This window comes from Zingiber officinale, chromosome 8A (genome assembly GCF_018446385.1).
Source record: "Zingiber officinale cultivar Zhangliang chromosome 8A, Zo_v1.1, whole genome shotgun sequence".
NCBI classification, from domain to species: domain Eukaryota; kingdom Viridiplantae; phylum Streptophyta; class Magnoliopsida; order Zingiberales; family Zingiberaceae; genus Zingiber; species Zingiber officinale.
The window spans coordinates 135,622,750-135,685,015 of NC_056000.1; the positions used below are offsets into that span (position 1 = coordinate 135,622,750).

At 36.0% G+C, this 62,266-nt stretch overlaps 1 protein-coding gene across 1 annotated transcript; it reads left to right on the forward strand.

The window, feature by feature from the left end:
* The first annotated feature begins 6,259 nt into the window (after nt 1–6,259).
* Nucleotides 6,260–53,693, forward strand: LOC122010367 (TVP38/TMEM64 family membrane protein slr0305-like). The gene is made up of 5 exons (XM_042566875.1): nt 6,260–6,627; nt 7,467–7,528; nt 16,221–16,275; nt 31,890–31,988; nt 53,547–53,693. The coding sequence occupies exons 1-5, from the start codon at nt 6,532–6,534 to the stop codon at nt 53,676–53,678; spliced, it is 444 nt and encodes a 147-aa protein (XP_042422809.1). The 5' UTR covers nt 6,260–6,531; the 3' UTR covers nt 53,679–53,693.
* Nucleotides 53,694–62,266: the final 8,573 nt, after the last annotated feature.

Below are 62,266 nucleotides of genomic sequence, written 5' to 3' on the forward strand. Positions count from 1 at the left end.
GAAGGTAAGTCACTGGAGGAGAGTGATTGTGAGGACGCGTTCCCGAGAAGGGAACATTAGGCATCGATCCGACTTAGATCCATTTCGGATATCTAAGTCGAGATCGTGATTAGATTCCAGTCTCGAGGAGACGGAATCTAATTACTATTCTGCTTATCTATAAATTGTGCTAACACTTTATTTTGCAGGGTAGTTTGCATTTTGTCTCGGACTAACTCTTTTTTGCAGGTTGCTGAAAAGTGGAGGTCCGGGCGCCCTGAAGTGATCCGAGCGGCCGGAATGTAAAATTTACCCCCAACGAGCTTCGTCACGTGGAGCACCCTAGTTAGCTCGGCTACGTTATATTCAGGGCGCCCTGAAGGTATTCGGGCGCCTCAAACCTCCTATATAAGGAGGGTGAAGGCTGAAAAAAACAATCAACAATGACAAGATCCTCCCACGCTTGCTCTGTCGTGCTATGCTCCTGTGACACTGCGAAGCTACTCCGACAATACACTCCTCTTTTATTTCTTCCTTTTTGTCAGTATTGTTTCTCTATTAACATTCATGTATTTTAATTGTAACAATCATTTTGAATTGCTAGTGAATTGCCCAACGAAATCACTCAACGAGTGCGGACCTTGGAGTAGGAGTCGACAAAGGCTCCGAACCAAGTAAAACAACTTGTGTTAGCGTTGTGTTTTCGGCTTTCCGCTACTTACTCTATACAATTTTTTTTTAATTGCTATTCACCCCCTAGCAAATATCTCGATCCAACAAGTGGTATCAGAACAGGTACCACTCTGATTTGGTGCAACCACCAATCAGACAGGGGTGAAACTCTTTTCTATTTGTTTGTTCATTCTTTTCTCTTCTTTTTCGATTTTTTTTCGTAATATTCCAAACTGGTATTGTTACCCTTTTGAAAAAAAAATCGTTGTAATTTAATCTGAATTGGTGCAACACCAATTCAGTTAATTTCTTTTATTTTATTCTGCACTGCTAATTCAATACCAAGTCTTGGGACCCCTCGTTTATTTATTTAATTGTGTGCAGGTTAAAAAATGTCTCAAGTTGAAGTGCTCAGTACAGTACATCTTCCCCTATTCAATGGGGACGATTTTTCGTACTGGAATAAGCGGATGGAGGTCTACCTGAAGATAGATTTCGACCAATGGTTCAGCATCATCAGAGGCTACAAGGTGCCGGTCGACAACTCCGAAATTCCGCTGGACCCAGAACAATGGACTCCGAAAATGAAGAAACAATCATCAACAAACTTCAAAGCACTCAACACACTACAATGCGGTCTGACGAAGGAAGAGTTGAACCGGGTAGGACTCCATCAAAACACTAAAGAGTTATGGGACAAGTTGATCGAACTACACGAAGGACCATTTGGCTTAGTAGAACTAACCGAAGCTACCCTTTACGGATCTTAACCAGTTAGATCAAGGTTTTGTATTAAGTTCAGTGGATAGGACTATTTAGAAAACCTCGAAAAGCATGGTTACTCTAATGATATCCAAGTGACTTACCATAGCCCAGAAGTTTATCCGAAGAATGTCTATTTATTGAGCCCAAGGCTAAACCTGAATCTAACATAAAGTTAAATCAAACCTTAAAACTGAACCTAATGCATCTCACAAAATTATAGGATTCCCTGATTGAAAACATAGATCGGGTGAGATGACTAAGAAATTAAATAAAATTAAAGTAAATTAAATTTAAAAAATTAAAATTAATTAAATTAAATAAAAGTAAAAACTTTTTAAAAATTTATTTTAAAATTTTTTAAAAATTCTTTAAACACTTTTAAAAATTATTTTAAAAATTCTTTTAAAAACTTTAAAAATTATTTTAAAAGCTTAAAAAATTATTATTAAAACTTTTAAAATTACTTTAAAAATTCTTTAATATATATATATATATATATATATAATATTAATAATAATAATGATAATTATTTTACGATTATTCTTACCTAAACAAAATTGAAATCAAAACATACACTAACATTCAACCCTTACTATTGTAGGAAACCAAGTGGATCTTGGACAACGGTTGCTCCAAACACATGACTGGGGATCACACCAAATTCACCCAACTTACCTTTAAAAGTTTATGAACAGTTGCCTTTGGTAATAACGACAAACTCAAGGTAATTGGTATAGGTAACATTGAGCTTAAAATTGACTTCATTATTACAAATAATTTACTTATTGAAAATTTCAAGTATAATCTCCTTAGTATAAGTCAATTGTGTGACACCAGATATAAGGTTAGGTTTTTGTCTTCAGAATGTCTAATCAAGCAACTAGATAACCCTACGATAAGTCTAAAAGGGTTTAGAAAAGATAACATCTATGCGATTAACTTAATCACCTCTTCAATTAAGTGTTATTTAATATGAGAAGAAGAAAATTGGTTATGACATAGAAGAATGCCCCACACTAATTTCAGAAATATAAGTCAATTAAATGGATTAGTTAAAGGTTTATCAAAATTACCTAACTTAGACTTAACAATATGTAATGTTTGCCAACAAGGTAAACAAACAAAATATACTCACAAACCAACTAATAAAACTCAAAACAACTTAATACTAGAACTTCTACATTTAGACCTATTTGACTCCCATGGGGTCAAATCAATAAATGAAAGTGTATATAGTTTAGTAATAATAGATGATTATTCTAGGTTTACTTAGGTCAAATTCTTAAAAAATAAGGATGAAACTTTTGAAATCTTTACAAACTTTTGTAAACAAGTTGAAAATGAAAAAAAACCTTAAAATTAAAAGAATTAGAAGTGAATGTGGGAGAATTTAAAAATCATAAGTTTGATAAATTTTGTCTCGAAAATGGATATTATCATGAATTTTCGTGTCCTAAAACTCCCCAACAAAATGGAGTTGTAGAAAGAAAAAAATAGAACTCTACTTGAGGCCTCTAGGACTATGTTGAATGAATACAATCTACCTAAGTATTTTTAGGTAGAAGCTGTCAATACAGCCTGCTATGTGCAAAATAGAACAATACTAAATAAAACACATAATAAAACCTTTTTCGAAATTTATTATAATAAACAACCCAATATAAAATATTTTAAAGTATTTGGATGCCCAACCTTTATCTTAAACACAAGAGAATACTTAGAAAAATTCACTTTTAAAGTAGAAGATGGAATCTTTGTAGGATACTCCCTAAATAGTAAAGAATACAAAATATATAATAAGGTTACACTAAGAATTGAAGAAACTACTAATGTAAAATTTGAGGAATCAAAACAAAACCTAGAACAAACCCAACTTCAACCAATTGAATTTATTCAAGAAAATAATAATCAAGAAGGAGCCAATAATCACGAAGAAGAAGAAGAACCTTTAGAAAATCAACCACCTAGAACTATAAGAGTCAACCTAAATCATCCAATTGATCAAATAATTGGTGATCCAGACTTAAGGGTTCAGACTAGGTCATCTTTTAGAAACCTAAGTCAAATTTGTCTGATTTCAAAAACTGAACACAAAATCATAGCTGAATCATTACTTGACCCAGACTGAGTCATAGCTATGCAAGAGGAACTAGCTCAATTTGAGCATAACAAAGTTTGAGACTTAGTACCACCACCCAAAAATAAGAAAATAATAGTAATAAAATGGGTATTTAGAAATAAATTAAGTGAAACTTGGGAAATTACTAAAAATAAAGCTAGGCTAGTCGCTAAGGGGTTTAGTCAAGTTGAAGGACTTGACTATGATGAAACTTATGCCCAGTAGCTAGATTAGAGTCATTAGAATGTTACTCAGTTATGCAACCCATAAAGGGTTCAGACTGTATCAAATGGACGTCAAATCTGTCTTTCTAAATGGACTGATTAAAGAAAAAGTCTATGTATGCCAACCACATGAGTTTGAATGTCTAGAACACCCTGACTATGTCTTTAAATTAAAAAAGCCTTATACGGACTTAAGCAAGTACCCAGGGCTTGGTATGAAAGGTTAACCTCTTACCTAATATCCAAAGGGTATAACCAGGGTCAAATTGACCCAACCTTATTCGTTAAATTAATAAAAGAGGACATATTTATAGCCCAAATCTATGTAGATGATATAATTTTTGGCTCAACTAATTCAGAATTTTTAGAAGAATTCACAAATTTAATAGAACAAGAATTTGAAATGAGTTTAGTAGGAAAATTAACTTACTTTTTAGGATTGCAAAACAAACAAACAAATGAGGGAAATTATATTTATCAGCAAAAAAATACCAAAGAATTACTTAAAAAATTTGGGATGAAAAATGCTAAAGAAATAAAAACACCTATGATAGTTAACACTATTCTAGATGACGACCCAAATGGAAAACCAATTGACTTTAAATACTATAGGAGTGCCATAGATAGCCTACTATACTTAACTGCAAGTCGATCCGATATTTTATTTGCAGTGAGTATGTGTGCTAGATACCAAACCTATGCTAAAGAATCTCATTTGACTCAAGTCAAAAGAATCTTTAGATACCTTAAAGGAACAACAAATGTAGGAATTTGGTATCCTAAAACTAATAATTTTGAATTAATAGGGTATTCTGACTCAGATTATGTTGGGTGCAAATTAGACCGCAAGAGCACAAGTGGTGGATGTCAACTACTAGGTCCATCACTTGTCAGCTGGTTTAGTATAAAGCAACACTGTGTTATTTGTCACAACTGAGTCAGAATATATAGCCATAGGAGAATGTGTTGCCCAACTATTATGGATGATACACACTTTAAAAGACTTTAACTTAAACCTTACAAATGTAAAAGTATTAATTGACAATATTAACTTAATTAATTTAACAAAAAATCCCGTGCATCATTCCATAATCAAATACATTGAAATTAAGCACCACTTTATCATGGATCATGTCACTAAAGGAGACATTGAACTCAAGTATATTGAATCCAAATCTAATTTAGCTAACATATTTACCAAACCTCTCCCTGAAAGTGAGTTTAACAATCTACCTAGAAAATTAGGGATGTGTTTAATAGACTATGACTCTTAAATTGCAAAAACTGTTTCTAAAAATAATATTTTCAAATTCTAGGATAAAATCTTTATTTTTTTTTTGTAAAATCTTCCATTTCTAAAATTTTAAATCAGGGCAATTCCTTAGAAAGCATGTTCCCTTAGGGCTAGTACTTGAGCATCTCACCAACACCTTATTTGATTAAACATCTCCCCTCTTCTCTCCCTCTCCTTCTCCTTGTGCTACCATCGACCAAAGGAGGATCCACTTCCTTGCGTCGTTGCCTAGCAAAGCTGTTGGCTATCCCTTGCTATCGGACGTCTTTGCAGCCAGCCCTCCTCCAAGCCTCCGGTCATCCAGCAGCCACACGACACTGGATAGCAACCACAAAGGGCTGTTGTTCTTCCTTACCACTGGACAACAAGGAGGAAGTTCCTCTTTGCTCGCTGTCGCCAACTATCTCCTCACCACCGGACAACAAGGAGGAAGTTCCTCCATGTTCACTACCATCGGCTATCTCCTCACCACCAAACAACAAGATGTTGTTGTCGGACAGCAAGCCGAAAGGGTTGTTGCTCCTCCTCCCTTTTGCAGGCCAAGTTGTTGATCGGAGTTCACTTTGTGCTACTGGGTTGCTCTTATCGCTAAGCATAAAATCAAGTGGATTGCTCGTGGATCATGTCGTCTCTTCTTTCAACTAGTACATCTTGAAAATATCTCGACATGAATATTAATAAAGATAAACTTTGTCAAGTTTACCATCATTTCCACTTAACATCATCCAAAAGATATAATTTTTTTAATGAAATTTATATTTGACTATCTTCTTTTGTTGTTGGTTTAGGAAATAAATTTTTAAACCGCACCCAACATTAATTACATCAAATTCCGTTGAGGACGCCTAGGATACTAGGCTGCCAACTCGATTGATGTTCATGTGCACCTGCGCCGTGTTTATTAAGGGGATGAGTCCAACCCACATGCAACGCTGGACTTTGACATCTTGTGCCAGAGCTAGCATGGCCCGTTCTCTCTTGGTACAACATAACTTATGAGCTGATCTGACCTCATCTTGGATTGGGTAAACGACACGGCACGGTCTAGACCTTAATCCGATCAAATTCGGCGGGGTTTAGGTAGGATCGCAGGCCGCCAGCCCGATTTCGCTTGGGATGAAGCGCGCAAGTGTCCTCACGTCGTCCACATTTCATTGCGAGCGAGCGCGTGGTCGGTGAAAGCAGCATCTACGCTACGCAGACAAACCAACGCAGTTTATTAACTCGTTTTTTTGTTAACCGGTTGATCAAGCGCAAAAAAGAGGGGGAAAAGGAAAGGAAAAAAAGGCCACCGACGCGGAGGGGAGTGGCTTCGTCGGCCGACCAAAAATAGCCAGGTAGAACCCAAATCGAAGAAGGGGAAACAAGGTGGAGTAGATCTGGCTAACATTGGGGGGTTGAGGGCGAGGAAGGCGGGCAGCGCGCTGGAAAACGAGGACGCGGAGGAGTGCCGGCCGTGGCGCCGACGACTATCATCCATGGCCATCTCCTGGTCTGCCCTCTTCCGCGTCTCCCTCCTCTTCCTCCTCATCGCCGCCATCGCCACCGCCTTCATCACTCTACCTGTCGAGAAGGTATCTAGCATCATATCATTTACCTCCTTTTTTTAATTGGGCGTGAATCGTCGTGGAGTGGGATATGGGGAAATGCATTTGCTGGTAACATCCGGTTTCGATATGGATTAGGCCTTCTGCGGGGCTTGATCATGTATCCATGTACTATGATCTGATCTCTGACCTTTCAGGCTGACGATTGTCACTGTTTCGTGATTGGGCTGATGCTTCAGATAGCCGAACTTTATGTTTAATGCATGAAATGGAACAAAAATGGCGGAATTGGTCCTAGATCTCCTCCTCGTGATTTGTCTGACGGTTGTTGTCAATGTTTGCAATGTGATTTGTTTTTTTTTTGTTTAGTTTATTAAAATTATCGTCCAGTCAAGAAAGGTCAGCAATAGTGTCCAATTCTGTAACGATCTCTGTCTAGGAGTTGATCCGTGTTTTCTTGGTTCATTTCCCTTCATGATTTACTTAAATTGATTAGAGGCCGTCTCAACCTCTAAAACAAATCAAACTTATGTGAAATCTTTGTAAAACATGCAGACTACCTACTGCCACTTATCCCTCATCAATTCTCATTGACATTCCTTGCCAAGATAGGATGCTAGTTTATCTAGTTTGTGGAATGTGATCAGCCCTTTGTGTGCTTGTTTGGAATTGTTATTATATTTTAATTTGGTCCTTGGACTATAATTTTTGTATTATGCTTCTGTTCACTTTTGGGCCAGAATAAGTGTTCGTTCTGTCTTTGATGCACATGTTAAGGTTATGGTATGTTTACTTAAAGTATGCATCAGGAGTATTGGTTTACATCTGGTTTTGATGACAGTTCTTTTAATATTGCTTGCCAACAGATTCTGAAGGATTTTCTAGTGTGGGTGAAGCAGAATCTTGGTCCATGGGGTCCCATAGTCCTGTAAGTGACAGGGAGTTTACTTTTATGAGTTATGACCTTTTTGTAGCATATTTCTAGCTTTGATTATCTATTTATGTCATAGGAATTCACTTGTATAATTTTTCTTCCTAGAAATTTATGTATATTTTTTTCTGGCAAATATTATGCATTCTTTTTCTCCCTGCAAATTGGCAGATCCATTTCCCCTAGCATCTTGTAGTGTTTGTGCCTAACTTTGGTTCTCTTTAAGTTTATCCTTTGCATAATTTCATTTGTAATTGTTCTGTTTGTAATAAATCATATTTCTTGTCCATAGCATCCTTATTGAATTTAAAAGCAATTGAGAAATTGCATATATTTGCAATGTAGATTTGGAATATAGAAACTGAAGCAGTCAAAATGATGATGATGATTTTTCCCATCAAATAGCGCTCTTACTTTAATGGTGCATATTTTGACTTCCAAGTCCAATGTTATTGTTTCATGGTCCATCATTCTGTTTGCTGTTAATACTTATAAGAATCAGAGTTGTGAGTTATTTAACCGATATTGTTTGCAATATTCCATATTGATTTTATCTGATTGAATCTTATCCAATTTCTGCTGATCTAGTTCGCTAGGAAGAATAAGTTAACCTTGCACTCCGGATTGCCTTGGTGATGCTAATGACATTTGGGTAAATTAGTGCTCCAATGCAGTTAGCTGTAGTGTCATTTCCTATCTAATTGAAGCTGATCTTAGTAAGTTGTTTCTTTTAACTAACTGGGAATTATATAGTTAACCTTGCAACATGTGATCTAAATTTGTTCGATTGCATGTCACATTTGCTGATCCACAATGCTTAGGCTTAAGTTAGTAATCGAGCATTCATTTACATTGATAAGAGTATAAAACTCCTTTTTTAACCCACGATTTTGTAGGATTGATGATGGTTCAACTAGAGGGGTTGGGATGGCGGGGGTGAGTGAACAAATGGTGCATAGTTCTCACAACAAACACTACTTAATGTTAGATACAATGTGTGTGTGTGTGTGGTAAATCAAAATGCTAAATAATGCAATGTAAACAAATGAATAATGCACAATGTTGATACAACATGTAATGTGCTTAAGAAACTTCACTTTGACATCCATGCACCCAACATGTTTGGTGTGTCACCTTTAAAAATCAACTAATCTGGTTTTTAATATGAATTAATAGAGTAAACCTCTATAATGTGTATGACATATTAGATATTACTAGATTCTTCTCATAGGGACGAGCTATAGAGCCACTTAGTAAATGCCCTTAGCTACATTTCTTCTTAGTCAAGCAAACCATTGACCTAATCTCCTCCCTATATTAAGACACACCCTCAGGCTAGGCTTCCTCTAGTTGAATAACCCACCAACTCCTTACTCAATTCTTGAGACCCCTCCTCAGCCATAGTGAGCAATTTCTTGTTACTACAACAACAACTAAACCATATCCCACTAGGTGTGATCGGCTAAACAATTTGTTGTTGCTAGACATGATAAATTATATGAATAAAAATAAGAAATATAGGGATACGGTTTACCTTGATTGTAGGCATATAATTTACCTTAATTGTAGTAATTTAATTAAGTCTAGATACTCTTTATATATGTATGAGATTGATGAATAAACTTAACAACACAAAACCCTAGTTGTCATTCGAAACCCTAGCCTCCTCCATGGTTTAAAATCCAAAGTTTCGATCCCAGATCGAAACGATACAGTTTTGGTCCTGGATTGAAATGATACAGTTTCGGTATTATATCGTGTTGTGCCGATATGATTTCCTTTTAAATATAAAATATATTAATTAAAAATAAAATTTTTAATCTAAATATTTAAAAAATAAAAAAAATAATTTTTCAAAAAGAAAAAAAATATGAGACCGCGACACTTTTATATGGTAAATAAATATATATTTTTAAAATTAAAATCAATAAAATACATATATGTTAAATTAATGGGAAAGTTTTATTAGCGTTTGATTAAGCCTATTTAAATTATCCTATTTATAGCTAAGAGTTGATTGAAATTATTGACGTAAGTTGTAATTAAAATTGCGTCGCCACCCACGGGGGTGCCCATCCTCGCTACGACCAGTGGGGGTCGCCGCAGGGTTGTGGGGGCCTTGGCTGCCTCTTCTTTTCCATTTTTAATTAATATGACAACTCTTCTCTTCCATTAGCTGCTGTGGCCTAGGAGGAACCACCAATCGCTGATTTGTCATCACCCAAATTTTAGCTATTCGAATCTCTGTGCGTGAGCCACACGTGTTATAAGTTTTCTGGTCCAGTCCCATGTGCTGGTGTGTGAAAGCGTGTTCATTACCAAAATCTCTTTGGTTGTGACTATTTGTTCACTTTGCTCCATATAACATTTTCGCATACCTGGATGAGCCAACATCTGTTTAGGTGGAACTTTTTTTGAATAACAGGTTTAGAGTTTCTTTGGTATTTCAAATTTAGTTCTCTGATTTCTTTTCTTACTAGTCTTTGATGATATGGCGGAGAAGGAGTTTGTCATGATCTCTATTGATGAATATGTCAAATTCTCTTAGTATCAAGAATCATTAAAATCTTTATCTATACCAATTACTACAATCGCCGAGTCAACTAAACCAAATATATGTCTTGTTTCCTTATCCTCCAAATGGGTCATTGCTTTTGGTGCTAGAGATCATATGACAAGTACTTTTAATTTGTTCGCTACTTTTAGTCACATATCTCTACTCCTATTACTTTAGGGTTTAGGGGTCAACCTCTTATGTTCTTGATTCTGACACAAGTACTCCAACTCTTTCAATTCCATTACACTCTGTCTAAGCTTACCTCAGTTGTCTTTTAATCTAATTTTAATAAGCAAACTCACCCGTACTTTTAATTGTTGTCTCTCATTCTTTTCTAATTAGATCTCATGATGAAGAAGATTATTGGCAAAAGACATTAATTGGGGGGCTTTTACATCCTTAATGCACAGGTAGTCCATCGCCTGTTCTAGAATAATCACCCCATTTGAAGCATATTATTAGTTCATCCTTCTTTCCTAGTAGTGAAGAAACTTTATCCTCAATTTTATAATTTATTATCATTAGACTGTGAGTCATATCAGTTTGCTAAACACCATCGTCTAGTTCAAGTCCAAGAGTCAATGAACGAGCTAGTGCTCTTTTTGAATTAGTTCATTCATTGGGGACCTTGTCCTATTATGTCTCAACCTGGGTTTAGGCATTTTGTTATTTTTGTTTATGACTTGTATGGCATGGTTATACTAGATGAAAACTGAAAAGTCATATTCTTTCATTTCTGTCTTTTTTACTAAGACTAAAATGCTAGATGATATTCCGATAGAGGTATGGAAGTGCTTAGGGAAACAAGGTATTGAATGACTTACAAAATTATTTAACATGACATTGAAAACGAAAAAAATGCCTGATCCATGGAGGATAAGTACTCTAGTTCCCTTATATAAGAACAAGGGAGACATACAAAATTGTGCAAACTATAGGGGTATTAAACTAATGAGTCATACTATGAAACATTGAGAAAAAGTAATAGAAAAAAGATTAAGGAAGGAGACCACAGTGATAGAAAATTAATTTGGGTTCATGCTTGGAAGGTCGACAATAGAAGATATACATCTCCTTAGACAATTAATTGAAAAATATCGGGAGCAAAAACAAGATCTACACATGGTATTCATTGACTTAGAAAAAGCTTATGATAGAGTCCCAAGAGAAATTATATGGAGAATTTTAGAAAAGAGAGGTGTTAGCGTAACATATATTGAACTAATTAAGGATATGTATGAGGATGTAACGGTTAGAGTAAAGACTTCAGGCGGAGTAACTAAAGCATTTCCAATAAAGATAGGGTTACATCAAGGATCAACCCTAAGTCCCTATCTTTTTACACTAATTATGGACGAACTCACTGCGCACATTCAAGACACAGTACCATGGTGCATATTGTTTGCAGATGATATTATTTTGGTAGATGAGACACGTGAAGGAGTAAATGCTAAGCTAGAATCTTGGAGGAAAACACTAGAAGGGAAAGATTTTAAGCTTAGTAGATTAAAGACAGAATATATGGAATTTAAATTTAGCAATATTAGAAGTAATGAAACAATTGTTAAGATAGGAGATGATGAGTTGCCCGGAACCGAGAGATTTAAATATTTTGGATCATTTTTACAAAATGATGGAGGGATTGAGAGATGTCTTACATAGAATACAAGCAGGATGGGTGAAATGGAGGGGAGCGTCGGGTGTTTTATGTGACCGTAAAGTATCTCTTAAACTTAAAGGTAAGTTCTATAAAACTGCTGTTAGACCTGCTATGTTATATGGAGCTGAATGTTGGGCTATGACTTGAGCACATGAGCATAAGATGAGAGTTGCAGAGATGAGGATGTTAAGGTGGATGTGTGGACATACGAAGATGGACAAAATAAGGAATGAGAGCATTAGAGAGAAAGTCCGAGTTGCATCTATTGAGGACAAACTCCGAGAGACACGTTTAAGATGGTACTGACATGTACTTAGACGACCAATAAATGCTCTAGTTAGGCGATGTGAAACTATTATAAACATGCATATCAAACGAGGAAGAGGAAGACCAAAAAAGACTTGGTTAGCAACAATAAAACAAGATAAAATTTATTTAAATATAGATGATGATATAATATGAGATAGAGCTCGATGACGTAAAAGGATTCATACAGCCGACCCCACTTAGTGGGAAAATGCTTGGTTGTTGTTGTTGTTGTTGTTGTATACTTATCAAAATCTTTACAAACTTATATGACTCAACATGACATTCTCCATTAGACCTTTTGTGTAGACACACCATTCCAAAATGGGATTTCTGAGAGAGAATAGACACCTTGAAATTGTAAGAGCTTTAGTATTGCAAATGTAGGTTCTTAAATGGTTTTGGGCTGATGTAGTTTCCATTTGCTTTCTAAATCGTATACCATCGTCCGTTCATCATAATGAGACTCTTTATCACATTCTCTTTCCAAATAAGTCATTGTTTCCTATTGAACCTTGAACATTTGGTTGTATATGCTGTATAAGGGTTATTCAGCCTTAGATACTACTGCCCACTGATGTCACTTTTCTTGAACCCACACTTTTCTTTCCCTCTATTGACGACCCTTGTCGGGGAGGATGATGATTTGTTATTGTATACTATCACATCCTCTATTTATGATCCTATTGAATATGTTCTTGTTAAGCCTCAGCGACATGTTCCTCCTAATTCATGTCTCATGCCAACTTTTTTTTGTCAACAGATCCGATTTTAAGTAATGCTCTATTAATTACTCTTCGTAAGGGTAAATGTCAATGTACTTATTCAGTGTCTTCTTTTGCGTCTTATAATCACTTATCATCATCTACATGTTCCTTTATTATATCTCTTGATTCTATATCCCTTCCTAAAACTATTCATGAAGCTCTATCTCATCCTGGTTTGCGTAATGCTATGATCGAGGAGATGAATGCCCTAGATGACAATGGTACTTAGACCCTACTTAAATTACTTGCAGGAAGAAGGCAATTAGAGGCAAATGAGTGTTTATAGTTAAAGTCAATCCTAATAGGTCTATTGCTTGATTGAAAGCCCATTTTGTTGCTAAAGGGCATGCCAAAACTTATGGAGTATATTATTCTGATACTTTTCTCCTATTATTATTTATTTCCACGGAGACCACTCATAATTGATGATGTAATATCTCAAAAATACATTTTTTTCTATGGTGACCTTTAGGAGGAAGTTTATATGGAGCAACCGCTAGGCTTTATTGCATAGGTGGAGTATGGAAAAGTCTCTTGTCTTTGTAAATCCTTATATGATTTGAAACAAAGTTTCCATGTCTTTGACAAATTTAGTTGGATGATCGAGAAGTTTGGAACGAATAAATGCAAGTTAGATAATTCTTTGTTTCTACATATAGTGTACAGTGGACATCATCTCGCTGGTCGTAGATATTAGACAATATTGTTTGGAAATGATATTATAAATATTTCGTCTCTTAAATCTTTTTTTCACAGTAAATTTTATATAAAGGATTTAAGAATTTTAAAATACTTCTTTGGTGTTGAGGCAACAAGAAGTAAGAAAGGAATCTTCTGTCTCAGACAAAATATATATTTATTGTACAGAAAATTTGAGGTCAAACTATGTAGTACTCAAATGATTCCTCATCTGCAACTCACAAAAGATGGTGAATTATTTAAGAATCTTGAGAGATAAAAAAGATTGGTTGGAAAGTTAAATTATTTCATTGTGACTCTCCTAGGCATTGCATATTCAGTGAATATTGTGGGTCACTATATGGTTTCTCCAATAGTTAATCATTGGACAGCTATAGAATAAATTTTGTGCTATTTGAAAGAACACTTGGATGAGGTATGTTGTATAACTTTCGTAGTTATGCTAAGGTTGAGGGTTTTCCAAATGCTGATTGGGTAGGATCCAATGATGATTGAAGATCCATATCTAGTATTGTGTCTTTGTCGGGGAAATCTAGTTTCATGGAAAAATAAGAAGAAGATTGTTTACTCATGTTTGAGTGTAGAATCAAAATATAAAGCTATGTAAATGCCGTGTGTAAGATAATGTGGATACATTAACTTTTGACTTAAGTAGATCTTAAACTTCAGTACTAGACAAATTGTGGTGTGATAACCAAGCGATTCAACAAGGTTTGATTCTACAAGTTATGTGAAGGCAGGAGAACAACAAAGATATATTTTCACAAAAGCTTTATATGAGATTCGGGTCGATTATCTTTGTAACCAGCCAAGCATGGTCAATATCTATGCTCCATCTTGAGGGAGAGTTTTATAGATTATATAAATAAAAATATGAAATATAGGGATATAGCTTACCTTCATTGTAGTGATATAATTTACTTTTCGAGGATAGAGATTTGATTAAGTGTATATACTCTCTCTATATATATGAGATTAAAAGGGCAACCCGATGTATCAAGCTCTTGCCAACGCGGTGTACGCAACTTTACCCTGCTTTGCAAGAGGTTGTTTCCGAAACTTGAACCCGCATGATAGTAACTTTACCGTTGTGCAAAGGCCCCCCTTCTCTCTCTATATATGAGATTGATGAATAAAATTGACAATATATTTTTTAATTCCTCTAAAATTTCTTAACACTAGAGATCTTCTAGAAAACAATACAAGATAAATCAATCTCTTACTAGGATAGTTGTTGGTGATTACTCCTCTTCCTCTAAGAGTTTCATACTAATTACTTATTAGGATAGTTGATCATAATAATATTGGAAGGTTGGGGGGGTGGGTGGGTGGGTTTGAATAACATCTTGACTTTCAACACATTTCTATTAATTTTAATATCAATACACAATAAATAATCTGGTTCCGAATTATCTTCAGTTCTCTTCAATGTAAGGCCATGCTTCAATTAAAAAAGTCACAATATTATTAGATAAAACTAAAACTCTTCAACCATGCACTAAATGAAATCTCAAATTAATTCCACTCAGTAATTCTTCACAATCATCTCAAAATAAAAAATAAATTCAAATTAAATGAATCTAAACTGATTCACCCTCATATGTTATTTGGGATTTAGTCAGATACATCAAATTGTATCTCTGGATGATTGACAACTCTAGAATTTTAATTTGGTAATCTATTCCTCTATTCATATCCAATAATTAACTCAACATTAATCTTTAGTTACTAATTACTCGATTAAAAATTCAACATGAAAATCTTGGACGCTACATCCTCTCATAAAATTTCACCATCCAATTGAACACCTGACCTATGGAAGAATTCTCCACTAGGTACTCAAATCATTCATGGTTAGCACCTAAACCTCATCAAGGTCATTAACACCTAAATGCTGCTCTCACTCCCTAAATCTTAACCTAACACTCTAGACTCTGTCACTGAGCTTGGCACTTCTAATCTTGTGCCCTTAACTTCCATCTAAATTTTAAAGCAGTTAACCTGTTAAACTTGACTACTGCCCCAAAATATTGTGTAACTTAACAATCATCTAAGCTTATTAATCTCTTTAGTCATCTCTCCATGTGTTACTAAACTGCATTTCATTTCTCCCATGTCTACTACACTTGTACATGCTATTGTGTAAACTGCAAATATGATTCAATTACCTGTGGCACACTAAGCACTAATGAGGCTCGTACTGTCCCAGTCAGCATATACAGCTACTGCCATAGTTTGAAATTACCAGGTATCCTTTCAAAATGGAGGAAAACAAGGGGGTTTGGTAAGTGCTAAAATAGATTTCAGTTGATAGAGGAGATGTGCTTCCCTGGAAAAAAAAATACAACCTTAAATCAAGCGAAAGAACTAAACTGAATTATAATTAGAAACACTGTTATTCCTTAGGAAAGTAATATGCGCAAGTCATTTATCTAATCCAGAGCCCCCCATCTTCCTGTTTTGATCAGACCAGCTCCTTCAGTAGTACAATGATCAGAAAGAGATATTTTTTCCTCCCAAATCTGGATGCTACAGAATATCTAAGTTCTTGAGTTTTCCCTTGCCTTTCTTGAATTGGTGATTTAATTGAAGGATGCATTTAATGAGTTAGACATTTTGTAGCATGTTTTGTTAGTCCTGAGAATTACCTTTTCTTATCACTTATCTGCTTGTTGATCTTTTGATTTTGTTTGTAATTAGGGCTCTTGCTTATATTCCTTTGACTGTGTTGGCTGTTCCAGCGTCGGTACTTACGGTGAGCATGAGTTACTCTTTATCTATTTGGTTTTTATGTTGCAGAAGATAATGTTTTTGTAATATAATATGGTTATCCTGTCAGATTAATGAAGAATTAGATTACTTATCCTAGGTACTGCACTATCTATCAACATCATTAGTTTTCATCAAATCATAGTTATCCCAACGATTTGGGATAGATTGTATGAATCGTCTCTTCATTGAGCGTTATGCAAGGTAATATCTAGTAATATCATCCTCTACCTATCTATCAATTATATTATAGAAATTTAAAATAACTCATGCATATTTACAATAAAATCCCAACATATTTCATAATGCTCCAACATATTACAAATATATTAAATTCTAGAACCTCGAAAAAACTTGCTTAACTTTGTAAATTGTATTTTTCACTTTGACAAAATGTGGATCTATTTCTTCATCATAACAAAACCTAGCTTGATAGTTAATTGCTTGAGCTAAATAAGTTCTTATGACCAGGGCCATAGCCTCGTACTTACACTTCTTTAAAATAAACCTTTTTTTTGATATATTAATTCTCTCTTGTAAGGACACATTAACTTGATGTGTATCTTTTATTTAGTTACCAAATTGATATTAGTGTACCTTGTAATATAAAGTGTCATATTAAAATATAAGAATCTTCGCCTAAGGCCACATTGGGATCAAGGATTTTGGTGTCGAGCTATGCCGCCTTAAACTATTAGAATCTATTGTTTTGACCACGTGGATGAGACAGAGGAATCCGGTTTGATTACTTCTATTGATCATAGTGAACAAAATTGATGTCTATAAAACGAGGATTCAATTAGCATTAGGATAGGATGTGTGTGGATCAGTGAACAAAGGGATTGCAGTGGTGAGTGGTGGTTGGAAATGTGGGCTCCTAAGCAACAATGAATAATCAAGTTTGAAGATATTAGAGCATCCACACCAGCTTCCTTATCCAAAATGTATAATTTAAGGTAAAAAAATTACTTTATTAAATTTGGATATCCACTTTTCACTATACTATATATCAGCTTCCCTATTTTTTTTCTCTCCTCTATAATGTTTAGGGAATGAAATCTATTACCTAAATTTAGAGAAATACTATTCATAAATGTAAAATTTAGGGAATGGATAGGGTACCTAATGCAAAGGTTTTTTATCTACCCTATCTAAAATTTATGATAAAATTTTTGGATAGGGTAACTAATGTGGATGCTTTTATAAGGGATAGGAGTTGTGGTCAGTTAGAAGTAGCGATTGCCTATGGAATTTGCGATTGAGAAATCATAGTGAGATATGGGAAAATGGAATCATGAGAAATGAGAGCAATCATATTATTATTTTAGATGTAATGATTTAACTAAAACTGTATTGTTATAATATATATTTTTAGTTATATAAAATATAGTTATATATAATTAATTAATAACTGATATATATCAGTTACATGAATTAATTAATAACTAATAATTATATATATTATACTTAGATAACTGATTAAAATTAATAAATTAGTTAATAATATAATTAATTATAATATAATATAATTAATTATAATATAATATAATTAATTATAATATAATATAATTAATTATAATATAATATAATTAATTGATAACTGACATACATCTATATCATTCATCTATATAATTAATTAATAACTAATAACTATATATATCTTATCTAAATAACTGATTATAGTTAATTAATTAATAATATATAATTAGTTATTAAGTAGTACAATTAGTCAATTGTAATTAGATAAGGTATTAATTAAATAATTTTGCATTTAACTAATATTATATTAGTTTGATTTATTTGGTGTAGATAGTGTGATAATTATATTAATATATGATTGATTTTATCTTTTATGATATTTTAATTTTTTAATAATGTATAGATAATCAAACAACAATCAAACACATGATTTAGCTTAGATGCATGAATCTCGATTAGAGAATCAATTTTATGATATGATGAGACATGACAGTGGGTCACATGCCTTACGAAACTTCGTGCTAGTGGATACTTGGTTGTTTCTAAGTGTTCAAGTCTTTCAAAAAATCCATGTGTAATGAAAGAAGAACTTGATGCTAAAAAAGATTTAAGTATGACAGATGAGTGTTTGGAAAGCTTATTTATGATGATAAATTTGAAGGTCATAGTGATGATATATCAAAATGACTGAGAATTTCTAGCCCTTTTGTGTGTCTCCTAAGCTAAATATGAATATGAGCAACAAATACGATATAGCGGTGACATAGGTGGTACTAATGTTTGTGAAGGAAACTAAACTCGTGTAAATGGAAGTGGTGCAACTGCTGCACCAATATTAGGGAGGAGTGCAAGTGTTCGTCTTACCTTATCATGAGATGGTATTAGTCATTTCTTTCTTTCCATGGGGCAAAGATGTGTAATTAAAACTACTAATATTCATTCAATGACATTCCATACCACGATAGCAAGCAAATTAGGATTGATGATGTCTACACAAAATAGAAGAAGAAATCTATAGCTAAATTATTGCATAATATTATCATTTCAATTAAATTTTTCTTGATGTAGCATACAATATGTACTACCATAACATAGTGTCCAACGCCTAAAGTCTTTCGCATATAAAATTATTGGCGCATACCTAGACGAACAAGTGAAGGAGATCAAGACATGGATTCTATCATTTAAAATTCAAGGAGGCTTACATTGAGGTTACATAGTTGTGTGATGGCTGAACATGATATATGCTGATGAACATTAAATTTTATTGTACTGTAATAGAAAAGTGATATTTGATAAATTTCTTCATGTAATTATATACATATTGTGTTTATATTGCCTAATGGATGATATTGCTTGAGAGATAGGTGTTGATGTCTCAAACAATGATGCCAATTTTGAGGTGCTGATAAAGTAAAAACATCCAATATTGTTTTGGCACTCTAGAAACACACATTGATTTGATAATGAAGGATATTGATAAAGGCAATAAGTGAAGAGGGTAGTAAAAGGGATAATAACAATAACAACTATGCCATATCCCACTGGTGGGGGTCGGTTATTTGGATTCTTCTATGTCATTAGACTCTATCTCCTACTATATCATCATTTATATTTAAATTAATTTTATCTTGTTTTATTATTGCTAATTAAGTTTTTTTTGATTTTCCTCTTCCTCATTTGTTGTACACATTTATTATAGTTTCATATTGCTTAAGTGAAATATTTATTTATTGGTTGTGTAAGTATATGTCCGTACCATCTTAAATATGTAATTTTTCCCTCAATAGGTGCAAGCCTGACTTTTTCTCTAATAATTTCATTTCTTATTTTGTCCATTCGTATATATCTATACATCCACCTGAACATCTACATCTTAGTAACTCTCTTTTGTTCATGTTCGACTTCTATCCCAACATTCAACTTCATATAATATAGGAGATCTAACCGTCATTTTATAAAATTTTTTTCTTTAAATTTTAAAGGTATTTTACTATCATAAAGAATACCTAACGCTCTACTTCATTTCATTTATCCTGTTTGTATTCTATGTAAGACATCTCTTCCAATTCGTCTATCATTTTATAAAAATAATTCCAAATACTTAAAGCTTTCACTTATAGATAGCTCGTCATCTTCTATCTTAACAATTATCTTCTTATGTTTAATATTGCTAAACTTAAATTTCATATATTCTATTTTTACTCTACTAAGCATAAAATTTCACTTCTTGCGCTTTTTGCTAAGATTCGAGTTTAACATTTACTCCTTTATGTGTCTTATCTACCAAAATAATATCATCTGCAAACAACATGCACCATGGTACTGGATTAGTCTATGATCAATGTAATAAGATAGATTTAGAGCTAACTCTTGATGCAACCCCATCTTTATGGGAAATACTTTGGTTAAAGCCTCCTGAAGTCTTCGCTCTTGTTATTACATCTTTATACATACCCTTAATTAGTTCAATATACGTTATACCAACACCTCTCTTTTCTAAAAATCTTCATATAATTTTTTTTGGAATTCTATCATAAGTTTTTTTAGTCGACGAATATCATATGTAAGTTTTGCTTTTGTTCTCGGTACTTTTTCACTTAGTTCTCTAATATGTATAACTTCTATTGTCGACCTTCCAGACATAAATTCATATTAATTTTCGGTCATCGTGGTCTCCTTCCATAACTTTTTCCTATTACTATGGTATGACTCATTAGTTTGATACTGATCCTGTCTGGAAGCTGAGAAAACGAACCTGCCGGTGTGACGTGTCTGAAAGGTTGACCGCATCCCCATGACCCGGTTGATGAGCTGTCCTCTACGTTGACCAGATCGTCGGAAGTCCTCCTCCGGTCAACTGTACCTGTATCCAGCGACCGGGTTCCCCCGGTCTCTGGTACCTCGGTGCTCGAGGCGAATCCCACAGACGTATAAGCGATCACATAAAATAAAGTAATAAAGTAAGTAATTAGTATGAGTGCAGTGACGTACCCTGGCCCAGGGGGGCGCCCTCGGATGGATGGATGAGTGGGTCGAGATACCAATCGAGTCGTCGCGGCTCTGAACAGTAGATAAATGTCCGCTCGGTGAGTAGCTGGCTCCAGTGGCTAGGAGTCGGACGCGATATGGATCCGTAGGATGATGCACTGTCCGACTACAACCTCGGCTCGCAGACCGAAATACAACAATGGCTAGCAAGCCGGAAGACGGCACGCAGGCCGGATAAACCCAATAACCCACCATGATGATAACGATGCAAAGAGTAAAATACCTCGGCGCGATGGCCAGAATTACCCAAATAGTACCGAGCTGCGGCTATCTGGAAGGTGACGATATCCACTAAAGACAGCGGCAGTAGACGTGAGAGGGGGAGGCTGCGGCTGTCGGCGGCGGCTGTGGCCGTGGGGGAAGACAGCAGTGGCTGCCGGCGGCGGCTGTGGCCGCGGGAAAAGGCAGCGATGGCTGCCGGCGGCGGCTGTGGCCGCGGGGGAAGACAGCAGTGGCTGCCGGCGACGATGGTCGCAAGAGATGACGGCGGAGCCCGCTAGGGGCGGCGGCGCACGCTAGCCGCAGCGGTGGCGGTGCTCCTCGTCGCCGTCCGCTGGGAGACTGAAGGAGGAGACGGCTCGACTCCGGTAAATCAACGTCGGCAGTTGAAAACTCAGTCACGAGCCTCCTCATGAAGGCGGCGGCGACGCTAAGAGGCTAGAGGAAAGGAATAGTGGAGAGGAGGAGGGTAACGGCTGTCCGTCGGCGCCGACGCCGGAAAGACACGCGAGAGGAAGGGGGAGAAGAAGTGCAGTGGCGGCGGGCTCCAAAACACGAACCCCTCTCCCCCTTTTACACGAACCGGCTCCCAAAATCCCCAAAACCCTCCCTCTCCGAAATGACGCCTCTGCCCCCTCTCTTCTCCCTAATCCCTTCTATGCCATCACCTATCATCCGGATCACAAGCCTCCCCTTCAAGTCTAGTCGAAGGAGGCGTGAGTCCGACTGACTGGACAGTCTATTGCAAGGAATTGAACCACTCTCGATGTCAAAGCCAAATCGCTGAACCAATAATATAATGTAGCTCGAGCGGTCGCTATAATAATGGTGTCGTAGGAGATGGTAACGATACAGAGCGGACCAAGTCTGTAATCGGTCCAATGCCGAGTGCGCAGCCACGAAGATACCGACCGGACGATCGAAGTGCTATCGATCGGATGGATAGATGTTAGACGAACTCTGTCATGCGAACAATCGAAATGATGCCGATCGGATAGATAGATGCTAGACGGATGCTGTCGTGCGTGCGATCGGAATGTCGATCGGTCGGATAAATGCGGGGCGGGCGATGCCGCGCGTGCGACCGGAATGATGTCGATCGATCAGATAAATGCCGGGCGGACGATACCGCGCGTGCGACCAGAATGATGTCGATCGGTCGGATAAATGCCGGGCGGACGATACAGCGCGTGCGACCGGAATGATGTCGATCGGTCGGATAAATGCCGGGCGATCTGCGGCCGGAATGATGTCGATCGGTCGGATAAATGTCGGGCGGATGCGACCGAAATAATGTCGATCGGTCGGATAAATGCTTGGCGGATGGCGCGTGCGACCAACGACGCCGATCGGAAGAATAGATACCGCCGCGACGATCGCCGACCCGAGCGGGAGATAGATGATCGTGAATCGTCCGATGAAGGCCGCCAACCCGAACGGGAGATATGATATACGATGGCCGGTCCGAATCGTCCGAAACCGTGATGATCGGCTCGGGGTCTTTCCATCGAGCCCTCGTCAGATATAATCCTCCCCGCTTTCGGGGTCTTCGCCATCGAGCCCTCGTCAGATATAATCCTCCCGCTCGGCTCGGTTCGCATCGAGCCCGTAGCGGCTCAGATATAATCCTCCTACCGCTCGGCTGGGGTTCGCCATCGAGCCCGGCTCAGATATAATCCTCCATTTGCTCGGCTCGGGTTCGCCATCGAGCCCGTAGCAGCTCAGATATAATCCTCCCGGCCGTCGACTCGGGGTCTTTGCCATCGAGCCCCGGTTCGATATAATCCTCCGGCCGCACGGGGCCTTCGCCATCGAGCCCCAGCTCAGATATAATCCTCCCACGGCCGATCGGCCGGGGCCTTTTCGAGCCCCGCTCGATATAAACCTCCCACCGATCGGCCGGGGCGCTTTCAAGCCCCGGCTCGATATAAACCTCCGGTCGATCGGCTCGGGGCCTTGTTCGAGCCCTCGCTCGATATAAACCTCCTACCGATTGGCTCGGGGCGCCGAGCCCCGGCTCGGATATAAACCTCCTACCGATCGGCTCGGGGCCTCGAGTTCGAGCCCTTGGCTCGATATAAAGCTCCCACGATCGGCTCGGGGCCTTGAGTTCGAGCCCTGCCGATATAAACCTCCCGATCGGCCGGGGTTGTTCGAGCCCTGGCTCGATATAAAGCTCCTACCGATCGGCTCGGGGCCTTGTTCGAGCCCTCGCTCGATATAAACCTCCCCGATCGGCTCGGGGCCTTGGACTAATGCATCATATAACCGATGTAACAAATAACAGAAAAACTGACCGTGGTCATGAGGATGGCAGAACTCTCCGGCATCGTCCATCTTCACGTTCCAGATCAGGCGCGTTCCCACAGACGGCGCCATTTTGATCCTGTCTGGAAGCTGAGAAAACGAACCTGCCGGTGAGACGTGTCTGGAAGATTGACCGCATCTCCATAACCCGGTTGATGAGCTGTCCTCTACGTTGACCAGATCGTCGGAAGTCCTCCTCCGGTCAGCTGTACCTGTATCCAGCGACCGAGTTCCCCCGGTCTCTGGTACCTCGGTGCTCGAGGCGAATCCCACAGACGTATAAGCGATCACATAAAATAAAGTAATAAAGTAAGTAATTAGTATGAGTGCAGTGACGTACCCTGGCCCAGGGGGGCGCCCTCGGATGGATGGATGAGTGGGTCGAGATACCGATCGAGTCGTCGCGGCTCTGAACAGTAGATAAATGTCCGCTCGGTGAGTAGCTGGCTCCAGTGGCTAGGAGTCGGACGCGATATGGATCCGTAGGATGATGCACTGTCCGACTACAACCTCGGTTCGCAGACCGAAATACAACAATGGCTAGCAAGCCGGAACACGGCACGCAGGCCGGATAAACCCAATAACCCACCATGATGATAACGATGCAAAGAGTAAAATACCTCGGCGCGATGGCCAGAATTACCCAAATAGTACCGAGCTGCGGCTATCTGGAAGGTGACGATATCCACTAAAGACAGCGGCAGTAGATGCGAGAGGGGGAGGCTGCGGCTGCCGGCGGCGGCTGTGGCCGCGGGAAAAGGCAGCGATGGCTGCCGGCGGCGGCTGTGGCCGCGGGGGAAGACAGCAGTGGCTGCCGACGACGATGATCGCAAGAGATGACGGCGGAGCCCGCTAGGGGCGGCGGCGCACGCTAGCGGCAGCGGTGGCGGTGCTCCTCGTCGCCGTCCGCCGGGAGACTGAAGGAGGAGACGGCTCGACTGCGGTAAATTAACGTCGGCAGTTGAAAACTCAGTCACGAGCCTCCTCATGAAGGCGGCGGCGACGCTAAGAGGCTAGAGGAAAGGAATAGTGGAGAGGAGGAGGGTAACGGCTGTCCGTCGGCGCCGACGCCGGAAAGACACGCGAGAGGAAGGGGGAGAAGAAGTGCAGTGGCGGCGGGCTCCAAAACACGAACCCCTCTCCCCCTTTTACACGAACCGGCTCCCAAAATCCCCAAAACCCTCCCTCTCCGAAATGACGCTTCTGCCCCCTCTCTTCTCCCTAATCCCTTCTATGCCATCACCTATCATCCGGATCAGATACCATTATAATTTGCACAATTTTGTATATTTCCTTTGTTTCTATATAAAGGAACTAGAGTATTTACTCTTTACTGAACAAATATATTTTTTGTTTTTAATATCGGGTTGAATAACTTTGTAAGTTATTCAATACTTTATTTCCCTAGACACTTTCATACTTTTATTAGAATATCATTTGGTCTAATTAGTTTTTCATTTTGCATCTCATTTAAATCTTGTTCTACTTTTGGAACTTAAATTCTATGATGGAAATTTAAATTTCTATTCTTATTTACCTTATTTAAATTGTCTAAGTTAAGTTGATCACCTAAACCTTAACTATTTTATAAATATCCTTTCCATTTCTTTTGTATTCAATTTTCGATATAAGCATTCAAAACTTGCATTTTTGACTTCATTCATTGCTTTTTAAAGTTATTGTATACTTTTTAAAGTTTTCCTCATTCATATTAGTGTATACCTTATAGGCCGTTCATTTTTCTTCACTTTCTCGTGTACTTTCTCATTCCATCACCAAGATTCTTTAATTAGTAGTGCACATCCCTTTGATCCATCGAGTACACTCTTGACTTTTATTTTCAACTTTAATGCCATGCCATCTTATCCAAAGTCATATTTGAGTCGCCGAGTATTTCTCCAAATACTTGTACTCCTATCCTCCCCTTAAATATGTTTGGCTTCCTATCCTTTAACTTTCATATACATTTTCTATTTATTAATACTATGCTTGAGGCCCATATTCAATACTATTAATGTATGTTGGGTAGTTAAATTTTTTTAGGGATAACTTTACCATCTTTACAAATCTTTTTACGTTCTTTTTATCCATAAGAAAGTCAAATTGACATTTATTATTCTCACTTTTAAACGTTATCAAATGTTCTTCTCTCTTCTTGAAAGCAAAACGTATTAGCAAGTACAAGGTCATATGCTATCGCAAAATTCAATATAATTTTTCCTTCTTTATTTCTTGTTCCAAATCCATTATCCTATGCATCTTATTATATTCCTTATTTTTTACTTCTACATGATCGGATGCTCGTGGGGAGACCCGGATTATGAGAGTAATTGTGGTTCTTCATTTGAGGGGAGGATTGTTGAGGTTCATTCAAAGTCCCACATTGAAAATATTTGGAAAAGATCATGGGTTAAATTGATGTAGGCATGAGGCCTTTTGGGAAGAGCCTAAGAGCAAATCCATGAGAGCCTAGACGCAAAGTAGACAATATCATGTCATTGTGGAGATATGTGGATATCCTTTGGGCACAACAAGTTTGATGGATTTGCCCGAAAGGCAATGTTGGCTAACAACCTAACATGCAAGTCTTATCCTTTTTCATGAGGGCTTGGGAGGTTTAGTAAAAGGGATAATCATAAATAAAATTTCTTTATGACTAATGAGTTATTTTGTTGGCAGTGAGATTATATGAGCAGAGCAACTAACTTTGCAACTCACTTCTTAAATTTGTTGTCTCAAAAAAAAAATATTACTATGTTCACTTATGAGGATCGGGAAACCTCTTGATACTCTAGTACTACTAAAGTTTTTGAGACATAGAAAATTGTCATCTCTAGATTTTGTGACTATTGACGAACTTCTTACATTAGGAGAAGCCTTGTATGTTGCTCTATACAAGGTAGAGAGGGATTAAAAATGATATATTCTGCCAAAAGGATGTTCACATATCTCCACAATGACATGATATTGTTCACTTTGGGCCTAAGTCCTTATGGTTTTGCTCTTGGGCTTTACCCAAAATGTCTCATGCCAATGGAGATATTCTGCATCATTTTACCAAATCTTTTCAATGTGAGACTTTAATTGAACTCCAACAATCCTCCTCTTAAACGAAGGACCACAATTACTCTCATGGTATGAGCCTCCCCGCGAGCATTCGGTTACCTTGACCTGTTGTGGGCCTCTCCGCAAGCATCCGCTTCCGGTTACCTTGACTTGCTCCGGGCCTCCCCATGAGCAGTCGGTCACCTTGACCTGCTTCGGGCCTCCCTGCGAGCATCCGGTAACTCTAACCTACTCGCCTCCCCGCAAGTATCCGGTCACCTTGATCTGCTCTAGACATCCCCGCAAGCATCCAACCATCCTGACCTGCTCTAGGCCTCCCCGCGAGTATACGGTCACCCTGACCTGCTTCGGGACCTTCCCGCAAACATTCAGTCAACCTGACCTACCCGGGCCTACTCTCAGTTTCGTTCAAGGCCACCCCACATGACATTTGGTGTTGACCATGACTCTGATACCATTTGTTGTGCCCAAAGGATGTTCACATATCTCTACAATGACATGATATTGTCCACTTTGGGCCTAAGCTCTCATGACTTTGCTCTTGGGCTCTACCCAAAAGGTCTCATGTCAATGGAGATATCCTACGTCCTTTTAACCCCATGATCTTTCCCAAATCTTTCCAATGTGAGACTTTGATTGAACCCCAACATAATAAATAAGCAACATCAACCACTTAATTATTTTATAATTTAAAAGAGGATTAAAAGTTGCCTATAGTTGACAACCAAGTACTAATATTATGTTGATATAATCATTGGAAGATGAGACAATCAAATTTGAATACTATGTTTATTTGATAGGCACATAACTTTATTTTTAATAATAGGAAAATTTTAATATTGATTATTGATAATAATATATGTTTATTTATTTTAATTATGTCAATTTGACATATGAATACAAATATAGTCTAGCCACAAATGATGTATTAATGACTCTTAAAAGTGTGATATTAAAAATATAATAATCAAATAAAAGTTAGATTTGGAAGTAATTAATTAAAGTCAATTATTTTGAGTGGCTACAACTCTTTTGGTGATCCTTTTATGGTGCCATTTAGATTCAAAATGGATGCTAATAAATATTGGTAAATATAAAATAATTTCTTGCTAGTTATTGTCTAGAGGCAAATGTTATGTATGAATCAATCAAACTACTGCCTTAATGCTTCGTTGTTTCCCGAAAGAAACATGTTGTAGGGTCTGATTGCAATATCTCATTAAGGGCCACTATATGAGAATTTAGTTGCAGTGTTAAATATACAAGAGTTCTCACATTCTTTGTTGAATAAGGACATATTATAAGAATACGAATTGCCTTAAATTTGAAAAATGTAGTTTCACTCATTGCTAATGGAGATAGCGACTATAATAATTAACAGAAGAATTGATAGTTTGTGGTTATAAGAGATAAAATGAATAGAGGAAAAGACAAATATGATAGAGAACTTAGGATTTAAATTATGGTACAATGAAAGAAGTAGGGTATTAAATGACCTATGAAGTTATTTAAACGGTATAAAAACAAAGAAGACTATAAAATTGTTCAAATTATAAAGGAATTAATGAACTATTCCATGAAACTTTAAGAAAGATAGAAAACTGATTAAGGAGACTAAGGTATCAAAAATTAATTTGGATTCACCCTTTAAAGGTTGATGAAAACTCTACATGTAAAACTTACACATGGTATTTATTCCTTCGAAAAAATTTATGATAGACTGTTAAGAGAAATTATGTGGAAAATTTTAAAAAAGAAAGTTGTAGCGTAACATATATTGAAATAAGAATGTAATAATAAGAGTGAATATTCCAGGCAGATTAACTTAAGTATTTCGATAAAGATAAGATTACATTAAGGATTAGCTCTAAATTGCATCTCTTTACACTAGTCATGGATAAACTTACTAGATATATTCAAGAAGAGTTACTATGGTGCATGTTATTTGCAGATGACATTATTTTAATTGATGAGATCTGTGAATGAGTAAATGTTAAATTCCAATTTTGGCAGGAAATATTAGAATTAGAAATAAAAGTTTTTAGGCATAGTAAAACAATAGTTAAGATAGAAGATGACGAGTGTTGCAATTGAGAGTTTAATTATCTATGATCATTTTTGCAAAAGGATAAGAGGTTGATAGTAATGTTTATATAAGATACAAGTAAAATGGTTAAAATAGAGGGGGTTGTTAGGTGTTTTTTGTGATCATAAGATACCTTTAAAGTTTAAAGAGAAGTTTTACAAAATGACAGACCTACTATATCATATTGAGTTGAATGTTGGGTTATAAATTGAGCACATGAGTAGAAGATGTGAGTTGTAGAGAAGAGGATATTAAGGTGATGTGCGGACATATGATGGTAAACAAGATAAGAAATGTAAATATTAGAGAGAAAATTGAGGTTGGTTCTATTGATAGAATTGAAAGAGATGCATTTAAAATGGTATGAGCATGTAGTAACATGAAACCATGACAAATACGCATATTAATTTAGGAAGACCAAAGAAAAATTATTAATAACAATAAAATAGGATATTTTAATATATATATATATATATATATATATATATATATATATGGGGATATAGTAGGGGATTGAGCTCAATGACATGGGAGAATCCATATACCAATTTCACTTAGTGAGATAAAAGGTTGACTACCAATAATGACAATTAAGTCTTATATTAGGTGGGATCGACTATGTTGTATCATACCAAATATATAAAAAAATGAATAATGCTCAAATTCGTATAAATGCTTATAAATAAATTTCAAAAATTGCATAACTTCATTTTCAATAAAATTATATTATAAAAATATTTTTTTAATCAAAATAAGAATCAACAATCTAACACCTCACCTGAAATATAAAATCAATAGAGGGCATTTATAAAAAAATCAAATCTTATTAAGAATAATTTTTAAATTAATATATATATTTAAAAATAAAAAATATTGAAATCATATCGACACGACGTAATATGGAATTGAAATTGTATTGTTTCAATTTGAGATTAAAATTTCAGCACCGTTTAAAATTTTAAACTTGGTACACGAGTGTATCCTTTTACCATCAATCAAGCTTCGAGCTTATGCACTCAATTATCAAAATCTTTTTACAACAAGACTCACTTCAAATAGTTGATCCGATTGAAAGGAGAGTAACTTGTTCTCATGGATTATTATAGTGATAATGTTAACATCAATCAAGTTAGCTTGTCTCTAACTTGAGATAGGAAACCTCAATGAAAGCAAGTCAGACTCTCTTTTCCTAGCTTGTGTTATGTGGGAATGTACCTACCATGGAAGGGAGGGGCAATATAGGTGAGCTTCACATTGTAGGCAATGCCATGTGGCGAGGATTACATAGTGGACGATGCAACTTAGGGTGGATGCCATGACATGGAGAGGGGATGACGAACATGCAACATGGGGGTAGAAATGAAAATTAGGGTAGCTTAGGTCTCTATAATATAAACATATAAGACTAACATATAACTAATACTATATAGCTTATTATAAGACTTACATAATATGATATCTTATAGTTTACAACTTATATTAATTCTTATTTTGTATAATACAGTTTATAATCTATCAACAGATAACATAATAGATCGTATAACTTAGAACTTAAATAGAACTTGTATAACTTAAATTAGAATAATAAGTTATTTATCTTGTAACTTAAATTATATTTTCATCTAATAAGTTTAAATATATTAATTTATTAAGTTACATTATTAGGTTAATTATCCCATCTATTAACTTGTTTATTTAAAAATTATTAAATGAATTAAGTAAAAAAATTATTTTTATTATATTGCATCACCCTATCCATTCAAAATTTGGATTTTTTTGATGAATATTTAAAATCGAGCCGGTTTAGTATTTTTTAAAATATAAAATATATTAATTAAAAAAATTATTTTATTAATATTTGTTTGCTATAGATAGTTACTATTGTGTTATATTTGAGATAATGAATGTTGAGTTCAAGTTTTCATATTATTTGTGAAATATTTGATACTTATTTAGTAAAAGTTAATTTAGGAATAGTTGAAATCCATCCAGTAAACATGGTAGGATCAAGTAGTTTTAAAGTAGATTTAATTTGGATTTCTTTTGATTAGTTTAAAATTAAATCAATTTTACCTATAGAATAATTTATTTATTATTAGTAGTATATATATTATATTTAATCTACTTTCTCCATCTTAAAGAGTTTTTTTTTCTCTGTTATTGATGAACAAATGAAATAGGGAAAAAAATTAACATCCTTTAGGTATTTTTTTATTCTCTATTTACCTCATGGATAGATGGAGGGGAAGATAATTAATGTGTTTTTTTTTTCTATATTTACCTTGTGGATGGATAGAGGGGAAAAAACTAACTATTCTTTAAAAAAAGTTAAGTTCTTTTTTTCTCTGTATTTATCATTGTGGACGAATAAAGTAGGGTAAAAATTAATGAAAATTATAATTGTATAAAAAATAAAAAAAAAAGAAAAAGAAAAAAAACTGACTTGTCATACCAGCGTGTCATCGTGAGGCGGCAACCATGCCTAGTGGAGGCCGCCGCAAGGTCATGGCTACCTCCACAACCTTGTGTGCTGGTTGGTTTCGGTGCCAATTGTTGGGTAGAATGGTAAATTCTACCCATGTCAACCGGAATGGCTTGACATTTTATTTGATGATCCTATGCCCCCACTTTGAAAAGGCTACCAAATTGGATCCATACTACTCATGTCGATACTTGTATTCAAATTTGAGTTAAAAAAAAAAAAAGGCAGTCCGGTGCACGAAGCTTCTGTCATGCGGGGTCCTGGAGAAGGATCCATTGTACGCAGCCTTACCCCTGCTTTTTGCAAGATCAAATTTGAGTAATGTAGAACAAATAACCAAAGTATCAAGGCAACAATAAAAAATTGGATGTCGAATAATGCATTTGTAAGTACTTTCACAGCAATTGGAAGGTCAATGTCAGAAAAAAGACTTGGGATCAGTTTTGATAGGCAACATAATTTTGATGATTAGTTGTAATAGGATCAGGTTGTGGTCTGCTGTTGTATGTTTGTATTGGTTTAGATTCTATTGTTATTCGTTCTGCAACAAAAGATGGTGGAATAGACATTGGAACAGGATGGCAAAATACCTCAGCCATTGCTTCTGAGGTTGTAGATGAGGTGGAGTAAAAATGAGTGGACTTATAATACCACAAATGTGCATATTACCTATGAGAGAATCTGTTGTATACTTGCTCAGTATTCTGTCGAATATTATTAATCTATGTGTGATCATTTCATGATGTGTTGGCTAGTGGTGGATGGACACTTGTTTAGATTATAAGCCACTAAGTTTGTCTTGTTGCCAATGGGATACATAATGGTTTAGTGTAGTTAGCTTATCTGAAAGTTGTATAACAATCACGTTTATCTTCTTTTTGGTTTTAGCTAATATTACCTTGTCTACCAGCTTGGTGGTGGGTATCTTTTTGGGTTGCCCATTGGCTTTATTGCTGACTCAATTGGAGCAACACTTGGTGCAACTGCTGCATTTCTACTTGGAAGAACGGTAAATGTTCGAATCATCTGAATATTGTTTTCAATAAATATGTTCAATTATTATTATCTTTATACTTATTTTTATATCATCAGCTTCATCATCAATTCAAATATTATTAGTTAATGTTAAGAATTTGAAGTTGTTTAGACATGTAATTTTTTTCTCTGCAATTTTTCCTACAAATGTAGAAAAGACACAGGTTTTATAGGATTTGATGAATTGATTATCACATGTTTTGAAAATAGGCTCTAGGACTAATGCCAACTTCTAGTTGGAGTGATATTATACTAGTATTCTAGCATCCATGCAGTAAGGTTCGGTATGACAAAAAGTGGTACTTTTAATTCTATTTTTATTGTAAAATGGACAATGAAAAACTATATTATAATTCTACAGTATAGTGAAATATAGTAGCATTGAGAATTTGAGACAAATTATTTTATGATTTTATTAGCTTGATAAGTCTGCTCATGAGGCTATTTTGAACTATGCCTCCTGTTTATCACATAAGACATGTTGTATAAACATTGAAATAATGTTTTAAATGCTCTAATTGAAAGATGAGTAATTGTTAGGGAAAGCTATTAGAATTGGATATTTAAGTAGTCCCCTCTACCTATATACTGTGTTGTAATTGACATTACATATACATCCATCTCAATTGTGTATCAATTGAAATACTCCTAATCATTTATAACTAGGTCTCTAACACTTCCCCTCGAGAGGGTTTAAAGATATTATAAAATTCAATATGTTCAATTCTAAGAGCCCTTACGTCCTTGATAAGTAAGCTTGCTAACCACTTGTTGGAGCAAACAAACAAAGTGGCATTTCGTTTGATAACTTTATTGGCTCAATAGGAGTATTATCTCGATAGGAGTATTATCCAACTCAGTATTAACTATTTTTCACATAAGCTTATATGTAATAAGACGACGACGACGACAACAACAACAACAACCTTTTCCCGTTAGGTGGGGTCGGCTGTATGAATCCTTTTACGCCATTGAGCTCTATCATCTATTATATCATCATTTATATTTAAATAAATTTTATCTTGTTTTATTGTTGCGAACCAAGTCTTTTTTAGTCTTCCTCTTTCTTGTTTGATATGTATGTTTATCATAGTTCACATCGCCTAACTGGAGCATTTATTGGTCGTCTAAGTACATGTCTGTATTATTTTAAACGTGTCTCTCGGAGTTTTTTCTCAATAGATGCAACTCCGACTTTCTATCTAATGCTCTCATTTCTTATTTTGTTCATCCTCGTATGTCCACACATCCACCTTAACATCCTCATCTCTGCAACTCTCATCTTCTGCTCATGTGCTCGAGTCATAGCCCAACATTCAGCTCCATATAACATAGCAGGTCTAACTGCGATTTTATAGAACTTACCTTTAAGTTTAAGAGGTACTTTACGTTCACATAAAACACCTGACGCTCCCCTCCATTTCACCCATCCTGCTTGTATTCTATGTAAGACATCTCTCTCAATCCCTCCATCGTTTTATAAAAATGATCCTAAATATTTAAATCTCTCGGTTCCGGGCAACTCGTCATCTCCTATCTTAACAGTTATTTCATTACTTCTAATATTGCTAAACTTAAATTCCATATATTCTATTTTTAATCTACTAAGCTTAAAACTTTTCCCTTCTAATGTTTCCCTCTAAGATTCTAGTTTAGCATTTACTCCTTCACGTGTTTCATCTACCAAAATAATATCATCTGTAAACAACATGCACCACGGTACTGTGTCTTGAATGTGCGCAGTGAGTTCGTCTATAATTAGTGTAAAAAGATAGGGACTTAGAACTAATCCTTGATGTAACCCTATCTTTATTGGAAATGCTTCAGTTACTCCGCCTGAAGTCTTTACTCTAGTCGTTACATCCTCATACATATCCTTAATTAGTTCAATATATGTTACGCTAACACCTCTCTTTTATAAAATTCTCCATATAATTTCTCTTGGGACTCTATCATAAGTTTTTTCTAAGTCAATGAATACTATGTGTAGATCTTATTTTTGCTCCCGATATTTTTCAATTAATTGTCTAAGAAGATGTATAACTTCTATTATCGACCTTTCAGGCATGAACCCAAATTGATTTTCTGTCACTGTGGTCTCCTTCCTTGATCTTTTTTCTATTATTTTTTCCCAAAGTTTTATAGTATGACTCATTAATTTAATACCCCTATAGTTTGCACAATTTTGTATGTCTCCCTTGTTCTTATATAAGGGAACTAGAGTACTTATCCTCCATTGGTCAGACATTTTTTTCGTTTTCAATATCATATTAAATAATTTTGTAAGCCATTCAATACCTTGTTTCCCTAAGCACTTCCGTACCTCTATCGGAATATCATCTGGTCCAACGGTTTTTCCATTGTGCATCTCATTTAAAGTTTGTTTTCCTTATGAAGTTTGAATTCTACGATAAAAATTAAAATTTCTATGCTCATTTGACCTAATTAAATTACCTAAGTTAAGTTGGTCACCTAAACCTTCATTAAAAAGTTGATGAAAATACCTCTTCCACCGCTCTTTTATTTCTCCATCATTTACTAATACCCTATTACATTCATCTTTAATACATTTTATTTGGCTAAGATCTCTTGTTTTCCTTTCTCTCACTTTGGCTAATACATTCTTAGCTTCTTTCTTGGTTATTGTATATTTTTTTAAGTTTTCCTCGTTTTTGCAAATATATAATTCCTTATAAGCTATTCGTTTTTCTTTCACTTTTTCTTGTACTTTCTCATTCCACCACCAAGATTCTTTACTTAGTGGTGCATGTTTCTTTGACTCACCGAGTACACTCTTAACTACTATTTTCAATTTTGATACCATCTTATCCCATGTTGTATTAGAGTCATCGTATATTTCACCTAATGCTTGTACTTCTACCTTCTCCTTAAATATATTTTGCTTCCCATCCTTTAACTTCCACCACTTAATTCTAGGAATCGTATATATATATTTTTCTATTGATATTATGTTTGAGACGTATATCCAATACTACTACCCTATATCCTCCAAAAGAAAAATAGTATCTTGGTGTCAATTGTCTATTTATAAGTGAATCTTCTGAATCTGTGTGTACCACATCTAAAGATGACCATGATAATGATATAACTATCCTTTTCCTAGAACTTTCTCGATATATTGGAGAATCCTAAAGGTTACTTCTTGTTGATCATTAAGCCTTAAGGAATACAACAATGGAGCTATAGGGCACAATTATTTGGTTTCTAGTGAAAATTTAAAAGTTAGAACAATAGGCAAGCAACAAAACAAGAGTATAATTTATACCTTTGTGGATCAAGAGTTGTCTAAGCATCTAGCCTCTACTTTGTCTTAATATGATTCTCTTGAGAAAAGCATGAAGGTGCTAGCATCTCAACATTAAACATCTTCTAAGAGGATTAGATCATTCAATGTTTGAATAATCATGTAATTGGAAAGAGTTTTCAATCGACACTAATGCACTATTTACTTGGAAGGGAGAAAAGAAGGGGTTATGTCTATTTGAAAGGAAGAAATATGAAGTATATGAATCTAAGATTCTAAGCCCTTTCTTTGTCTACTTTGATAGAATAGGAATTAAAAAAAATTAATACAAACATCCATTCTACCTAGCTACGATTTGAGGGATGATTTTCTACATTTATACCTTTACAACTTACAATTACACACTAGACTTTACTTTTAAAGTAAAAAAAATTATACAATATTCAAAATTAAAAGCTCTAAAAATCTAAATTGAGCCACAAGAAAGGTTTTTTTATATATATTTTTTATTTTCAAATTCAAATAGCACAATAAATTTTGCTTTCATATTGTGATATTTATGGTTAGAATGACTTTCTTGTAACCTTGCCTCAACTTGCATATAAATTTCATCTAAAAATGACACAAAAATATAATAAATTATAATTTTAATTATCAAATTGATATATGAAAATGATACTACATCACTAGAAATGTAGGGGAAGTTTTTTTTTTTTACATATATACATTTACAATTTAAAATTACATACTTTAGTTACTTTAAGATTAAAAATTGTTTTAAACAAATTGTTCCAAGATTAGAAGAATTAAAATGTAAATTGAGCTAGTAAAATATAGTTTTAAATTTTTATTTGTCTTTTCATGCCTTTGGGTTCTAATGAAGGGGAACCATGGCGCAACGGTAAAGTTGTTGCTTTGTGACCAGAGTTACGAGTTTGAATCTGGGAAATAACCTCGGATCCTTCCCAGGACCCCGTATAGTGAAACACCCCACCCTCCTCACTACTGGACCGTGAGGGCGGAGCGCTACTGGACTACTAACTTATCTTAACTAACATTGTTCACATGTTGATAGTAATTCCTAAAACTCTCGGAGAACTCAAAACATACAATTAACTAGTAGCGGAAGACAAATGACTCATCTAAACACATAAAATCATTCTATGAATAATATCATCAACATGAATGAACAATTCCAATAGTCTAAATACAAAATATCTTAATAAAATCTTAAACTAGATCCCAAGGCTTCTATAGTCCAAACATCACACATCCATCCGCACCTCCTTGTCGACTTCCTTTGCTATAGCTTTTCCTTTCCTTTATCTGCAGTAAAAGGAAAATACAACTATAAGCAAAATTTGCTTAGTAAGCGCTATCTAACTCATAAAACTCGAATATGCATGTGAATAAAATAAATCTAAAACTGAATGCTTTAAAGGAAATACTATACATGCTCATCTAATAACAAAAGAAACAAGACCTACTAAAATGCTAAACATGTAAAGCTTATTTCACTTGTTCAAAACTTATACTTTTATACTTCAGACTAATAAGTTTAACTGAACTGATACATAAGCTGAGCTAAACTAATGCTAGGCTAATGCTGAATCTGAACTGTATTCACGTAATTGATTTGTGAAGTTTTGAAAACTATTTTCATAATAGATAAAAATAATAATTCAAGCTGCTGATGGGTCCGGCAACTGTACTTGCTATGCGCGCATCCCTAACTAGACCCGAGGTAGTTAGTCCCGAATCTAGTAGGGTTTACTAGGTTATCTAAACCTAGGGACGACTATGGGAGCCCAACCCAAGGACAACTAAGAGTCCAGCACAGTGCCACTGATAAAAGTAAAATACTGATTCATAAGCTGATTTATCTTATCTTACTCTTACTAGGTTATCTGAACCTAGAGCTAGGTTATCTAAACCTAGAGCTAGGTTATCTGAACCTAGGGGCGACTATGGGAGCCCATCCATTGGATCGTAGTCCCATATAAACTGAAGCAAGACTAAGCATGCTATTTATAAGAATTGTAGAACGAAAGGCCAACTATAAGGACTGCTCTTTATGTCCAATCACAAAGCACAACCATTCTGCAGTAAGCTACTAAAAACCAATCTACATGCTTTAGAAGAAAAGTACACTCTTTCTTGTTCCTTTGAATCCAAAACCATTTCGAGGAGAATATGAAATCATCGAAACCAACAGAACCTCACAAATATTCAAAGGAATATACTTGAAACCTCTTAATCTACACTAGAAATTTCAACCCATCATCCACTAAATCTGACTACTGCATGAAGCAAAACAATCTTCCAAAATACAAGCTCCAGCACTAAATCGTAACTCATACAACAAATACTAATCAATCAACACCACAGTAGCAGTACTCCCAAAATCTGATTCTGTAAACACAAATCCCTCTTCAAGGAAACCATGAAAAACCTCAAGATGGACACCTTTCATTAAATTTCGCAACAGGATCTTAAATCTTGCTACAACAGAACTAAAAGAAACAATCGAATCCTCTTTAAGCATGCTACAACAGGATACTAAGGAGCACTCAAATCTTCTTTAAGCATGCTACAACAGAACTAGAAAGGAGTAATCAAATCTTCTTTAAGCTTGCTATAATAGAACTAAAAAGGAGCAATCAAATCTTATTTAAGCTTGCTACATCAGAACTACAAAGGAAAAAGACACAAAGATGATAAATAGAAAACCAATCTCAGAGCCATTCTTAACCCCCTTAAGAACCTCAATTCTGTACAGCCTAATCCGAAGCCTCAGCTATCCGAGAATACAAAACAACAACTAAGGTAAATCCTGTATTTCTCCAAATCTATTCCATCACTGCAGAACTTAACAGAACAGCTTCGAGATCATTACAACCACAACAGAAATTGAACGGCTACTTCCACCATTCATCCTTTTTCTCTCCTTGGAGTTTACGGCAGCAAGTACCCAAATCAACCATCTCACATTATGCTTCGAATTCAAAAAGAACTAGGTCCGAAAACTATTCTTACTGCAGGTGAGAGCGCTTACTTTGCTTCTTGGACTCTCCACCGAACGAACAGCTTCTAGGGCTTCGGAGAAGTTCGAAATCTCGGCTCCTTCTCTGTGCCAACAAGTTCTCCTCGACGAGCGGATCACGACGGTGTGAAGACCTCACGGAGAAAGGTACTCGCCGGCCGTCGGAGACGCCCCAGCTTTCTGCTGTTCCACCGGAATTCCGTCGTCGCGAGCGAGAGAGAAAAGGGGAGAAGGGTTTTCCGATCACGGGAGAAAGGAAACAACTTAACCCTTTTATAACCCAAATTTCTGTTAACTATCTTAAATAAATTCGCTACCTTTTCTAAACAGATCCACCCGCTTGGATTCTTGGTCAGCCGCGCTTTGCTAAGTCTTTGACCGGGTCGCGGGTTCGATTTCTCAGCCGAACCCTTTTACCCTTATTTATTTCCTATTTATTAACTACCGCTTAAATAAATTTTTCTCCTTCTTTAATCAGCAACGCCCGCTTGGGCACTTGGTCAGCCGGATTCGCTTAAGAGTTGGATCGGCCGGAGGTCACGGGTTCGAATCTCAGCTTGGACATTATTTTTATCGAAACTTCTTTCGTTTAGTAAAAATACCAAACAACCTCCAAAAATTGCATAAAAATACTCTAAAAATTTATAAAAATCTTTAGAGTTTTTCTAAAGCATTTCTAAATATTTTTACGTACTATTAGGACTCATAATGAGGAATTTTGGGTCGTTACACATAGTGGGAGCTTCGTGCATTGGGCTGTCTTTTTTTTTAGTTCTAATAACACAATAAAAATGACATAAGAATGTGGAGATATTTTTTTCATTTTTTCTATCAATATATTTTCAATTTACAATTATATACTACACAATTTAAAATTTAAAAATTTAAACAAATATTTGAAAATTAAAAGAGTTAATAAGTAGACTGTGCTGACTTTTGTACAAAATTACATGGTATTCTTTCTTTTGTATTCCACATAGTTAGTTTCTATTTTCCAATCATTATGTAATTCTCGATCAAATTCATTTTTTTTTTTATCTTATTATATTTTAATAAAAAATAAGAAATTCCTAATATAAAATTTATAATTTAATTTTTTAAAATTGAATTTAATATAACTTATTATTGCTATATTATTATTATTATTATTATTATTATTATTATTGTTCAAAGTAAAACCTAAAATCTCGTGTTATTGGAACCCCACGAGTTAGGCCTTTATATAGAAAAGGAGATATACACCAAAAGACACAAATACCCTTTTACTTATTCTAACACTCCCCCTCAAGCTTGAGAATATAGATCATATATACCAAGCTTGTTACATATGTAATCAATCCGGGGACCTCTAAGTGATTTAGTGAATATATCTGCTAGCTGATCATTTGAGTTGACAAAACTAGTAGATATTTCTCCAGATATGACTTTCTCTCTGACAAAGTGACAGTCAATTTCAATATGCTTTGTTCTCTCATGGAAGACTGGATTTGAGGCAATATGCATAGCGGCTTGGTTGTCACATATGAGTGACATTTGTGTAACCTCTCCAAACCTTAGTTCCTGAAGCAACTGTTTTAACCATATAAGTTCTTGACTAGCAATAGCCATAGCTCGATATTCTGCCTTTGCACTGGATCTTGCCACAACATTTTGTTTTTTGCTTTTCCAAGAAATAAGGTTACCTCCGACAAATATACAAAATCCAGAAGTGGACCTTCTATCAGAGGGAGATCCTGCCCAATCTGCATCAGAATATCCTACGATTTTAGTATGTCTTTTGTCTTCATATAAAAGACCCTTTCCTGGTGCACCCCTGATATATCGAATAATGCGAGTCACTGCATCCCAATGTTCTTTGCATGGAGAGCTAAGAAACTGACTTACTACACTCACTGCAAATGAGATATCCGGACGAGTGACAGTAAGATAGCTTAGTTTCCCTACCAATCGCCTGTACTGTTCAGGATCTGAAAGAGGCTACCCCTGATTTGGTAGGAGCTTGACATTAGGATCCATGGGATTGTCGACTGTCTTTGAGTTTAACATTTCTGTTTCTTCCAGAATATCCATTGCATACTTCCTTTGGGATATAATGATCCCATCTTTAGACTGTGCAACTTCTATCCCTAGAAAATATTTGAGTTTGCCGAGATCTTTTGTCTGGAAATGTTTGAAAAGATGTTGTTTTACTTGTGAAATTCCAAGATGATCATTACCTGTGATGACAATATCATCAACATAAACCACTATATAGATGCAACCAGTAGATGAGTGGCGATAAAAAACAGAGTGATCAGCCTCGCTTCGAGTCTTGCCAAACTGTTGAATTATGGTACTAAATCTACTGAACCATGCTCTGGGTGACTGCTTGAGACCATATAAAGATTTTCGCAAGCGATACAAGACCAGAAGACTCCCCCTGAGCAACAAAACACGGAGGTTGCTCCATGTAGACTTCCTCGAGCAGGTCACCATGTAAGAATGCATTTTTGATGTCCAACTGATGAAGGGGCCAATGGCGAATTGCAGCAATAGACAGAAAAAGACGCACAGAAGACATCTTAGCAACAGGAGAAAAGGTGTCGCCATAATCCAATCCAAATACTTGAGTATAGCCTTTAGCGACAAGACGAGCCTTAAGCCGATCAACCGTGCCATCTACACCAACTTTCACCGTAAACACCCATCGACAACCAACCACTGACTTCCTAGGAGGTAGAGGAACGAGATCCCAAGTCCCACTGCTCTGTAGGGCACTCATTTCATTAAGTATAGCCTGTTTCCATCCTGGATGGGCAAAGGCATCACCTGCAGTCTTTGGAACAGAAACCGACGACAGGGAAGACAGACAATAATAATAGGATGGGGAAAGACGATGATAGCTTAAAGAAATATAGTGAGGAGAAGGATTACGAGTGGAACGCATACCCTTTCGAAGTGCAATAGGAACATCAGAGTCAGGAGATGGGACCGGAGGAAACGACGAAGGACTTGGCTCCACAGATGTGCCCACAGCAGTGTCAGTGTTGGTCGGCGGCAAAGCAGAACGAGGACGACGCTAATAAACCTGTAAAGGAGGAGACGAGGCAGGAGGTGATAGAGGCGCCTCCGGAGGATAAAAGATAGTTATTGGTGCAGGTGGAGAGGTAGAAGAGGTAGAAACCTCGGCCTGTGAAGCGGAAGGACCAAAAAAAGAAACCGACTCAAAGAATGTGACGTCAGCAGAGATGAAGTACTGATGAAGAGTAGGGGAATAACACTTGTACCTTTTCTGAGACCGTGGGTACCCAAGGAAGACACACTTATGAGACCGAGGAGAGAGTTTGTCAATGCCGCGATCAAGAGCATGAGCAAAACAAATAGAACCAAAGACCCGAGGTGCTAGAGGATGAAGGGACTGATGTGGATAAAGTACCTGATGAGGTATTTTACCCTGGAGAGTGGATGAAGGCATGCGATTGATGAGATAACACGCAGTAAGTACCGCATCACCCCAAAACTGATGAGGGACATGAGAATGGAGAAGAAGAGTCCGAGTGGTTTCAAGGAGATGACGATTCTTGCGTTCTGCAACCCCATTCTGTTGAGGGGTATGAGGGCAAGACGTGCGATGCAGCACACCATGAGATGTCAAGAAGGTACGAAATTGAGTAGACAAATACTCGCGTGCATTATCACTTTGCAAAGTTCGAAGGGAAGTACCAAATTGAGTTTTTATTTCAAGGAAAAAGGATTAAAAAATAGAAAACAATTCTGAACGATCCTTTATTAGATATAACCATGTACAACGGGAAAAATCGTCAATAAAAGTAACAAAATACCTTGACCCCATTGTAGAAGAAACACGACTCGGACCCCAAACATCAGAATGAACCAAAGAAAAAGGAGACATAGCTCGACTCTCAATACGAGGAGAAAAAGAACTACGAACATGCTTACCTAATTGACACGACGCACAAGATAAAGACTCTAAGTGAGAAAGACTAGGATGTAACTGTTTAAACTTATTAAGATCTGGATGTCCCAACTGAGCATGAATAAGAAGTGGAGATGCCGCCGCCGAACCAACAAAAGAGGGTTGGTGAAGTCGATATAGGCCATGAGATTCACATCCGAAGCCAATCATCCCCCCCCCGTACTCCGGTCCTGTAAGGAAACAGACGTGTTAGTAAAAGAAATGACACAATCAAGAGATCGAGTAAGTTGACTTATCGACAATAAATTAAAAGGAGCGCTAGGAACATAAAGAACATTATGAACTGAAAGAGATGAAGAAGGATGAACAATACCAATACCCTGGGATTGAGTTTAGGAATCATTGGCCATGGTGACCATTGGTAAATTACCAGAAGTAGTGAGAGAGGAAAAAAGGGATCTATTACCAGTGATATGATCGGTGGCCCCAGAATCAAGAACCCAAGGACTCGAAGAACGAGATATGCCAGCAAAGGAAGTACCAGCGTCTGCAATGGTAGCAGTGGAGCCCGAAGCCTATCGATCCTCAAACCATTTCAGAAAGTCAGTATAGGAAGGTGTTGAAGTCGAATCAGGTGTTAACTGTGAAGTGGAAGCTGAAGGAGCAATAGAACTCTGAACAATCTGAGCAGCACGAGGAGGACGACCATGTAGACTCCAGCATTTATCAATCGTGTGTCCCGGTCGGTGGCAATGATCACACCAAGGGCGTCCTTTGCCACCCTTACGAGGTGGAGGTCCTTTATGTCAAGAGACCAAAGCTGACGAGTCAACAGGAACAGAAGAAGACATCGTCAAGACTTTGACCGGGACACGGAGAAGAGTCGCCCAGGTATTTTCCATGCTAGCTTCTGTGGGGCTGCCCAGGATCTGGTCACGGACATGAGAATAATCTGTGGGCAGACCATATAAAGCCAAAGACATAAAAAATTTCTTCCGATTTTCAAGCTCTTCAACAGGATCGGCCGCAGGTGGGAGCAGTTCATTGAAGTCACAAAGAAGACTAGAAACTGAACCCAGATAATTTGACATTGAATCCTTAATCTGATTGGCGCTGAGGATAGTCATTAGATCTTCACAAACTTGATAGAGTCGCCGAGAGGTGTTTGTAAAGAGTTGTTGAGCTTGTGTTCAAACAGCTTTGCAGGTTTTGTGAGTACGGAAGACATTCCTAAGAGATGAATGGATGGCGGCTCGGATAATACAACACAACTGAGCGTCAACCTTCTTCCACAGAGGACGATCGGCGTCTTGAACATCTTCTTCAGTTTGAGTGAGATGTGTCTCATATCCCTATCCAACAAACCAAAGTTCAATGTGAGATGCCCAGGAGATATAATTTTTACCAACACAAGACAAGGAGAATGTGCGAAAAGCATATGGTTGGTAAAATGAAGTCTTAGAGATCTAGAAAGCATCTTAGCACCAAGTTGTAGTTAACAAGTGCAAGCCACTCGGAGAACAAAGGCAAGTGCAAACTGAGATCGAAGCTTCTTGAGATGCCATGCCAGTCGACTAAAGCTTAGTATCAATCGACGGGAGGGCCGCCACTGCCGGAGTAGAGGATGTACAGAACCTCACTGTCGCCACCGATTCTTCTCCTGTTGCCGAAGAGTTGAGCTTGAACAGGGAACGTTCCCGCTGTCACTTTCAGCCCGCAGCACTCGTCGCCGTCCGTCGCCGCTGGAGAAGAAGAGATTCCGGCGTCTGGCGTCGGGGAGAAGAAGAGAGAACAGTGCGGAAGAGAAAGGCGCACTCGCGCGGCTGGAGAACTCGCGCGACAGAAAGGCGCTTGCGGAAGAGGAAGGCACACTCGTGCGGAAGAGAAAGGCGCTGTTGGAGATCTCAGCAGAAAGGGACGGCGCGGGTAGAGGACGGCGCACTCGAGAACAGTGCGGAAGAGAAAGGCGCACTCGCGCGGCTGGAGAACTCGCGCGGCAGAAAGGCGCTTGCGGAAGAGGAAGGCGCACTCGCGCGGAAGAGAAAGGCGCTGTTGGAGATCTCGACAGAAAGGGACGGCGCGGGTAGAGGAAGGCGCACTCGCGCTTGCGGAAGAGGAAGGCGCACTCGCGCTTGCGGAAGAGGAAGGCGCACTCGCGCGGAAGAGAAAGGCGCTGTTGGAGATCTCGGCAGAAAGGCACGGCGCAGGTAGAGTAAAGAAATTAGGGTTTTAACCTGGGCTCTGATACCATGTTCAAAGTAAAACCTAAAATCTCGTGTCATTGGAACCCCACGAGTTAGGCTTTTATATAGAAAAGGAGATATACACCAAAAGACACAAATACCCTTTTACTTATTCTAACAATTATTATTATTATTATTATTATTATGTGATAATCTTGGTTTTTCGGCCTTCGGTCTAGCTAGTCCTAAGGTGGACGACCCGACCCCACACCGACCACCATGTAAATCCAGAAGCACGAGCGCTTCTCATCTAGTAGCCAACGTCCTAAATTTTTCATCATATTGGGGGGAAAATATCCTATAGTGCGTTGTAGTTGGGATTCGAACCTTGGGTGCTTGAGAAACTGCTTGAGTGTCTTGCCGTTGCATCATGGCCTGGGGGTCTTAATATATTATTATTATGGTAATATGATATATGACTATAATATAACAATGTCTAATCCTAGAAATTATATTAACATATATTAATATGTTTGCTTTTTTGAATTTATTTTGTTTAATAGGTCATATATATTACGTATAATATTAATAAGTTAAAAATATTATTAAAGTTTAAAAACTATTTTTTTTTCTTTTTTCTTTTGTAATTTTTGGGTTTAGATAACATAGTCATACATTTTTTATACTGAAAAGAAATTTTTATACTTTAATTATAGTATTGATTAGTTAAAATATTAATAAAATATTAAAAAGTTAGATTTTTGAGCAAAATTCAAAACAATGCTCTTTTATAGTGGAATCGTCAAAAAGACATCTTTTGTCATTTATTATCAAAACAACACTCCATCCTACTTGAATCCATTTTTATTTTCGAAAATGCCCTTCTTCGACGTTGTTGTAGTTGTTAGGATGCATAGTTGGTACAATATAGACATTCCAACTCTGGTCAACACATAATACTATTATAAGAGCTATGATTGTAATTGTTACAACATAGACAATTCATCCTGTGTAGCAGTTACGGGATTATAGCTGCTACAACTATATAAGTGTAGGAGCTATGAGATTATAATTGTTATATTGTTGTAGTAGCTATGATCTCGTAGCTGCTATATTGTGTAGTTGTAGCAACCACGATCTTATAGTTGATGAGATCGTAATTGTTGCAAGTGTGTAGTTGTAGCAGCTATGAGATTATAGTAGCTACAATGTGAAGTAGCTACGAATGTGTAGTAGCTACAGTCTCGTAACTACTACAACAAACTAAAAATAGGGGTATTTTTGGGAATAAAAATGTAGTGAGGCGGAATGGGGCATTATTATGATAATGAATGCAAAAGGAGCATCTTTTTGACAATTCTAATAAAAAAGGGTACTCTTTGATTTTTTACTCTAGTTTTTTCCTTATTTTTGTGACTTTTGTGTTTAGATAACATTAGGGGTGAGTATTCGGTTAAAACCAAACCGAACCGAATCGACTTTAGGCAGATTAACTGAAACGTTTCTCATAAGGATAGAGTTACATCAAGGATTAACTCTAAGTCGCTATCTTTTTATGAACTCACTAGTCATTTTAGGCTTAGTAGAGTAAATATAAAATATATGGAATTTAGTTAGTAATATTAGACGTAATGAGACAATTGTTAAGATGGAAGATAATGAACTATTTGTAGTTGAGAGTTTTAAGTGTTCAGGATCTTTTTTGCAAAAGGATGGAGGAGTTGAGAGAGATGTCACATAGAATATAAGCGAGATGGTTGAAATGGAGGAGAGCGTCAGTGTTCTTTGTGATCGTAAAGTACATCTAAACTGAAAGAAAAGTTTTTACAAAATGACGGTTAGACCTACTATGTTATATGAAGCTGAATATTGAGCTATAACTCGAGCACGTGAGCAGAAAATGAGAGTTACAAAGATGAGGATGTTAAGGTGAATGAGTGGACATACAAGGATGAATATAAAAAAAAATAAAAATATTAGAGAAAAAGTCGAGTTGCATAGAAAAAATTCGGAGATACATTTAAGATGGTACAAACATCAATAAATGTTTTAGTTAGGCGATGTGAAATTATGACAAATGTGTACATCAAATCAGGAAGAGAGATAAAAAAAGATTTGATTAGCTACAATAAAATAAAATAAAATTTATTTAAATATAAATGATGATATAGTAGGGGATTGAACCCAATGACATAGAATGATCTATATAGTGGATCCCACTTAGTGGGATAAAACTTGATTGTTGTTATCGTTGAATCTTAGAGATACATTCATATAATATTTGACACATGATGATTAACTAGGTTCATGTTGACCAACGACTCACACTAACAAACGAGAAATTGTATAAAAGTAAAATGTACACAAGAAATTATCTATGTAATAAGAAAATAAAATAAATGAACACTAATAAAATCATCTTTAATATTGGCGCTAAGTATCTTTGAGCGCAAGTATCCTAGAATAACTATCTTAACCTCGAAGATTGCCTAAACTCTGCGAACTTCGAGGCAATGTTTAAAATTCAAGCCCTGCCAAAGTTTCAGTTTTCAACTGACCAATGTTTTGATGCATAGTGCCTATAAGGGTTGGAGTTGAAGAAGGAAGGAGATGAAGTATAGGAAGGAAACATTGTAGGTGTCAAGCACAACTTTAAATCTTGTATCATGTCAGACAAAATGGTCAAAACATATCCTGTTGGTAGATTACTAAAACTTATACCACTTAGCGTTGACAATATCTCCTTCCTTTTCTTTGTTTCTTTTCTCCTTCAATCTCAAATCTATCACCAACACCTTGCATAGAAAGATTAGAACGATACTGAAATAGTACCTTTCCATTCAAAGATCGAAACTATGACATGGCTAGAGTTTTTGAATCTTGCCGAGGGGTATCGAGTTTAGGTGATTTATTGGAATGTTTCAACTGCTCAGCACGGTATGAGATTTCAAACCATGCTTGAAGGATCAAGGAAAAAGTGTAGAGTAAACACAAAATTACAAAGTGGCATGAGAAAAGATGTGCACCATATAATCTCATAGAATTCAATAAAATATTCAATAGGTTAATCATCTTTGTTTACCATTATAGCAACATTAATTTATTCTTGATATTTCTTTTATTCCTCTTAACTATTTTCATTATTTTTACTTTTTCAAATTGCCTCTTTTATGTTGCAAGGGATTGATTATATTTAGAGATAAACGACTAACAATCCTCTCGATACAAAATACTTCACTATAGACAAATAAATAAAGGGTGAATGACAAGCAATCCACTCAATAAGGATGTATTGTATATACATGGGATGAATGACTCATAATCCATCCAATACCAAGTACATCATATAAATATATAGGGTGAACCACCTGCCTTCCACCTAAAGATGAATTGTATATGCATGGGGCAAACGATTGACAATATATCCAATATGAAGTACATTATATAAAGGGTGAACAACCCACTATCCACTTGATAAAGATGCATATATATGAGTGAATGACTTTCAATTTATCCAATACAAAATACATTATAAATATATATAAAGGTTGAACGACTTGCAGTCTACCCAGAAATGTACCTTACACAGTAGAAATGATGAACGACTTGCAATCCACCCAACATGAAAATTATCTCATATAAAATGGCCGAAAGCCTACAAGCGAAAAAGGCTCGAGGACTCTTTTTAAGCATAAAGCCAATGCTTTATAATATAACTAATTCATTTTATCTTCTGGATTTTCCCATATTGGATAATTTTGATTTTATCCTATAATTTGGATTTTTCCTATATTGGATAATCTGAATTTATTCTATAATATGGATTTTCCTATATTAGATATGTTAAGTTTAGGATGATAGCCATGTAAATCATTTATATAAGGATGTATTATTCTCTAATTGAAGTAATGTGAAACAAGATATTCTTCTAGTTATCAGAGCTACGTTCTTTGAAAACATGGCAACCGAAAAATCTAGTTCTACCTCGGATGTATCTTCTCATTCCCGTCAAATATCTACTTCTAAATTCTGAAAATTTTGAAAATATATCTTCTCATCACCTGCCATAAACTCAATGGACAAGAAATCCAGTAGTCTCAATCCGTCAGGATGTTCATCTGTGGCAGAGGCAAAGAAGATTTTTTAATAGGGGAGATTCTAATTGCGAAGAATGATGATCCAGGTTACAAGAAGTGGAAGGTTGAAAATCATCTGATCATGTCATGGCTCATAAATTCAATGAATGATGTTATTGGTGAGATTTTCTTCTCTATAAGATTGTATAAGCAATTTAGGAATCTGTGCAAGAGAATTATTCTAGTTTTGAGAATACATTGGAGTTATTTTCAGTTGAGTTAGTTCTTCATGATTTACGACAGGGAGACCTTACAGTGATGCAATATTTCAACATACTCACCCATCACTGGCATCAACTAGATATGTTTTAGAGCCATGGATGGAAGTGCCCCGAAGACAATGCGCTATATTGCAAAATAGTGGAGCAGAAAAGGACATTTAAGTTTCTATTGGGATTAAATAAGAATTTAGATAAAGTTAGAGGCCAAGTGATGGGAACTAAGCCCATTCCAAGCCTTCGAGAAGCTTTTCTAAAGTCTGTCATGAGGAAAGCAGGAAAAAGGTTGTGATTAGTACTCAACATCCATCTCCAATATTGGAAGGATCTGCACTTGTTGTCTGTGGTTCCCGTCCTCTAAATCAGCAAGATACTCATCAATAAAGGAAGGAAAGACCGTGGTGTGATCACTGTGATTGGAAGATACATGGTAAATCAGTTGAGTGGAAATCATCAAAGTCAAATTTTGACAGAGATAGCCATGCCAACTCAGCTAACGCAGTTGAGGAATCGTCTGCCACCACTGAGTCAAGTTCATTCACCAAGGAACAACTTGAAGTGCTCCAAAAGCTTCTAAATAGCACACTTTCTCAGCGTGCTACTCCTAACCCATCTACCAGCATGTAGGCACGAGCAAATAACTCACGTTCTGCATTCTCAATGTGGGCTAAACATTCAAAACATTGGATTATTGACTTAGGAGCATCAGACCATATGACAGGGGATAAGTCCCTTTTTATGATTATCAATTGTGTCACACCACTCTTACTCTGCTCATTACCGATGGTTCTTTGTCCAAGCTGGCCGGGGACTGGATCTATTTAACTCTCACCTGAAATTACTCTCAAATTCATGCTTCATGTCTCTAAATTTGAGTGTAACTTAATGTCCATCAGTAAGTTGACTCGTGATTGCATTTGTTCTACTAAATTTCTTCTAAATGTGCGTTTTTCGGGAATTGGGTTCGAAAACAAGATACCTCAACTTGGGGAAGTCTTAGTGGTGAGTAGTGATTTTTCTAAGAGTAAGTCAGTTTGTTATTCTAATCCTAGGTCTGTCTTTAATTTAAGTACTAATAAAAATAGTGAAGCTATGCTACAGCACTATCAGTTAGGTCATCTAAACTTTATGTATCTTGAAAAGTTGTTTCCTCATTTATACATCAATAAAAGTTCAAAATTGTTTAAATGTGAGATCCGTTAGCTTGCTAAACACATACATTCTATCTATCAAAGCGTGCCCTACTGTCCATCAAAACCATTCACATTGATTCACAGTTATATTTCAAGACCCTCTCAAATAAAAAATATTAATGAGGCTCTGTGGTTTATGATATTTATGGATGATCATACAAGATTCACTTGGGCTTTTCTTATGAAAGAAAAGTTAGAGCCTGATAGAATATTCAGAGCTTTCAATTCCATGGTCTAAATACAATTCAATACCAAAATTCAAATTCCGATGTCTGATAATGTTAGGGAGTATTTCGATTCAATTCTAGGTGAATACTTATCTAGGGAATGTCCAAGTAAGTTGATGTGTTAATACACCCCCAACAAAATGGAATGATTGAGAGGAAAAATGGTTATTTGTTGGAAGTAGCTCGATCTCCCTATTTTTTTCTACTAGTGTTCTAAAATATCTTCTGGGAAAGCCATTCTTACTTCTACTTGTCTCATAAATCAGATGCCATCTCGTGTCCTAAAATTTGAAACACCATGTTAATCCCTTATTAAAATTTTTGCTCATGCTCGTGTTCTTTCCTCTGATCTTCCTTTCAAAATTTTTGGGTGTTCTGCATTTGTTTATGTATACCATCAAAATAAGAGTAAACTTGATCGAAGATCCGCTAAATGTCCCATCATAGGTTACTCCACAAATAAAAAAGGATACAAGTGTTTTTGTCTGACACTGAAAATATTTGAAATAATGGATGTGACATTCTTTGAACAAAATCCTTATTTCTCCAAATTTGAAATTTAAGGGTAGTATGAGAGAGAACTTCATCTTTGAAGTTGGGATTCCTTACTACTAGAACAACTAGAAAGTAGTCCAAATAAATAGCTAAAAAATATGTCACAGGTCATCTTTAAATCTTTACATCACAATTTTAATTTTTCTATTATAGGGTCACATCTTATTAGTTAGTTTAAACGCCTAACCTAAATCAATTTTTTATTGTAAGTTATGCTAATTTATTATATATTGCCATCTGGTCTCCGAGTATGAGGTATACAATGTAAGAGTATAGGTATCAACATTTAAGTTAACTAGAATAGGTAAAGCATAAATATTAATTGAAGAGTAGTAGAGTAAATTAGAGTATTCATTTTAATTTTTTAAATAACCCTTCTCGTGTTAATTCCTATGCAAAATCGTCATGTGAACATAAAAGAATATCAATTATTTAACCTTAAGTAGTTTAATTCATTTTAAAATTCATTTTGCTATTTTAAGTATTATTTTAATCCCCTTTTCTGGAAATAGTTGTAGAAGCATAAATAATCCATTTTATTTATTTATTTATTCACGCACAAGGAAATATATATGGAAGTTAAAAGAGTAGATTTATCCACTTCTATGTATAGCATAAAGTTTCAAGTGTCTAAAATTAACTTGCTTCACTTAAACTTATATCTATAAATACAATAAAAAATAACTCAAAATTTGAAATAAATCTCTAATAATAATAATGACCTAAAATAAAAAATAAAGGGCACCTTAGTGCAAGAAGCTCCGGTCAGTGCGGGTCCCAGAGAAGGGTTTGACCACATTGTGTCTATTGTACATGGTCTTATCATGCATTTTGCAAGACACTATTTTTGCGATTGAACCCGTGACTTCAAGGTCACATGGTAGCAACTTTACTATTACATTAAGGCTCCCCCTTCACCTAAAATAAAAAATAAATTAACTAAAATTCAAAGTTGAATTAAATCGTGATCCCACTACCTCGATATAATCCCAATTCTTAAATAAGATTCATATTATATTTTCTATCTTAAACTAGACATTGCAGGCTAAATAAAAGTATATATAAATTTAAATATTTACCGTACAATTTTTCCAATCAGTAGAACACAATAGGTGCTTTGCTCAAACCTAAATAACACATTGTAATTAATTCAAATTAACCAATCATTTTTCCAATATCAACTATACAATTATTTAAGAATTCTTTCCTTTAATTGACCACCGTATAAACAACATTGTTCAAGAATAGTAAAATGCTCAAAAAATGAGGAAGGCTATTTGTTACTCGTGACTCAGCCAATAGATGTTGGCAACAAGAGGGAAGAGAGAGAAGTGGAATAGAGGGACATAATGGCTTGTCCTTTCCTGATCCAATTTCCCCCTTGGTTCTCAGTGATGGGCATGACCAAGGAGAAAGTTGAGACTGACAATGAGGTAGGAATGGAATTGGGAGGGGAGAGGAGGGCTGTCTGTGGTTATGGCTGGTGCTTGTGTGTGGCAGAGATAGTGGCGGCAATACATGAGGCAGAGAACCAACATCTCTAGGTTGGTGATGTTGCACAGTAAGAAAATAAAGAAGAAAATAAGTGGGCAATTAGGAGAGAAGATGAAGACTACCGTTAGCCGATGGAGGAGATAACTGGTGCTTAAAGAAGAAGTGTGGTGGCAAGTGGAGCAATCTGCACTTGTAAGAGAACTTCAATGTGTTTGGTGGGACAGGAAGCCACATGGACGGGAGCTTCAATGTATGTGCCACTTACAACATAAGAAATATAACAATTTCTTTCACACTTTAGATGTAAAAAAAGTAGAAATCTGTATTAGGAGCTTGACTAAACTGGAAATAAAAAAGAATTTATCCTAACTTATCATTTAAGATATGGGAGGAAAAATATCTGACACTAGTTGTGAATAATTATATTACATGCTCTCTAAATAGTTATGGTAATTGACTTGTGAGGAATATATATATATATATATATATTAGTTCCTTGTTTTTTGCTTTATGGGGATAATTTGAGTTTTGTATGTAATAAAGACATTTATTCTCAATGCTTTGGATTTTCTTTTTATTGTCATTGTAGTTTTCTGCTCTTACTTCATTCTACACTTGTGGATCAAGTGATCAATTTATTTTCTTAATTCACCATTTATTCTCATAATTCATAATCGTGCATTTCCATTTTATCAAATTTGAATTGAGTTACTCTAAGATGCCAAAGGACAAAACTTAGGATAGTTATGACTATATATTTGCTCATATGCATTTCCCTATTTTTTCTTCTGTTTTGATAACGATCTACAAAGAAATTACATCGTATGCTTCTACTGTCATTATGTTTTAAATATAATTCCTCATTCTAAATCATGGTTTAAAATCTCGTGCCGTATTGAGCTGCATGGGCAAAACATATCGTTCTATCTGTCGATTCGCTGCGCTGACATCAACATTGCCCCCACGAGGCTCCACGACCGTCGAGGCCTCTGCAAGTATTTATAGTAATCAAATATTATAAAAATATTTTTAATTTAATATATTTTATATTTAAAAAGTACCGAAATCGTATTGGCAGAGTACAAAATGACACTGAAACTATATTATTCCATTTATAATCCGAAACTCTGATATGACTTGAAATTTTAAACTATATTCTAAATTCAGTTTTTTAATCAAGTAACTGTGCCAATTAATTACCTTAATGTATACCATTTACCAATCTAACTTTGTCTGTAGTCATCTGGACTGATGAATATATTTCCAGTGATAATTCTACATGCCATTTCCTTAACCTTGCAGATAGGAAGGCCATATGTGATTTCCAAGTTGAAGAATTATCCCAAATTTCAAGCAGTTGCTATTGCAATTCAGAGATCTGGATTCAAGGTACCTAACTTCAACTCTTGCAATATTCCTTTAGCTACTTGTTAATCTTCTTTGCTCTATTCTCGTATATCCTGACTTTATTCAACAACATTAAACAAACAACTCAATTATCTTCATTTAATTCTTTATTCATTATGCTAGCAGTAGCTCCAAATATAATTGAACTATACATGTGAGCTGTATGCATATTTGTGACTAATAAACTCCAATGACTCTATTCTCTTATATTAAATTTTCATTGGGATCATATGTCAAGAACATCACTAAGTGAGGTGGAACATGTGAGATAAATTTGATCAATTCATGTCATGAATGAAAGAGGTCGTCTCTTTTACTTTATTTTCCTCTAGTCTGACACCTTCAACGTTAGCTACTCTCCTACTCTCCTTAATTATCCCTTTTGGTTTTTCCTCTTTATTAGTGGACCCCACTTAGTTTTTTTTGGAAAAATAAAAATATATTGAATCCAAAGAAAAAAAGAGGTACAAATTGGATCACGCAAGTCCAATCGCCAGCATCAACCATCCCATATAGCTAATGGGAAGCCATCACACACTCACCCCAATCAAACCACTAGTCCTTGCGAGTTACTTATGTCTGACGCAACGTCAGATCAGAGTATACTCCCCAAAGACCGGTATACATGAGTTTGCACACTTTTGAAGATCTTCTCAATATCTAACTGCCCCTCTCTAAAGAAACTATCATTCCTCGCTCACCAAACATAATGAATTATAGAAGACAATGCCAGGTGACACACCTTTGTTGACACCCTACTCCCTCGATAGTATCTCCCAAAGACTCGCACAATCTGTCTGTATGTAGACATTTCCTTTCGCATATGAAACCATTCTTTAATCCTCCTCCAAAGCTCCGCAATAGGGGGATACCCAAAGTAAAAATGCTCCTGGGACTCTAGCACTTGATGGCAAAAGGTGCATTGCCGATTTTCCAAGTATTCCTGTGTATTACTAGTGGGGAGATGTCGTTGCGCTAACATCTAAAATGTAATTACATGGCTCGGCTGAACATATGACTTCCACATTGTCCGGACCCATGGTTTCTTAGGGCTAGGGTGCCTAAAAAAAATCATACGCTTGAGCCACTCTATCAGTCCGCTTTGTTAACCAATCTGCTAACATCTGTCTAGCAGCCTTTAGTGTCCCAGTTGCTAATAGGACAAGGTCCTGTATCGGAAGCAACCGCTTAATCAAGGGGAGACTCCAGGGGAGTTTGTGTGGATGACCTCCCAAGACCATACATCTGTGTGTCTCATGTAAATGTGATGCACTCACTTTATCCAAAGCGCATCCTCTTTGACATGTATCCACCATAACACTTTAGCTAAGAGAGCTAAGTTCCAAACATGTAAGTCTCGAAATCCCAAATCACCTTCATCCTTGGGTCTACACATATCTGCCTAAGAGATTGGTGGATGTTTAGATGTCCACGTGAAAGATTTGCATGTTGTAAATATGATCAATAATACCCATAGGAAGTGGTAAAATAGATAATCGGAAACACTCCACTCCCTGGATTACAATAGTAATGAGTTGCGCCTTGCTCGCATAAGATAGTGTTTTTTGAGGCCAAGCATTGATCCGTCAGACTAGTGAATCCAGCAGTGAGCTGTAATTAGAAATCCGTAGCCCGCTCTGCAACCAGAGGAATCCCAAGATACCTAAACGACATGGAACCCTCCTGAAAGCTCGTAATGGAATGAAGCTATGTACGTGTCATGTCATCAACCCCGGAGAGATAGATACAAGACTTTAGTTTGTTGATATGAAGGCCAGATGCTGCACGTAAGTAGTCAGTCAGTGTACCAACTGAACCTGCATCGCCTCTGCTAAAAAGAAGTAGATCATTTGCATAGGCCAAGTGCGCTAGTATGAGGTGGGCACACTTTGGATGGAAATTAAAATTAGGGCTGCCTATGCATTGTTGTATCTGTCTCCCAGATATTTCCCCACAAATGCCAAAAAGATATGGTGACAAACCTCTAGCTCCTTGAAAAGACCAAATGCCCCCCCCCCCCCCACTCCACTTAATAACTACCGAGAAGGATGTGGTAGTCACACTCTATAATTCATGCAACAAATTTTTCCAGGAATTGCAGTCCAATAAGGGCCTCATGCAGGAAATCCCAATGTTCCGAGTCAAAAGCCATTTGAAGATCGATCTTCATAATGCACCTCGGAGAAATCCGTTCTGTTGTACTTTCTAAAAAGATCCTGGGCCATGGTGAATATTGTCAGTAATGAGACAACCTTGCACAAAAGTTGCTTGGGATTGATGTAATATCTGATCCAATATGACAGACATTTTGCTCGCTAAGATTTTCGAAATAACCTTGTAGAATACCATAGAGCAGGAGATCGGCTAATAATCTATCATTTTGTTTGCATGGGCTGACTTTGGGACAAGAGATATTAAGGAATGGTTCCATCTTTTGAGCAATTTACCACAGTTGAAAAACTCCAGTACAGCAGCAGTAAAGCCCCCTCCAACCGTGTTCCAAGCTTGTTTGAAAAATTTTGAACCATAGCCATCAGATCCCGGCACCCTCTGATTCCCTATAGCAAAAAGTGCTGCCTTAATTTCTTCAGATGTGGGGAGACAAACCATCTGTTCTTGTTGGGCAGAATCTAACTTCCGTCCAAACTGCAGGCAATCATAAGGAAATGTTGTTCGGTTTCTTGTTGAACCAAGCTGGCCTATGAAGTCTGCTGTGAATGCCTGCACCACCTTCGTAAATGACTCCGTAAGGCTGCCATCTTCCTTCTCCACAACTGTGACCTCATTCCTTTTGTTTTTTCTTTTTACAAGTGCATGAAAATAAGAGGAATTGCGGTCCACTTGCTTGAAATATCCCAGCTTAGCACGTTGCATGCAGAAGCTATGTTCAGAGGCATTTAAATGGCCTGTTGCCTCAAAAAAAAAAAAATTACTATGTTCACTTATGAGGACCAGGAAACCTCTTGATACTCTAGTACTACTAAAGTTTTTGAGAAATAGAAAATTGTCATCTCTAGATTTTGTGACTATTGACGAACTTCTTACAGTAGGAGAAGCCTTGTATGTTGCTCTATACAAGGTAGAGAGGGATTAAAAATGATATGTTGTGCCAAAAGGATGTTCACATATCTCCACAATGACATGATATTGTCCACTTTGGGCCTAAGCCCTTATGGTTTTGCTCTTGGGCTCTACCCAAAAGGTCTCATGCCAATGGAGATATCCTGCATCCTTTTACCAAATCTTTTCAATGTGAGACTTTAATTGAACTCCTATAATCCTCCTCTTAAACGAAGGACCACAATTACTCTTATGGTATGAGCCTCCCCGCGAGCATTCGGCCACCTTGACATGTTCTGGGCCTCTCCGCAAGCATCCGCTTCCGGTCACCTTGACCTATTCCGAGCCTCCCTATGAGCAGTCGGTCACCTTGACCTGCTTCGGGCCTCCCTGCGAGCATCCGGTAACTCTAACCTACTTGCCTCCCCGCAAGTATCCGGTTACCTTGATCTGCTCCAAACCTCCCCGCAAGCATCCAACCATCTTGACCTGCTCTGGGCCTCCCCGCGAGTATCCGGTCACCCTGACTTGCTTCGGGACCTTCCCGCAAGCATCCAGTCAACCTGACCTACCCGGGCCTATCCTCAATTTCGTTTAAGGCCACCCCACATGACATTTGGTCTTGACCATGACTCTGATACCATTTGTTGTGCCCAAAGGATGTTCACATATCTCCACAATGGCATGATATTGTCCACTTTGGGCCTAAGCTCTCATGACTTTGCTCTTGGGCTCTACCCAAAAGGTCTCATGCCAATGGAGATATCCTACATCCTTTTAACCCCATGATCTTTCCAGATCTTTCCAATGTGAGATTTTGATTGAACCCCAACATAATAAATAAGCAACATCGACCACTTAATTAATTCATGATTTAAAAGAGGATTAAAAGTTGCCTATAGTTGACAACCAAGTACTAATATTATGTTGATATAATCATTGGAAGATGAGACAATCAAATTTGAATACTATGTTTATTTGATAGGCACATAACTTTATTTTTAATAATAGGAAAATTTTAATATTGATTATTGATAATAATATATGTTTATTTATTTTAATTATGTCAATATGATATATGAATACAAATATAGTCTAGCCACAAATGATGTATTAATGACTCTTAAAAGTGTGATATTAAAAATATAATAATCAAATAAAAGTTAGATTTGAAGTAATTAATTAAAGTCAATTATTTTGAGTGGCTACAACTCTTTTGGTGATCCTTTTTTTTGGTGCCATTTAGATTCAAAATGGATGCTAATAAATATTGGTAAATATAAAATAATTTCTTGCTAGTTATTGTCTAGAGGCAAATGTTATGTATGAATCAATCAAACTACTGCGTTAATGCTTCGTTGTTTCCCGAAAGAAACATGTTGTAGGGTCTGATTGCAATATCTCATTAAGGACCACTATATGAGAATTTAGTTGCAGTGTTAAATATACAAGAGTTCTCACATTCTTTGTTGAATAAGGACATATTATAAGAATACGAATTGCCTTAAATTTGAAAAATGTAGTTTCACTCATTGCTAATGGAGGTAGCGACTATAATAATTAACAGAAGAATTGATAGTTTGTGGTTATAAGAGATAAAATGAATAGAGGAAAAGACAAATATGATAGAGAACTTAGGATTTAAATTATGGTACAATGAAAGAAGTAGGGTATTAAATGACCTATGAAGTTATTTAAACGGTATAAAAACAAAGAAGACTATAAAATTGTTCAAATTATAAAGGAATTAATGAACTATTCCATGAAATTTTAAAAAAGAAAGAAAAATGATTAAGGAGACTAAGGTATCAAAAATTAATTTGGATTCATGCCTTTAAAGGTCGATGAAAACTCTACATCTAAAACTTACACATGGTATTTATTCCTTCGAAAAAATTTATGATAGACTGTTAAGAGAAATTACGTGGAAAATTTTAAAAAAGAAAGTTGTAGCGTAACATATATTGAAATAAGAATGTAATAATAAGAGTGAATATTCCATGCAGGTTAACTTAAGTGTTTCGATAAAGATAAGATTATATTAAGGATTAGCTCTAAATTGCATCTCTTTACACTAGTCATGGATGAACTTACTAGACATATTCAAGAAGAGTTACTATGGTGCATGCTATTTGCAGATGACAACGAGTAAATGTTAAATTCCAATCTTGGCAGGAAATATTAGAATTAGAAATAAAAGTTTTTAGGCATAGTAAAACAATAGTTAAGATAGAAGATGACGAGTGTTGCAATTGAGAGTTTAATTATCTATGATCATTTTTGCAAAAGGATAAGAGGTTGATAGTAATGTTTATATAAGATACAAGTAAAATGGTTAAAATAGAGGGGGTTGTTGTTTTTTGTGATCATAAGATACCTTTAAAGTCTAAAGAGAAGTTTTACAAAATGACAGACCTACTATGTCATATTGAGTTGAATGTTGGGTTATAAATTGAGCACATGAGTAGAAGATGTGAGTTGTAGAGAAGAGGATATTAAGGTGATGTGTAGACATATGATGGTAAACAAGATAAGAAATGTAAATATTAGAGAAAAAATTGAGGTTGGTTCTATTGATAGAATTGAAAGAGATGCATTTAAGATGGTATGAGCATGTAGTAACATGAAACCATGACATATACGCATATTAATTTAGGAAGACCAAAGAAAACTTATTAATAACAATTGAGCTCAATCCCCTACTATATCCCCATAAATATATATATATATATATATATATATATATATATATATGGGGATATAGTAGGGGATTGAGCTCAATGGCATGGGAGAATCCATATACCAATTTCACTTAGTGAGATAAAAGGTTGACTACCAATAACGACAATTAAGTCTTATTCTATTAGGTGGGATAGTCGTATCATACCAAATATATAAAAAATGATTAATGCTCAAATTCTTATAAATGCTTATAAATAAATTTCAAAAATTGCATAAATTCATTTTCAATAAAATTATATTATAAAAATATTTTTTTTATCAAAATAAGAATCAACAATCTAACACCTCACCTGAAATATAAAATCAATAGAAGGCATTTATAAAAAAATCAAATCTTATTAAGAATAATTTTTAAATTAATATAAAAGGGCAGTTCGGTGCACGAAGCTCCCACCATGTGGGGTTCCGGGGAAGGATCCATTGTACGCAGCCTTACCTGCTTTTTGCAGAGGCTGTTTCCAGGATTCGAACCCGTGACCTTTTGGTCACATGACAACTTTACCGTTGCGCCAAGGCTCCCCTTCTTTTAATATAAAAAAATTTTAAATTTAAATTAATATATATATTTAAAAATAAAAAAATATTGAAATCATATCAACACGACATAATATGGAATTGAAATTGTATTGTTCCAGTTTGAGATTAAAATTTCAGCACCGTTTAAAATTTTAAACTTGGTACACGAGTGTATCGTTTTTCCATCAATCAAGCTTCGAGCTTATGCACTCAATTATCAAAATCTTTTTACAACAAGACTCACTTCAAATAGTTGACTCAATTGAAAGGAGAGTAACTTGTTCTCATGGATTATTATAGTGATAATGTTAACATCAATCAAGTTAGCTTGTCTCTAACTTGAGATAGGAAACCTCAATGAAAGCAAGTCAGACTCTCTTTTCCTAGCTTGTGTTATGTGGGAATGTACCTACCATGGAAGGGAGGGGCAATATAGGTGAGCTTCACATTGTAGGCAATACCATGTGGCGAGGATTACATAGTGGATGATGCAACTTAGGGTGGATGCCATGACATGGAGAGGGGATGACGAACATGCAACATGGGGGTAGAAATGAAAATTAGGGTAGCTTAGGTCTCTATAATATAAACATATAAGACTAACATATAACTAATACTATATAGCTTATTATAAGACTTACATAATATATCTTATAGTTTACAACTTATATTAATTCTTATTTTGTATAATACAGTTTATAATCTATCAACAGATAACATAATAGATCGTATAACTTAGAACTTAAATAGAACTTGTATAACTTAAATTAGAATAATAAGTTATTTATCTTGTAACTTAAATTATATTTTCATCTAATAAGTTTAAATATATTAATTTATTAAGTTACATTATTAGGTTAATTATCCCATCTATTAACTTGTTTATTTAAAAATTATTAAATGAATTAAGTAAAAAAATTATTTTTATTATATTGCATCACCCTATCCATTCAAAATTTGGATTTTTTTGATGAATATTTAAATCAAGCCAGTTTAGTATTTTTTAAAATATAAAATATATTAATTAAAAAAATTCTTTTATTAATATTTGTTTGCTATAGATAGTTACTATTGTGTTATATTTGAGATAATGAATGTTGAGTTCAAGTTTTCATATTATTTGTGAAATATTTGATACTTATTTAGTAAAAGTTAATTTAGGAATAGTTGAAATCCATCCAGTAAACATGGTAGGATCAAGTAGTTTTAAAGTAGATTTAATTTGGATTTCTTTTGATTAGTTTAAAATTAAATCAATTTTACCTATAGAATAATTTATTTATTATTAGTAGTATATATATTATATTTAATCTACTTACTCCATCTTAAAGAGTTTTTTTTCTCTGTTATTGATGAACAAATGAAATAGGAAAAAATTTAACATCCTTTAGGTATTTTTTTATTCTCTATTTACCTCATGGATCGATGGAGGGGAAGATAATTAATGTGTTTTTTTTCTCTATTTACCTTGTGGATGGATAGAGGGGGGAAAATAACTATTCTTTAAAAAAAGTTAAGTTCTTTTTTTCTCTGTATTTATCGTCGTGGACGAATAAAGGAGGGCAAAAATTAATGAAAATTATAATTGTATAAAAAATAAAAAAAAAGAAAAAGAAAAAAAAACTGACTTGTCATACCAACGTGTCATCGTGAGGCGGCAACCATGCCTAGTGGAGGCCGCCGCAAGGTCATGGCTACCTCCACAACCTTGTGTGCTGGTTGGTTTCGGTGCCAATTGGTGGGTAGAATGGTAAATTCTACCCATGTCAACCGGAATGGCTTGACATTTTATTCGATGATCCTATGCCCCCACTTTGAAAAGGCTACCACATTGGATCCATACTACTCATGTCGATACTTGTATTCAAATTTGAGTTAAAAAAAAAAAAAGGCAACCCGGTGCACGAAGCTTCCGTCATGCAGGGTCTCGGGGAAGGATCCATTGTACGCAGCCTTACCCCTGCTTTTTGCAAGAGGCTGTTTTCATGATTCGAACCCGTGACCTTTTGGTTACATGACAACAACTTTATCGTTGCACCAAGACTCCCCTTCAAATTTGAGTAATGTAGAACAAATAACCAAAGTATCAAGGCAACAATAAAAAATTGGATGTCGAATAATGCATTTGTAAGTACTTTCACAGCAATTGGAACGTCAATGTCAGAAAAAAGACTTGGGATCAGTTTTGATAGGCAACATAATTTTGATGATTAGTTGTAATAGGATCAAGTTGTGGTCTGCTGTTGTATGTTTGTATTGGTTTAGATTCTATTGTTATTCGTTCTGCAACAAAAGAT

Coding starts and splice junctions, on each gene's coding strand:
- LOC122010367 (XM_042566875.1), top strand. CDS start 6,532: ATGGCCATCTCCTGGTCTGCCCTCTTCCGCGTCTCCCTCCTCTTCCTC. Junction 6,628..7,466: donor TCACTCTACCTGTCGAGAAG/GTATCTAGCATC, acceptor GCTTGCCAACAG/ATTCTGAAGGATTTTCTAGT. Junction 7,529..16,220: donor CCATGGGGTCCCATAGTCCT/GTAAGTGACAGG, acceptor GTTTGTAATTAG/GGCTCTTGCTTATATTCCTT.